This window comes from Amblyraja radiata, chromosome 17, assembly GCF_010909765.2.
Source record: "Amblyraja radiata isolate CabotCenter1 chromosome 17, sAmbRad1.1.pri, whole genome shotgun sequence".
Classification (NCBI taxonomy): Eukaryota; Metazoa; Chordata; class Chondrichthyes; order Rajiformes; family Rajidae; genus Amblyraja; species Amblyraja radiata.
Window position 1 is genome coordinate 1078965 of NC_045972.1, and position 71877 is coordinate 1150841.

At 52.4% G+C, this 71877-nt stretch overlaps 1 protein-coding gene across 1 annotated transcript; it reads left to right on the forward strand.

Moving 5' to 3' along the window:
• The first annotated feature begins 7169 nt into the window (after positions 1–7169).
• Positions 7170–54032, forward strand: wdr88 (WD repeat domain 88). The gene is made up of 11 exons (XM_033035598.1): positions 7170–7337; positions 7950–8060; positions 27336–27421; positions 29096–29159; positions 29753–29891; positions 32498–32627; positions 46657–46838; positions 47973–48055; positions 51265–51333; positions 52881–52973; positions 53811–54032. Exons 1-11 carry the CDS (start codon positions 7209–7211, stop codon positions 53928–53930), a joined length of 1206 nt encoding a protein of 401 aa, XP_032891489.1. The 5' UTR covers positions 7170–7208; the 3' UTR covers positions 53931–54032.
• Positions 54033–71877: the final 17845 nt, after the last annotated feature.

The window sequence follows — 71877 nt, forward strand, 5'->3', positions numbered from 1 at the left end:
AGAAATCATGCTTGACTAATCTTCTGGAATTTTTTGAGGATTTAACAAGTAGAATGGATAAGGGAGAGCCAGTGGATGTGGTGTATCTGCTTTCAAAAACAATAGATAATAGGTGCAGGAGTAGGGTATTCGGCCCTTCGAGCCAGCACCGCCATTCAATGTGATCATGGCTGATCATCCCCAATCAGTACCCCGTTCCTGCCTTCTCCCCATATCTCCTGACTTCGCTATTTTTAAGAGCCCTATCTAGCTCTCTCTTGAAAGTATCCAGAGAACCTGCCTCCACCGCCCTCTGAGGCAGAGAATTCCACAGACTCACCACTCTCTGTGAGAAAAAGTGTTTCCTCGTCTCCGTTCTAAATGGCTTTCACCTTATTCCTAAACTGTGGCGCCTGGTTCTGGACTCCCCCAACATCGGGAACATGTTTCCTGCACATCAGGCCCTTTGACAAGGTCCACACAAGAGATTAGTTTGCAAAATTAATGCACATGGCATTGGGGGTAGGGTATTGACATGGATAGAGAACAGGAAATAAAGAGTAGGAATGGGGAAGTCCAGGACAAGGGGTCACAGCTTAAGGATAGAGGGGAAATCCTTTAGATCGAGATGAGAAAAACATTTTTCACACAGAGAGTGGTGAATCTCTGGAACTCTCTGCCACAGAAGGTAGTTGAGGCCAGTTCATTGGCTATATTTAAGAGGGAGTTAGATGTGGCCCTTGTGGCTAAAGGGATCAGGGGGTATGGAGGGAAGGCAGGTACGGGATACTGAGTTGGATGATCGGCCATGATCATATTAAATGGCGGTGCAGGCTCGAAGGGCCGAATGGCCTACTCCTGCACCTATTTTCTATGTATCTATGAATTAACGGGTCCTTTTCGGAATGGCAGGCAGTAACTAGTAGGGTGCTGCAATTTACAATATACAGTATATTAACATTTATTTACAATATACAATATATTAACGATTTACACGAGGGAATGTGACATCTCCAAGTTTGCAGATGACACAAAGCTGGGTAGCAGTGTGAGCTGCAATGAGGATGCTATGAGGCTGCAGAGTGAGTTGGATGGGTGAGTGGGCAGTTGCAGTATAATGTGGATAATTGTGAGGTTAGCTACTTTGGTGGCAAGAACAGGAAGGTAAATTATCTTGAATTGTGTCAGATTAGGAAAAGGGGAGGCAGAACGAATCCTGTGTGTCCTTGTACCTCAGTCACTGAAAATAAGCAAAATACAGCATGCAGTGAAGAAAGCTAATGGCATGTTGCCCTTCATTGCAAGAGGATTTGAGTTTAGGAGCAAGGAGGTCACCTGGAATACTGCGCAATTTTGGTCTCCTAATTTGAGGAAGGACATTATTGCTATTTAGGGAGTGCAGCGTAGGTTCACCAGGATCCCCCCCAAGGTTGTGTCCTCAGCCCCCTACTGTACTCCCTGTACACACATGACTGTGTGGCCAGGTTCAGCTCCAACTCCACAATCAAACTGATGACACTGTGGTGGTGGGCCTGATCACCGATAACAATGAGAAGGCCTACCTGGAGGATGTGGCTAATCTGGCACTCTGGTGTCAGGACAACAGCCTCCTCTTGAATGTCAGAAAAACTAAGGAGCTGATTGTGGACTTTAGAAGGGCACAACATCCGAGGACGTACATGCCACTGGAGATAAATGGGGCTACTGTGGATAGGGTGAGCAGCTTTAAATACCTGGGAGTCCACATCACAGAGGATCTGACGTGGACAACACACGCTGCCACACTGGTGAGTAAGGCAAGGCAGCGCCTTTACCACCTCAGGCAGCTGAGGAAATTCAGAGTCTCTCTGAGGATCCTTTAGTGCTTCTACTCTGGGGCTGTAGAAAGCATCTTGTCCGGCAACATCACAATCTGGTTTGGGAAGTGCTCTGCCCAGGACAGGAAGGCTCTGCAGAGAGTAGTGCGTTCGGCCAAACGCACTATGGGAACTACACTCACCCCCCTGCAGGACCTGTACACCAGGAGGTACAGATCCAGAGCCAGCAACATTATGGGGGACCCCTACCACCCCAGCAACAGACTGTTCCAGCTGCTATGGCAGGGCTGCCAACTCTCACGCTTTGAGCGTGAGACTCACGCCCTCAAGCAAACTCTCACGCTGATCAGAAATTTCTCACGCTCAGTGGTGAGAAATTTTGTAATCAACGAAAATTTCAAAACTCGGATAAACTGCATGGTCCGCGGGTGTTGGAGAGCAGGGGCTGCGGGAGGGATGGGAGCGGAACCAGCGGCGGGAACAGATGCGGGGAGCCAGGACTGTCGAGTGTTTGTCGAGCGTTTGCGGGGGTTGGGGAGTCGCTCGCTGCAGCTCTGGCCATGGAGCACTCCGGACAGTGCGAGTGTCCCGGGCCATCGGTGGCGTCGGAGGCGTCGCGCCGCTGCCGCAGTCGCTGCCGCGAGAGTCTCTGTGCCGAAGGGACAAACTCTCAAAGGGAGGTGGAGAGAGAGCGAGGGGAAGGAGACAGGGAGAAAGTGGGGGGAGAGAGAGGGGGGTGAGAGGAGAGAGAGAGAGAGGACACAGAGTGGGCGTGAATGGAGAGAGAGAATAGGGAGAGGGGGGAGAGAGAGGTAAGGGAGAGGGGGGAGAGAGAGGTAGGGGAGAGAGAGGGGGGAGAGTGAGGTGGGAGAGGGGGGAAGAGAGAGAGGGGGTGAGAGGGAAGAAAGAGGGAAGAGAGAGGGGGTGGAGAGGGAGGAGAGGGTAGGAGAGAATGGGAGAGAGGGGAGGAGAGAGGGGTGGTAAAAGAGAGAGGGAGAGGGGGGAAGAGAGAGAGATGGGGGGGCAAAGAGAAAGAGGAGATAGAGACAGAGGAGAAAGAGAGAGGGGTGAGAGAACCAGGGGGAGAGTGAGGTGGGAGGGAGAAATGGGGGAGAGAGGGAGAGAGAGATGAGAGAGACAGGGGGGAAGTGAGAGAGGTGAGAGGAGAGACCGAGAGAGGGGAGAGTGTGTAGAGAGGGAGAGAGAGAGGGAGGGAGAAAGAGAGAGAGGGGGGGAGAGAGGGAGAGAGAGAAGAGGGGGAGAGAGAAGAAAGGGGAGGAGAGTGAGTTAGGGGAAAGAGAGGGGAGAGAGGGAGAGAGGGGACGAGAGAGAGGGGGAGAATGAGGTGGGAGGGAGAGAGGGAGAGGGGAGAGAGGGGAGAGAGAGGGGGAGAGAGTAGGAGGGAGAGAGAGAGAGAGAGAGGGTGGAGAGAGAGTTAGGGGAAAGAGAGGGGAGAGAGTTAGGGGAAAGAGAAGGGAGAGGGGGGGAGAGAGAGGAGAGAGGGGACGAGAGAGAGGGGGAGAGTGAGATGGGAGGGAGAGAGGGGGAAGAGGGAGAGAGAGAGGGGGGAGAGAGAGGGAGGAGAGAGAAGAGAGAGGGAAGGGGAGAGAGTGAGAGGGGTGAGACAGGGGAGAGAGGAGAGAGAGAGGGGGAGGGGAGAGAGAGAGGGGGAGGGGAGAGAGAGGGGGGGTTGAGAGGAGAGCGGAAGAGGAGAGAGGGATGAGAGTGAGGTGGGAGGGAGAGAAAGAGAGGGGAGAGAGAGAGAGAGGAGAGAGAGGGGGAGAGAGAGGGGGGGAGAGGGAGAGGGGGGGGATAGAGAGACAGGGCTGCCAACTCCCATGCATTGAGCGTGAGAATCACGCATTTCACCAAATTCTCACGCTGATCACAAATTTCTCTCGCTTTGTTGTGAGAAATTCTGTGATCAACGAAAATTTCAAAACTCATATCAACTGCATGGGCCGCGGGTGTTGGAAGCAGAAGCAGCGGCGGGGACAGATGCGGACGGGGAGCGGGGCTGGCGAGTGACAGCCTCAGAGCAAGAGTCCCGGGCTGTCGGAGGCGTTGAAGCGTTGCAACGCTGCCGTGTGAGTGTCTGTGCCGATTTCGCCCATGTGACCGGCATGGATCAGGCTGCGGCTCGGTGCATCCTGGAGGACAACCAGTGGCTGCTGGAAGTAAGTACCAAGCACTGGGTAGATACGGTGGAAGATAGTGGACTTCAAATGGGAGTGGTTGGTGAAAGCATCCTGCTTGCCTGCTAGATTTTCACTTACTGTAACTGCAGGAAAAATGTTCCCGATGTTGGGGGCGTTCAGAATAAAGGGGGGGGGGGCAGTTAAGACTGAGATGAGAACAAACTTTCTTCACGCAGAGAGTTGTGAATCTGTGGAATTCTCTGCGACAGAAGGCAGTGCAGGCCAATTCACTGGATGTTTTCAAGAGAGAGTTACATTTAGTTCTTGGGGCTAACGACATCAAGGGATATGGGGAAAAAACAGGAAAGAGGTACTGATTTTAGATGAATAGCCATGATCATGTTGAATGGCAGTGCTGGCTCGAAGGGCCGATGGCCTATTCCTGCACCTATTTTCTATGCTTCTATGCTTGAGTATATGGCAATAAAACTCGATCACTTGATTTTGAAGCATTCATGCATGGTGGAGGTATAATGTAGTCATAGAGTGATACAGTGTGAAAACAGGCCCTTCGGTGCAACTTGCCCACACCCGCCAACATGTCCCAGCTACGCTACCTGCTTTTGGTCCATACCTCCAAACCTGTCCTATCCATGTATCAGTCTAACTTTTTCTTAAATGTTGGGATGGTCCCTGCCTCAACTACCTCCTTTGGCAGCTTGTTCCATACACCCATCACCCTTTGTGTGGATAAAGTTACCCCTTAAAAAGTTACCTCTTACAAATACTTCATACAAAAAACATTGAAATCATACTTCTACAGTGCACTAAAACATGAGAGGGGGGACCCCCTTCTTCCACACCCTCTCCCCACTCGGTTGCTCCACTCCCTCACCGGGTACCCCCAAGGCCAGTGATCAGTGATCGCACAGCCTCCCCCCTTTCAAAAATGCTCCAATCCAATTGAAAGCATATATATTGCATTCAAGTGTAAGTTAAAAAACTCGCTACAGTATGCATCATATTGCACAATTTCAAGCTGAAAAATGCAAATGTACCGTACCAATGGGAGGGGGGCACCCTCCTCCCCCCCCCCCCCCCCCCCCCCCCCCCCACCCCGGTCGTTACGCTCCCTCGGGCTTGGTCTCTCGCAATTTCTCACTCCCAACTCTCACCCAATGTTGGCAGCCCTGGCTACGGTCAGGCAAATGCCTCCGCTGTCATGCTGTGAAAACAGAGAGGATGAGACAGAGTTTCTTCCCACAGGCCATCAGGACTCTTATTTCACCAGGGACTAATTTACAGTTTTGTTGTGTCTTTTTAAAATTGTTGTTTTTTTTCGAACATGTAATTACTGGTTTTGTTATGTTCTGTTCTGTTGTTTTTGCACAATCCGCAGGCATTGCCACTTTTCATTTCACTGCACATCTTGTATGTGTATGTGACAAATAAAGTTGACTTGACTTGACTTGACTTAAATTCCTGGGATGAATTATGATGAATTTATTGGTCAAATGGGCTTGTATTCACTGGAATTTAGAAGGATGATAGGTAAATATAAAATTCTTAAAGGATTGGACAGGCATGTGAAAACATTTCCCGATGTTGGGAGAGTCCAGAACCAGTGGTCACAGTTTAAGCATTTAGCACGAGATGAGGAAAAACCCCAGAGGGTCGTGAATCTGTGGAGTTCTCTGCCACATAAGGCAGTGGAGGCCAATTCACTGGATGTTTTTAAGTTAGATTTAACTCCTAGGGCTAAAGAAATCAAGGGATATGGGGGAAAAGAAGGAACAGGGTACTGGTGAGACCACATTTAGAATACTGTGGGTAGACAAAAGTGCTGGAGAAACTCAGCGGGTGCGGCAGCATCTATGGAGCGAAGGAAATAGGCAACTTTTCGGGCCTAAACCCTTCTTCAGAGAATACTGTGTTCAGTTCCGGGCACCATGTTATAGGAAAGATATTGTCAAGCTTGAAAGGGTTCAGAGAAGATTAACGAGGATGTTGTCAAGACTAGGGGATCTGAGCTATACGGAGAGGTTGAGTAGGCTGCGTCTCTATTCCTTGCTGCACAGAAGGATGAGGAGTGATCTTATAGAGGTGTATAAAATCATGAGAGGAATAAATCGGGTAGATGCACAGAATCTGTTGCCCAGAGTAGGGGAATCGAGGACCAGAGGGCATAGGTTCAAGGTGAAGGGGAAAAGATTTAATATGAATCTGAGGGGTAACTTTTTCACATAAAGGGTGGCTGTGTATGGTAACAACCCACCATCGGCGTTACCTTCGGGCCACCACCAGACAGGTACATGGATAGGACAATCTTGGATGGATATGGACCAAGCTCAGGAAAGTGGGACTAGTGTAGCTGGGATATTGTTGGCCGGCGTGGGCACTTTGGGCCGAAGGGCCTGTTTCCACACTGTATCACTCTATGAGAAGGGGTCATCACTGGGTGGTGACACCTCATTCCCTTAGAAAAAGGTGCAAAGGCGGAGACGACGGAAGAAAAGCTCTACGGACCCGGAACTCGTTGAGGTGGGAGCGGAGGGGAACGAAGATGAGGCCTCTGCTGAGGACAGACTGTTCTGCATTGGAAAGGGGGAGGTCACGGGGGAGGATGGTGAAGACATGACAACAGTGAGGGTTGGGGTCAGAGTGGGGCCGGGCAGTAGACAGAGGTTGAGGCTAAGTTTGGTGGGGGGATGATGGGTGTTCAGAGAGGAGGGCAGCGTGAGGACTATTGTATGGGTGGGGAGTGGTCGGGGGAACCTGGTTAAAAGAGGGGGAAGGGGAAGACCCATCACTACTGTGCTTCCCTGTTGGAGGAGGGGTGTAATAGGGACCAGGTTATCCTTCTCCAGAGATGCTGCCTCTCCAGCATTTTGTGTCTGCCTGCAGTGCGGGGGCGGGGCCTGCCGCTGGGGACGGGGACGGAGGAGGGGCTTATCGCTGGGGGAGGGGCCGTAACTCGGGGCGGGGCCGAGGGAGGGGCTTGTCGCTGGGGGCGGTTTGATGCCGGGGAGGGGCTTGTCGCTGGAGGCGGAGCTTGACGCCGGGGCGGGGCCTGGGGAGGAGCTTGTCGCTGGAGGCGGAGCGTGACGCGGGGGCGGGGCGGGGCTTGTCGCTGGAGGCGGAGCTTGACGCGGGGGCGGGGCCGTGGGAGGGGCTTGTCGCTGGAGGCGGAGCTTGACGCCGGGGCGGGGGCGGGGAGGGGCTTACCCCGGTGGCGCCGGCCGGTTGCCGTGGTGACGGGGCCCAGGCCGCCACCATGCCGCTGTTATGTCCCCAGGAGGAGGCACCGGCGCCGCTGCCCGACAACCCGCTGGCCCTGGAGCCGCCCTCACTCGGGGACGGCCTGGTGGTGGAGAGCGAGCGCGGCCGCCAGAGGCTCACCAAGGTGGGCGGCGTCGGTCTCCCCTCTGACCCTCAAACTTCCCACACCCTCTCACCCCCGAACCCCCTCCCACACCCTCTGACCCCTGAACCCCCTCTCACAACCTCTGACCCCCGAAACCCCCCCCACATCCTCTCACCCCTGAACCCCCTCCCACACCCTCTGAACCCATACCCTGACCACCCCCCAGACACCCTGATCCCCCCAAAAAAACCTTTGATGCCCACAAAGGCCCTGACCACCTGATACGCCAAACCCCTAATCCTCCTGAGACTCGAAACCCGACCACCAATGGACCTTAAGCTCCTGACACCCCCCCCCCCCCTGCTTGATTCCTGACTCCTCCAAACCCCAACCCCTCTTAATCCTGACGCTACAATCCCCACAAACAACAATCCCCGTAAACTGTGACTACTTCCCAAACCCTGACCCCTCACCCTTTCAAATACCTGAACCACCGCCACATCCCGACATCTGCCCCATCCCGATACCTGCCCCACTCCGACACCTGCCCTACCCAGACCCTCCTGGGGCCACCATCTCCTCGAGCCTCACCGCACGGATGTGTGGCAGGGGGGACGAGTCGCTCCCCTAACGCTCTGTGTTTGTGAGCAGATCCCGTACCAGGTGTACCTGGGCCACACCAGCCAGGTCAGCTGCTGCAACTTTTGTTTTGACGACACCAGGTTCATCACCAGCTCCTTCGACGAATCCGTAATCCTCTGGGTAAGAACCTTCCATCCATCTATTGTCCATTTTGTAATGTCCTGTGATTGCTGAGGAGTTTGGACCCCACCTGCTCTGTGGGAGAGAGTGGTCTCACCAAACCCGGCTGATACCCCTGTCTCTAACCCAGGGTCACTTGGCGGGGCGAGGAGGGGAACGTGGAATGATTGTCCATCTATCTCAGGGATTTGACTTGGTGGCCCTTCTAAGGCAGGATTCGGCAACCTACGGCCCACGGGCCGGATGCGACCCGTGACCCAAAAACATCCTTTTTTCCCCCCTGAGGACTTCTGTCATCTAGCCCACGTGTATGTGTGTGTGTTTATATATGTATACTAGACCAATTGCAGACCCGTTGGGTCTGTTCCCCCAACGTGCGGTTGTGGGGGGGGGGGCGGCATGCAGCGTCACACAGCGTCACACACACTATCCCCCCCCCCCCACACACGCTAATTACTCCCCTTGATATTATATTAATATTATGAATTTGCTCCTTTTACCCCATAAGCACCCTATCTACTGACGCATAGCCCCCAACTTGCAGTCACATTTAGAGAGGGGGGGGCGGGGGTGGGGGTAGAGAGAGGGCAGAGAGAGAAGGGGCAGAGACAGATAGAGAGGCAGAGACCGAGAGAGAGGGGCAAGAGGGAGAGGGGGTGGAGGGGAGGAGAAGAGGGAGGGTGGGTGAGGGGGGAAAGGTGGGGGAAGGGGGAGAGATGGGGAGGGGAGGGGAGAGAAAGAGGGGAGAGAGGGAGGGAGGAGAGAGGGGGGAGATGGGGGAGGGGGGAAGAGGGGGTGCTGAGTGAGGGGGAGAGAGAGGGGGTGCTGAGATGGGGTGGGGTGAGGGGAGGGGGGGAGGAGGGAAGGGGGTAGGGGGTGTGGAGGGGAGGGGGATTTAGTGGAGGGAGGGTAGGGGAGGGGAGGAGGGGGAGAAAAAGAGGGTAGAGAGAGAGGGGGGAGAGGAGGGGGGAGGGGAGGGGAGGGGGGGGGGAGGGAGAAAGAGGGGGGGGGAAGGTGGGAAGAGAGAGGAGGGGAGACTTCAACTTTTTACTTCAACCCAAACCCCCCAAACAACCATTTGCAGGCAGTGCCTTTTTACTTCAAACCAACCATATTTTCATTTTCAAACCACATTAAGGTCACTCACAGTTGAGTAGACATGTGTTCAGTGTTATTCAGAGCTCAGAGAGACGTGACCTCCATCTTGCAGAGACTGAGTGAGGCACACCACTTCCTGGTTTTATAGTCCCTCCCACTCCCTCCAGCAGGGGCAGCAGAGAGAATGTTGATTTTTTAAAAATCATTAATATCTCTCAGATTTTTCATCGATGGGTAAAATCCTCCGGTCCAGGAAGGCAGACCTGGGCTCTGAGCGAGGTGGCCAAAAATGACGGCCGTAGGTCGAGGCGTTCTCTCGGAAATCGCAGCACAGTGGGCCAAAAGCGGTCAAGATCAGACTTTTAGTAATATAGATATGTGTGTGTGTGAGTGTGAGTGTGTGTGTGTGTGTGTGTGTGTGTGTGTGTGTGTGTGTGTGTGTGTGTGTGTGTGTGTGTGTGTGTGTGTGTGAGAGAAATCTGGGATTGGGAGCTGACTCAGCGCCTCCGACAGTGGTTGTGCTGCCGACTGGGGGTCGTGCCCCATGTGAGTGGTGGGGAGATCCTCCACAGGCCTGTATAAAGGTTTTTCAAAAAGGGGGGTGGTATGACAGGATTACAAAAATTTTATGTGAAATAATGTGCGCGCAGCCCACATCACGAGCACAAAGTCCCTCGTGGCCGGGGTCCAGGGCCCTTAAGCTCTGCGGTTTTAGATGCTCTCTGGTGCATTCTGACCCTTATTTTGGAGCATTTTTGCACCAAATTTGTAACCAATATTTCAGAAATTAACAGGAATCGGAGAGTTCGCTTTTTCACACAAAGGGTGTATGGAACGAGCTGCCAGAGGAGGTAGTTAAAGCTGGGATTATCCTAATGTTTAAGAGACATTTGGACACGTACATGGATAGGATAGGTTTAAATGGCCATGGGCCAAACGCCTGTGAGTGGGACTAGTGTAAATGGGACATGTTGGTCGGTGTGGGCAAGTTGGGCTGAAGGGCCTGTTTCCACACTGCAACACTCTATGACTCTAAAAAGGTAAGAAGAAAAATGCATGTAGATAAGTAGAGCAGATTTGAAAGAGGAGTGAAATGTAAAGGCAGAGAGAGGTTTATAGGTGGAAAGGAACATAGGAAAGGAGGGGGGAGGGTGGGCTTGGGCAGATGGGTGAAGGGAAAATAGACACAAAGTGGTGGAGTAACTCAATGGGTCAGGCAGCGTCTGTGGAGAACATGGATAGGTTACATTTCACAGAGTGCTGGAGTAACTCAGCGGGACAGGCAGCATCTCTGGAGAAATGGTATAGACGATATTTCGGGTCAAGACCCTTCTTCTGTAATATTCATGATGTGAATATGGGGAATGTGAGAAAAAAGGGAATTATAGACCAGTTAGCCTGACATCGGTGGTGGGGAAGATGCTGGAGTCAATTATAAAAGATGAGATAGCCGTACATTTGGATACCAGTAACAAGATCGGTCCGAGTCAGCATGGATTTAAGAAGGGGAAATCATGCTTGAATAATCTTCTGGAATTTTTTTATGTAACTCGGAAAATGGACAAGGGAGAGCCAGTAGATGTAGTGTACCTGGACTTTCAGAAAGCATTTGATAAGGTCCCACATAGGAGATTAGTGGGCATATTTTAGGGCACATGGTATTGGGGGTAGGGTGTTGACATGGATAGAGAAGTGGCTGGCAGACAGGAAACAAAGAGTAGAGATTAATGGGTCCCTTTCAGAATGGCAGGCAGTGACTAGTGGGCTACCTCAAGGCTCGGTGCTGGGAACGCAGCTATTTACATCAATGATTTGGATGAAGGGATTCAAAGTAACATTAGCAAATTTGCAGATGACACAAAGCTAGGTGGCAGTGTGAACTGTGAGGAGGATGCTATGAGAATGCAGGGTGACTTGGACAGGTTGGTGGAGTGGGCAGATGCATGGCAGATGAAGTTTAATGCGGATAAATGTGAGGTTATCCACTTTGGTAGCAAAAACAGGAAGGCATATTACTATCTAAATGGCGTCAAGTTGGGAAAAGGGGAAGTACAACGGGATCTGGGGGTCCTTGTACGCCAGTCTATGAAAGTAAGCATGCAGGTACAGCAGGCAGTGAAGAAAGCAAATGGCATGTTGGCCTTTATAACAAGAGGAATCGAATATAGGAGTAAAGAGGACCTTCTGCAGTTGTACAGAACCCTAGTGAGACCACACCTGGAGTATTGTGTGCAGTTTTGGTCCCCTAATTTGAGGAAGGACATTCTTGCTATTGAGGGAGTGCAGCGTAGGTTTACAAGGTTAATTCCCGGGATGGCGGGACCATCATATGCTGAGAGAATGGAGCAGCTGGGCTTGTACACTCTGGAGTTTAGAAGGATGAGAGGGTATCTCATTGAAACATATAAGATTGTTAAGGGAGTGGACACACTAGTGGCAGGAAACATGTTCCCGATGTTGGGGGAGTCCAGAACCATGGGCCACAGTTTAAGAATAAGGTGTAAGCCATTTAGAACGGATATGAGGAAACACTTTTCCTCACAGAGAGTGGTGAGGATGTGGAATTCTCTGCCTCAGAGGGCGGTGGAGGCAGGTTCTCTGGATACTTTCAAGAGAGAGCTAGATAGGACTATAGCGGAGTCAGGGGATATGGGGAGAAGGCAGGAACGGGGTACTGATTGTGGATGATCAGCCATGATCACATTGAATGGCGGTGCTGGCTCGAAGGGCCAAATGGCCTGCCTCTGCACCTATTGTCTATTGTCTATTGTCTATTGTGACATGTATGAATGTTACCCAAACCATCGTGAATTACTTTGTGACGGTGCTTGCCTTCTCCTATGACGCAGGGCTCTCACATAACTTTTTTTCCCTGTTGCCAGCCGGACAACCTCGGCATCTTTTTAGGTTGCCAAATGACAGTTTAGGTGGTCATTTAAGACGGCTTGCATGACGTGTGCGATAATGTGCTCGGACGAAGTGCGTAGTTACCAGTCGGAATTATGGTCAATGAAGCATTCACATATTATTTCTGCTTCAAATAAAGTCGCAAACTAAACATATTCACCAATCAAGTCATGATATACACCACAATGACATGCAGCAAAATTACAATACAGAATCTCATCTATTTTTACACGTTGCAATGAATGCAATTTCTATTATCTCTTTCCACTTCCAAACAAAAATGTGGTTATTCAGTGTATGATCAACCTCGGTGAGACCAAGCGCAGGCTTGGCGATCGCTTCGCTTCCACTCAGTTCGCAATAACCAACCTGATCTCCCGGTGGCTCAGCACTTCAACTCCCCCTCCCATTCCGAATCCGACCTTTCTGTCCTGGGCCTCCTACATGGCCAGAGTGAGGCCCACCGCAAATTGGAGGAACAGCACCTCATATTTTGCTTGGGCAGTTTACACCTCAGCGGTATGAACATTGGCTTCTCCAATTTCTGGTAGTCCTTGCTTTCTCCCTCCTTCCCCTCCCATTCCCAGCTCCCCCACAGCCCACTGTCTCCGCCCCTTCCTTTCTTTTTCCTGCCCCCCATCCCTCCCGCCATCAGTCTGAAGAAGGGTCTTGACCCGAAACGTCGCCTATTCCTTCACTCCATAGATGCTGCCTCACCCACTGATTTTCTCCAGCTTTGTCTACCAACAGGATCCCACCACTGGCCATATCTTCCCATCTCCTCCCTTGTCGGCTTTCTGCAGAGACCTCTCCCTCCGTAACTCCCTGGTCAATTCGTCCCTTCCCACCCAAACCACCCCCTCCCCTGGCACTTTCCCTTGCAACTGCAGGAAATGCTACACTTGTCGCTTTACCTCCCCCCTTGACTCCATTCAAGGACCCAAGCAGTCTTTCCAGGTGCGGCAGAGGTTCACCTGCACCTCCTCCAACCTCATTTATTACAACCGCTGCTCCAGGTGTCAGCTGCCCTACATCGGTGAGACCAAGCGTAGGCTTGGCGATCGCTTCGCCCAACACCTGCGCTTGGTTCGCACTAACCAACCTGATCTCCCGGTGGCTCAGCACTTCAACTCCCCCTCCCATTCAGAATCCAACCTTTCTGTTCTGGGCCTCCTCCATGGCCAGAGTGAGGCCCACCCTAAATTGGAGGAGCAGCACCTCATATTTTGCTTGTGCAGTTTACACCCCAGGAGTATGAATATTGACCTCCAATTTCAGGTAGTCCCCTGCCTTCTCCTTCGCTTCCCAGGTCTCCCTCAGCCCACTGTCTCCGCCTCTTCCTTTCTTCCCCCCCCTCGCACCCTCACATCAGTCTGAAGAAGGGTCTTGACCCGAAACATCGCCTATTTCCTTCGCTCCATAGATGCTGCCTCATCTGCTGAGTTTCTCCAGCATTTTTGTCTACCCATTCACACAAGTTCTGTTATCCCACTTTCCTCACCCACTCCCTGCACATTAGGGGCAATTTTACAGAGACAAGTTAACCTACAAAGCCAATGCGTCTTTGGGATGTGGGAGGAAACCGACATGCTTGCAGGGAGAATGTGCAAATTCAACACAGACAGTGCCCGAGAACAGGATTGAACACAGATCTCTGGCGTGTGAGGCAGCAAGTCCACCAGCTGTGCCACTATATTTTATTTTCCAACACACAAAAAATGATACGTTGATAACTTTGGTTACTAAAGAAAAAGAAACTATCCATTTTCAGTCTTAAATCTCTAAGTGACGCTATGTCCCTCTTTACAGCTACTGTATTTTTTCATTCAGTTCAAGGCTATGGGGCAGTACATTGGCCATAAAGTTGCTGCCTAAAATTGCCAGAGACCCAGAATTGATCCTGAATATGGGTGCTGTCTGTATGGAGTTTTGTTTTCTCGTTTATAACATTGTTTACAGAGTACTATGTTTACATATTCTGTTGTGCTGCTGCAAGTAAGGATTTCATTGTTCTAACTAGGACGTGAGAGAATAAAACTCTCTTGACTCTTGACTTACGTCGCTGATGTGTGAGATAGAACTAGAGTACGGGTGATCGGTGGTCGGCAGGGACTCAGTGGGCGGAAGGGCCTGTTTCCACGCTGTATCTTTAAATTAAACTAAAAACACTAAAACCAGAGGAAATCTAAAGAAGTGTTTCTACCCGAAACATAACCCAATTTCTTCAATCCAGAGATGCTGGCTGCTCCATGAAGTTCCCCCGCACAATTAAAGCATGGAATAGTCTTCACCCCACCATAGGTACCCAACCAGATGCAACTAAATGTAAGGTAGCTCTTTTTTTCCCAAGAACCCTTTTTTGCTTAAGTCTAAGTCAAGAGTCAAGTCATGTGTCCCAGATAGGACAATGAAATTCTTGCTTGCTGCAGCACAACAGAATATGTAAACATAATACAGACAGGAGGTAAAAGTTCAGTGTGTCTATATACTATAGACCATATATATACACAATAAATAAAAAGATAAAATGCAATAGGCAGTTATTTTTCAGTGTTTAGAGTTTGGTGGTGGTGGGTCCACCAGTTTAAATTCCATTTCATAGAAACATAGAACATAGAAACATAGAAAATAGGTGCAGGAGGAGGCCATTCGGCCTTTCGAGCCAGCACCGCCATTCATTGTGATCATGGCTGATCGTCCCCTATCAATAACCCGTGCCTGCCTTCTCCCCATATCCCTTGACTCCACTAGCCCCTAGAGCTCTATCTAACTCTCTCTTAAATCCATCCAGTGACTTGGCCTCCACTGCCCTCTGTGGCAGGGAATTCCATAAATTCACAACTCTCTGGGTGAAAAAGTTTGTTCTCACCTCAGTCTTAAATGACCTCCCCTTTATTCTAAGACTGTGGCCCCTGGTTCTGGACTCGCCCAACATTCGGAACATTTTTCCTTGTCCAGTCCTTTTATAATTTTATATGTTTCTATAAGATACCCCCTCATCCTTCTAAACTCCAGTGAATACAAGCCTAGTCTTTTCAATCTTTCTCATACGGCAGTCCCGCCATCCCAGGGATCAATCTCGTGAACCTACGCTGCACTGCCTCAATCACAAGGATGTCCTTCCACAAATTAGGAGACCAAAACTGCACACAATGCTCCAGATGTGGTCTCACCAGAACCCTATACAACTTCAGAAGAACCTCTCTCCTCCTATACTGAAATCCTCTTGTTATGAAGGCAAACATTTCATTAGCTTTCTTCACTGCCTGCTGTACCTGTAAGCCAACTTTCAGTGACTGGTGTACAAGGACGTCCAGGTCTCGCTGCACCTCCCCCTTACCTAACCTAACACAATTGAGATAATAATCTGCCCCCTTGTTTTTGCCACCAAAGTGGATAACCTCACATTTATCCATATTATACTGCATCTGCCACGCGTCTGCCCACTCACTCAACCTGTCCAGGTCACCCTGCAACCTCCTAACATCCTCTTCACAGTTCACACTGCCACCCAGTTTTGTGTCATCCGCAAGCTTGCTAGTGTTGCTCCTAATTCCCTCTTCCAAATCATTAATATATATGGTAAACAGTTGCGGCCCCAACACCGAGCCTTGCGGCACTCCACTCGCCACTGCCTGCCATTCTGAAAAGGACCCGTTCACTCCTACTCTTTGCTTCCGGTCTGCCAACCAATTTTCTATCCATGTCAACATCCTACCCCCAATACCATGTGCTCTAATTTTAGTCACCAGTTTCCCGTGCGGGACTTTATCAAAGGCTTTCTGAAAGTCTAGATACACTACATCCACTGGCACCCCTTCATCCATTTTACTTGTCACATACTCAAAAAATTCCAGAAGATTAGTCAAGCATGATTTCCCTTTCATAAATCCATGTTGACTTGGACTAATCCTTTTACTGCTATCCAAATGCCCCATTATTACCTCTTTAATAATTGACTCCAGCATCTTTCCCACCACCGGTCAGGCTAACTGGTCTGGAATTCCCCGTTTTCTCTCTCGCTCCTTTCTTGAAAAGTGGGATAACATTAGCTATCCTCCAATCCACAGGAACTGATCCTGAATCTATTGAACATTGGAAAATGATCACCAATGCGTTCACTATTTCTAGAGCCACCTCCCTGAGGACCCTGGGATGCAGACCATCAGGTCCAGGGGATTTATCATCCTTCAGTCCCATTAGCCTACCCAATACTATTTCTCGCCTAATGACAATTTCTTACAGTTCCTCCACCCCATTAGATCCTCTGTCCTCCAGTACATCTGGGAGATTGTTTGTGTCTTCCTTAGTGAAGACAGATCCGAAGTACCTATTCAACTCTTCTGCCATTTCCTTGTTGCCCATAATAATTTCACCCGTGTCTGCCTTCAAGGGACCAACATTTGACTTTGCTACTCTTTTTCCCTTAACATATCTAAAGAAGCTTTTACTGTCCTTTATATTCCTGGCCAGCTTCCCTTCCCTTCCCTTCCCTTCATACTTCATCTTTTCGGTCTTCCGTATTATGCCCAGAAATTCCTGCCTTTGCTGTTCCACCGTCATTGCTGCTAGGATCCCTTTCCAGTCTACCTTGGCCAGCTCCCCTCTCATGCCTTCATAGTCCTCTTTGTTCAACTGCATCACTGACACTTCCGATTTAACATTCTCCTTCTCAAATTGCAGATTAAAACTAATCATATTATGATCACTACCTCCTTTACCTCGAGTTCTCTTATCATATCTGGTTCATTGGACAATACTAAATCCAGAATTGCCTTTTCTCTGGTCGGCTCCATTACAAGCTGCTCTAAGAATCCATCTCGGAGGCATTCTACAAACTCTCTTTCATGGGGTCCTGAACCAACCTGATTTTCCCAGTCTACCTGCATATTGAAATCCCCCATCACCACAGTGGCATTACCTTTGTTACATGCCAGTTTTAACTCCTGCTGCAACTTACACCCTACATCCGGGCTACTATTTGGGGGTCTGTAGATAACACCAATTAGTGTCTTCTTGCCTTTACAATTCCTCAACTCAATCCACAGTGACTCTACCTCGTCAGTCCCTATGTCTTCCCTCGCAAGGGACTGAATTACATCCCTCACCAGCAGAGCTACCCCCCCTCCTCTGCCCACCTGCCTGTCCTTTCTATAGGATGTATAACCCTGAATATTAAGTTCCCAGGCCCGATCCTCCTGCAGCCACGTCTAATATTTCAAATATTTTTGGAGGACCAGGAAACCAAGAAGCAAGATTTACTCCAGGGAGTTACTCCTGCTCCAGGGAGTGATTCTGCATTGGTTTTCAGCGGTCGCGGTGAGGCAGCGACCGGACAGCAATGGCGGCCAGACCTCCCACAATGCAAAGGGAGGGAGAAAGTGGCCGATGCCGACCAGTTGCCATGGCAGTGTGCATGTGCAGGGCTGCACATGCGCACAATCATGGCCGATGATATGCTGCCCGTGGTTGTGCGCATATGCAGGTGGAGGATGTGCAGGCCATGGCAGTGCGCATGTATAAGGCGGCCGGCCGTGCCGGGCGAACACCCGAGACCTGAGAGCCGGGAGCCGAGCGGAGAGCCGAGACCCGGACACGGATGGCGGGTGGAGACGGAGAGTGACAGAGAGAGAGAGATAGAGAGGGGACCCGCTCAGAATTAAACGATAGGTGTCCCGGGTGCTTGCCAAGCCGGGCAAAATGGCATGGCCTTTAGGTTGCCCGGCGGGACTGTAGATTGCCATTGGCACCCGGGCAACTGCTAATTTCGAGCCCTGTAACGTCTCTGCTGCCTTGGGTGATGCATGACAGGACACGAGCCTTGGGACACAGTGTGAAGCTGTTGCAGTCTGTCCCAGCCTGGTAAAAGCCAGGATGGAGTGGATGTGGAGAGGATTTTTTCACTAGTGGGAGAGTCTAGGACCAGTGGCCACAGTCTCAGAATTAAAAGATGTTCCTTTTTGAAGGAGATGAGCAGGAATTCCTTGTCAGAGGGTGGTGAACTGTGGAATTCACTGCCACAGACAGCTGTGGAAGCTGTAGATTGGTTATTTCCTACTAGCCAATTGTAGTGCTTGTTAGTAGTTGCTCTGCCTAATATGCGATTCATATTACCAAGAGCTTGCCTACGCCGGTCAGAATGAGTAGCTGCAAGGAACTGTAATGTCCTGCAGACTGATGCTGTACGTAGATTTAATAAACATGTGTTGTGTCTTGATATGTGTTTGACTCGACTCATTACATGGTGTCAGAGAATGAGTCTTACCTACTCTGTTCATGTTTATCGGATTTTTGTTTTTTTTAATTTGTATATATGCCGGTTATCTCTATCATGGCAAACTCGTCTCGCCATCCTAGTCCTCTGATCTTTGACTCTGACGCTGGCGTCTTTTCGAGCGTGACTACACTCACTATGTATCGCAACGATCCTCCTGATGTGCGTGCTTCTGTATTGCTCAACCTAGCTGGCCCAGAGGCAATGAAACGTGCCGACTGTTTCACATTTGAGCCTGCTGTTTTAGATGCGAATGGACAGGTCCTTGTGCCTGCAGAGACGATGGATGAGACTGCCGTCCTACTTGCAAAGTTCAGAGAGTTGTGTGACCTCCCCTCGAAATACATTATCGAACGTACCAAGTTTTATGCTCGTATTGTGGCAGTCCCTGGGGGTTAGGCCACTCCTTGGGTCATTCCCCTTGGCTCTTGAGGGACAGGGACGATTGTCTGGCCACAGGGTTTCCCGAGGGCTGCTCTGGAGCGTTCTGGGTGTTTGCCATGATTCCTTCCACAGGCTGTGAGGCTGCTAAACAGTCACTCCACCTGATTCTGCTGCCTTGCACTGACAATTTAATAACTCTGGCACTGGCCACTTAAATCAGCTGCCCTGGACATTTTATGACTGTATTTACTGTATTTAATGTTGCTGTTTTTACCTGCACTTTTTAACTATCCGTACTGTTTTATCAGTGACTGGATTGTTTTTATTGTTTTTATTATGTGTGAAATGTTTAAGTTTTATGAGGCTCACAACTCTCTGTGTGAAAAAGTGTTTCCTCGTCTCCGTTCTAAATGGCTTACCTCCTTATTCTTAAACTGTGGCCCCTGGTTCTGGACTCCCCCAACATCGGGAACATGTTTCCTGCCTCTAGTGTGTCCAAACCCTAATAATCTTATATGTTTCAATAAGATCCCCTCTCATCTTTCTAAACTCCAGAGTATACAAGCCCAGCCACTCCATTCTCTCAGCATATGACAGTCCCGCCATCCCGGAAATTAACCTTGTAAACCAACACTGCACTCCCTCAATAGTAAGAGCAATAGTATGGGTATTGTGTGCAGATAGATGATTAATAATAAGAATTTAATCTATTTTGGAATAAAGCTGTAACATAACAAAATGTGGAAAAAGTGAAGGGGTCTGAATACTTTCTGAATGCACTGTAATCAATATGTAAAAAAAGAATCTCACTGAACCTTGGTGCACGACAATAAAGGAACCATTGACAGAGAGAAAGGCGGGATGGGCAGTGTTGGATGCAGGGGGAGACAGACGGGATGGGCCGTGTGAGGTGCAGGGGGAGACAGCTGGGACGGGTTGTGTGGGGTGCAGCGGGAGAGATGTGAGAGAAAGGGAGCTGAGGGACTGCTTCACAGAGACATGGCTCATCCCCAGCTCCCCAGACTCAGCCATCCAGCCCAAAGGTTTTTCCATCCTCCACATGGACCGAATGCAAGAATCGGGGAAAGGGAGAGATGGTGGCATCTGCCTCATCTTTGTGATACTCAGATGTAGCAAGTCCTGTCCAACTCCTGCTCCCCACACCTGGAACCTCCCGAGGGAATTCACCTCCATCATCCTGATCGCGGTCTACATCCCACCCCAGGGAGCCGTCTGCCTAGCACTGGATGAGCCGTACACCAACTCCTTTATGATCATAGCCGGAGACTTCAACAAAGCCAGTCTGAAGAAATCACTCCCTAACTACCCCCAGCACGTGTCCTGCAGCACCAGACGAGCAAATACCCTAGACCACTACTTTACAGCCATCAGAGATGCCTATCGCTCCATCCCGTGCCCTCACTTTGGGAAGTCCGACCACTCAGTTGTGCTGCTTCTTCCTGCATACTGAAGAAAGCACCCCCAGCAGTGATACAGCCCACAATTGCAGAGTTATCTGAAACGTTTGCAGATGGCAGGAGTCCGAGTTGATACAAATACATCGATAGATGCTCCTGAACACATCATCAGTGATGTAACCTGGGGTCATTGGGTGTTTCGGGTCTTTCAACATTAGACATCCTCACCCAGGCGACCCAGCCGTGGTTGATCAGACCACGACTTGTGTTCAGGTGGCATTCGCTCCTCCCCATGGACCTCCTCTCCTGATCCAGAGCCATCTCGAGGCCTCTGTGGTGTTCTTGATGGCCCTTCTCCTCGCCACTCTGTTTATGCCCAGTGCACTCAAGGCTTTGTAGAGCGATTGCCCTGCAAAACCTCTGCAGCCAACCTCGATGGACATACACCTTGCCTTCCAGCCCTGCTTGCAGCAGTCTATGACCAGCTCATCATACTTGGCCATCTTCCTCTCGTGGGCCTCCTCCAGACGGTCCTCCCACGGCACTGTCAGTTCCAACAAGACAATGTTTTTGGTCGCCTCTGAGACCAGGAGGATATCTGGCCTCAGGGTGGTCATGGCAATGTGCCGTGGGAACCTCAGCTGTTTCACCAGATCTACGGAAAGCTGCCAGTCCTGCGCAGTCGCCAGGATTCCTGACTGATTCCTGGCTGCTGTGGTTCTTGGCAGCTGCACTCCGGCCTTCACGAAGGTGATCATCTGGGTGGTGGGGCGTTCTCGTCTACAGCTGCTGATTCCCATGCTGGTGGCTTCTGCAATGGGTTTAAGAACCTGGTCGTGACGCCATGTGTACCGGCCCTGCCCAAGAGCCTTTGGGCAACAGCTCAGGATGTGTTCCAACGTCCCCTTGCCTGAGCATTGCGGGTAATCTGGAGATTCCGCTTTGCCCCAGATGAAGAGGTTCGATGGGCTGGGCAGGACATCATACACTGCCTGGACCAGGAACTTGATGCGCTGTGGTTCAGCCTGCCAGAGCTCAGTCCAAGTGACTTTTCGGTCCATGGCCTGCTCCCACCTTGTCCAGGCTCCCTGCTGCCTCAATCCAACTGCTCTGGTACACCTCTCCTCCTCCACCACTGCCCTCACTTCCTCCTGGACCAGCCTGCGCCTCTCCTTCCCCTTGGCCTTGTCAAACTGGGGAGATGGGAAGATTCCCAGGCCAGCTCTTCCCCGAGTCACTGCTCCCACCAGGACTCAGTGGCGTATCCGAGACTCTGCTTGCATCACGGCTTCGCCGGCTCTCCACTTCCTCCCAGTTTTCACCTCCACCCCTGCCTGAGCCACCTTGGGGTCGCTGGAGTCCCTGTACAGCATTACCTCTCTGGCCCGAGTCACCTTAAACTCCTCCTCCAGGGACTTCAGGGGCAGCTGGAGCTTGGTGTTATTTCCGTAAAGGGCGATGCTGCTAAGGCTCCTGGGCAGTCCCAGCCACCTTCTGAGAAAGCTGCTGACTTTCCTCTCCAATCTCTCTACGATGGATATTGGGACTTTGTAGACAAGCAGTGGCCAGAGTATCCTTGGCAGGATACCATGCTGGTAAATCCATGCCTTGAACTTGCCGGGAAGCCCCGACCGGTCCACTGCTCTCAACCAACTCTCCAGCTCCTGACAGGTTGCCTGGACAGATGCTGTATCCTTCAGGCTGCTGTTAAACACCTTGCCAAGACTCTTCACTGGCCTTTCGGAGACAGTTGGGATTGGTGTCCTTTCGATGCTGAAGCGGAACCTGTCCATGACTTTGCCCTTCTTCAGCATCAGTCACCTTGATATTCCTAGATTAAACCTCATCCTTGCCCATCCAATCAGTTTCTCCAACCCCTGCAGGATCCACCTGCCTCCTGGCACTGACTCAGTGGTGACAGTCAGGTCGTCCATGAAGGCTCTGATTGGTGGTTGGCGCATTCCTGACTTGGTCCGAGGTGTAGATGGTGAACAGGAAGGAAGAGAGGACCGTCCCCTGTAGGCCCCTGTGTTGCTCACTATCATGTCTGAGACACAGTTCTGTAGCCTGGCATATTGTGGTTGTCCAGTCAGGACCCCAATGGAGCATCCACCCGCATCTTTGTCAGTTTGCTCAATAGCCAGTGCAGGCAGGATGGTGTCAAGCACTGGAGAAGGATAAAAATATGAATCTCACAGTGCTTCCCAGCTTATCCAGGTGAGCACAGGAATGATGGAGCAGATGGATGATGGCGTCCTCAACCCCCATTTTTGTTTGGTAAGTGAACTGCAGGGGGTCCAGTGAAGGTTTAACCATTGGTCGCAGATAAGTGAGCATCAGCCTCTCCAGGGACATCATGATGTGTGAAGTCAGCACCACCGGTCTGTAGTCACTCGGGGAGCTGGGACATGTCCTCTTTGGTACCGGAACCAGGCAGGATGTCTTCCACATCACAGGAACCCACTCCAGACTCAGGTTGAAGATATGCTGCAGTACTCCACACAACTGGCTGGCACACGCACGCCTTGAGTACCTCGGGCTGACACCATCGGGACCTGTGGCTTTGCCTGGGCGGAGTTTGCGCAGCTCGTTTCTCACCTGCTCAACCTTGATAGTCAGGTGCGACAAAGAAATGGCAGAGGAAGTGGACCAGGGGGATTGTGGGGGAGAGTCTGTCAGGGAGCAGGGGCAAGGGTGGCCATAGGCCCCGCCATCAAATCAATTATAAAACAGGTTTAGGTTGTTGGCCCAGTCCTGATTGCTTTCCCTCCCCAGGCCACTGGTCTTCTTGTAGCCTGTAATACTCTTCATCCCGCCCCACACCTCATGTTCTGGTGAAGTTTCAGCTCCTGTAGTTGTCCTTGCCCTGTCTCAGTCTCGTCTTCGGGTCTTTCTGCACCCGTTTCACCTCCCCCCTGTCACCATTCCTGATGGCCCTCTTCTTCTGGTTGGGAAGGGCCTTTATGTCACTGGTGACCCAGGGCTTGTTGTTGGGGAAACAGTGTACAGTCTCCTCAGGGACAACGTTATCCACACAGAACTTTATGTACAGTGGCTTGCAAAAGTATTCATACCCTTTGAACTTTTCCACATTTTGTCACGTTACAACCACAAATGTAAATGTATTTTATTGGGATTTTATGTGATAGACCAACACAAAGTGGCGCATAATTGTGAAGTGGAAGGAAAATGATACATGGTTTTCAAATTTTTTTACAAATAAAAAACTGAAAAGTGTGGCGTGCAAAAGTATTCAGTCCCCTTTACTCTGACACCCCTAAATATAATCCAGTGCAACCAATTGCCTTCAGAAGTCACCTAATTAGTAAATAGAGTCCACTTGTGTGTAATCTAATCTCAGTATAAATACAGCTGTTCTGTGAAGGCCTCAGAGGTTTGTTAGAGAACATTAGTGAACAAACAGCATCATGAAGCCCAAGGAACACACCAGACAGGTCAGGGATAAAGTTGTGGAGAAGTTTAAAGCAGGGTTAGGTTATAAAACAATATCCCAAGCTTTGAACATCTCACGGAGCACTGTTCAATCCATCATCCGAAAATGGAAAGAGTATGGCACAACTGCAAACCTACCAAGACATGGCCGTCCACCTAAACTGACAGGCCGGGCAAGGAGAGCATTGATCAGAGAAGCAGCCAAGTAACTCTGGAGGAGCTGCAGAGATCCACAGCTCAGGTGGGAGAATCTGTCCACAGGACAACTATTAGTCGTGAACTCCACAAATCGGGCCTTTATGGAAGAGTGGCAAGAAGAAGTATTGAAAAAAAGCCGTAAGAAGTCCCGTTTGCAGTTTGCCACAAGCCATGTGGGGGACACAGCAAACATGTGGAGGAAGGTGCTCTGGTCAGATGAGACCAAAATTGAAGTTTTTGGCCTAAATGCAAAACGCTATGTGTGGCGGAAAACTAACACTGCACATCACCCTGAACACACCATCCCCACTGTGAAACATGGTGGTGGCAGCATCATGCTGTGGGAATGCTTTTCTTCAGCAGGGACAGGGAAGCTGGTCAGAGTTGATGGGAAGATGGATGGAGCCAAATACAGGGCAATCTTGGAAGAAAACCTGTTAGAGTCTGCAAAAGACTTGAGACTGGGGCGGAGGTTCGCCTTCCAGCAGGACAACGACCCTAAACATACAGCCAGAGCTACAATGGAATGGTTTAGATCAAAGCATATTCATGTGTTAGAATGGCCCAGTCAAAGTCCAGACCTAAATCCAATTGAGAATCTCTGGCAAGATTTGAAAATTGCTGTTCACAGACGCTCTCCATCCAATCTGACTGAGCTTGAGCTATTTTGCAAAGAAGAATGGGCAAATATTTTAGTCTCTAGATGTGCAAAGCTGGTAGAGACAACGCCCAAAAGACTTGCAGCTGTAATTGCAGCGAAAGGTGGTTCTACAAAGTATTGACTCAGGGGGCTGAATACTTTTGCACGCCACACTTTTCAGTTTTTTATTTGTAAAAAAATTTGAAAACCATGTATCATTTTCCTTCCACTTCACAATTATGCACCACTTTGTGTTGGTCTATCACATAAAATCCCAATAAAATACATTTACGTTTGTGGTTGTAACGTGACAAAATGTGGAAAAGTTCAAGTGGGGTATGAAAACTTTTGCAAGCCACTGTAGCTGGCAACACAGTCCCAATATTATTATTGCTCACACATACACTGAACATTTTTCTTGTTTATTATATTGTTTACAGTGTGCTATGTTTACATATTCTGCTCGTGTCATTCTTCTATCTGGAACATACGACAATAAAACACTTGACGGACTGTGTGAGGTGCAAGCGGAGAGAAGCGGGACGGTTCTGTGTGACGAAGAATTTTAATGTAAAATCTCAAAGTTTGCGGATGACACAAATCTGGGTGGCAAGGACCCTGCGGAGCACGCTCTGGCCACGTATTTTTTACCCCCACCAGGGACGTTGTCTGAAAGCTCGCGGTAACGGGAATCAGTCAACCCGCCACACAGGATGTACCCAGCTTCTACCATGATGACTTCAGTTAGGAATCTCAGGGGGATGGGGGTGTTGTAACTGCGAGGGTGGCCAGTCATCACTCTGTCACGGTGAGTGTCGAGGAGAGGCGCATGCTCGGAACAATTCCGACCGAGCTTAACCCCGCTTTGTCGGAATTGCTCATTGGGCCCTGGCTCCGGAATCTTTCCCGGGAGCCAGCCCCACACAACATGAGCTGTCTTTCCTGGATGGCCAGCGTGCCGTTCCGTGACGCGGAGAGACGTTTACTGTACAGGTTGCTGCTGCACACTTCCATAAGTCTACCGTCCCGACATGCCCTGGCGGTCCTTGTTACCACCTGACGGCAGGAGCGATCCCCAGTGGTGGTCTCTCTACAAGGGAGTCCTCCCCCTTTACATCGGGGCTTGGGGTGGAGAGTGTTGCACAGCGCTGTGGTGTGTAATAAATATTTAAGTCGGTTCACGGACTCGCCGGTCGCCTGTAACTTCTGCCGCGAGGAAAAGACTGTGTTCCACGTCTATACTGAGTGTGAGAGGTTGAAGGCTCTGAAGGGACTGCCCCTCAAGTTTTGGTTGCATTTTAGTCCCACGTTTCTGGTATTTGGGCACAAGGCAGGGAGTTGGGAGGGTCGATCGGGAGGGTGGGACCTCCCTGTTGGTTTGCTCCTGGGCCTGGCCAAGATGGCCTTTCACAGGTCCAGGCAGCGGGCGGTCGATGGTCACACCAGAGTCGGCTGCCTGCCCCTCTTCTGGGCCTACGTCCGTGCTCGCGTGTCCCTGGAGGCCTTACATGAACACTGGTCACCGCGGGGGGGGGTGGGGGGGTGGAGTGCATTGTATATTGTATTATGATGATTGCCTGATGCAATGTGACATTTGAATGTTTTTGTACCTTCTGGTACACTGTCATATGCAATTATTGAATAAAGGATGGGGAAAAAATGCTGGGTGGCAGTGTGAGCTGTGAGGAGGATGCTATGAGGATGCAGGGTGACGGATAGATTGGGTGAGTGGGCATATCCATGGCAGATGCAGTATAATGTGGATAAATGTGAGGCTATCCACTTTGGTAGGAAAAAGAAGAAGGCAGATTATTATCTGAATTGTGTCAGATTAGGAAAAGGGGAGGTGCAACGAGACCTGGGTGTCCTTGTACATCAGTCACTGAAGCACCTACTTACTATGTGTGATATATATATCTATCTATATTACTAAATTTGGCCAACTGTGCTGTGATTTCTGAGAGAACGCCGCCACCTACGGCCATCATTTTTGGCCACCTCGCTCAGAGCCCCCCTCCGCCGTATGAATGTGGAGGATTTTTTCCGTCAATGAAAAATGAGAGAGATATTAATGTTTTTATAAAATTCCCCATTCTCTCTGCTGCCCCGCTGGCGGCAGGGGGAGGGACTATAAAACAATGAAGTGTCGTGCCTCACTCAGTCTCTGCCTGACCCGGAAGCGAGAGGGTCACGGCTCTCTGAGCTGCGAATAACACTGAACGCACGTCTACTCCACGGTGAGTCCCCTCGATGCGGCTGTAAAGTGGCTGCCGCATTTTTTTAACAAGTTTGTGTTCACAAAATGAATTTTGGTTATCAGGTGTCTGCAGCCCAATTGTTTGCCTCGCCTTTTTTTTAACAAGTTTGTGTTCACAAAATGAATTTTGGTTGCGGGTGTCTGCAGCCCAATTGTTTGCCTTGGCTTGGCTTTTAAGATTGTTGCAACAGTTGGATGCCTGCTCATGCATCCATACGGCCCACAATGTCTATACTAGCCCTCTGGAAACCAGTATCTTCAGCCCGCAATACCCATACTAGCGCAACAGACAGCCCCCCCCCCCCCCCCCCCCCACTGGCGAGCAGTATTGGAATTGGTGGAGAGGTGGAATATTGCGTTGGTGACCAGCCCTCCCGTGTGATGCTGGGACCCAACGGGTCCCACTTAGTCTAGTATATATGTATATATATATATATATATATATATGATTAATATATATTACTTACTACATCTATGTGTGAGGGCTGCAGTTCAGAGAGGCGGATCGGGGGGAGAGGCGGGATGGTTCTCCAAGGCTGTGTGTGGAACGGGAGGGGGGGGGGTGGGAGGGAGGCGGGATGGCCCCCATGGCTGTGTGTGGTGTGGGAGGGGCAGTGACTGAGCTTTCCTTGTTCACCCACTACAGGACGTGGCGACCAGAAGCCAAGTATGCGACTACAGGCTGCACACTGCTCCCGTCACCGAGTGCTGCCTCAGTCCCGACAACCAAAGGTGATTATCTGTCTCAGCCCATCTGCCAGCTGACCCCTTCCACGCACAGCCTCCAGTGCACAAGCTGCTCTGTACGGTACTGCAGGTGGTAACCCATCCAACTGGTGGGTACATCCGCTCACTGAACTAGATGGACAGGATTACACCCGCCCCTCATCCACAGCGCACCCGCCCTCATCACCCCACACCCGCCCTCATCACCCCACACCCGCCCTCATCACCCCACACCCGCCCTCATCCACACCGCACCCGCCCTCATCACCCCACACCCGCCCTCACCACCCCACACCCGCCCTCATCCACACCGCACCCGCCCTCATCACCCCACACCCGCCCTCATCACCCCACACCCGCCCTCATCCACACCGCACCCGCCCTCATCACCTCACACCCGCCCTCACCACCCCACACCCGCCCTCATCCACACCGCACCCGCCCTCATCACCCCACACCCGCCCTCATCCACACCGCACCCGCCCTCATCACCCCACACCCGCCCTCACCACCCCACACCCGCCCTCATCCACACCGCACCCGCCCTCATCACCTCACACCCGCCCTCACCACCCCACACCCGCCCTCATCCACACCGCACCCGCCCTCATCACCCCACACCCGCCCTCATCCACACCGCACCCGCCCTCACCACCCCACACCCGCCCTCATCCACACCGCACCCGCCCTCATCACCCCACACCCGCCCTCATCCACACCGCACCCGCCCTCATCACCCCACACCTGCCCTCACCACCCGCCCTCATCACCCCACACCCGCCCTCATCCACACCGCACCCGCCCTCATCACCCCACACCTGCCCTCACCACCCGCCCTCACCACCCCACACCCGCCCTCATCCACACCGCACCCGCCCTCATCACCCCACACCCGCCCTCATCCACACCGCACCCGCCCTCATCACCCCACATCCGCCCTCATCCACACCGCACCCGCCCTCATCACCCCACACCCGCCCTCACCACCCCACACCTGCCCTCACCACCCGCCCTCACCACCCCACACCCGCCCTCATCCACAGCGCACCCGCCCTCATCACCCCACACCCGCCCTCATCCACACCGCACCCGCCCTCATCACCCCACACCCGCCCTCACCACCCGCCCCTCACCACCCGCCCTCACCACCCCACACCCGCCCTCATCACCCCACACCCGCCCTCATCACCCCACACCCGCCCTCATCACCCCACACCCGCCCTCATCCACACCGCACCCGCCCTCATCACCCCACACCGCCCTCCCACCACCGCCCTCCACCACCCCACCCGCCCCCTCATCCACAGCGCACCCGCCCTCATCACCCCCACACCCGCCCCTCATCCACCAGCGCACCCGCCCTCACCACCCCACACCCGCCCCTCATCCACAGCGCACCCGCCCTCACCACCCCACACCCGCCCCTCACCACCCCACACCCGCCCTCACCACCCCACACCCGCCCTCACCACCCCACACCCGCCCTCATCACCCCACAAGTGCCCATCACCACCCACCCCTCACCACCCCACAAGTGCCCATCACCACCCACCCCTCACCCACCCCACACCCACCCCTCACCACCCGCCCTTCCCACCCCACAACCGCCCCTCACCACCTGCCCATCACCACCCGCCCATCAAGAACAAGCCTGAGTCTGCTTTTGTGTTCCAACCGCAGACTGTTCACCTCCTCCTGGGACAAATCGCTGAAGGCATGGGATGTTGAAACGGGCAAAGTTCTGGTAGGTGTTTGTTCAGAATTCTACACACCCACTGTAGAACAGTTACAACTCCCATTACACATGCACGCACCTATTTCATCATCTCTCAGCAATCTCAAATCTAATATAGAGACGCATCTCCTCACCCTAGTCTTATACTTGGGCCAGAAATAAAATACCGTAGATAGTGAACATCTGAAATAAAGCAGGATGCTGGAAATAGCCAGTGAGGCAGCTTTAGATCAGATTAGTTTATTGTCACATGTCATGAAACTCCTTGTTCACATCAAGCTCACAAACAGTAATGATAAACAGAGCAACAAATACAAAACAGCAGGGTGGTGCAAGATTGGAGTGCTACTTGAAATAATGGCAATAAATTAAATGACCAGTCTTGGCAGTGGTGCAGCGGGTAGAGCCACTGCCTCACAGTGTCTGACGATCTGGTCAGTGGGCCTGGGGAGGGATGGCTGAACGGATTGGACACATTTTCATGGGAGTGGGTCAGTGGGCAGGAGGATTGGAAGGGAGATGATTTTGCGGGACAGCAGAGGTCAGCGCGCAGAATGGCCTCTGCCCGGCCTGGACTGATTTAACTGCTTTGTCCCCCTCAGTGGGCAGTAGTGCACCACCGCCCCCTGACCTGCTGTGACATCTCCTTCGACGGGCGACACGTGGTGTGTGGGAGTGACATCAACAATGCCGTCTACATCCGAGCTTCCGACTCCGGCTACCCCATCGCCAGCCTGCAGGGTAGGGGGGGAGGGGAGAATGGGAGAAGGGGAGGGGGTACGGGAGAAGGTGAGGGGAGGGGGTAGGGGAGAGGAGGAGATGATGTGAGAGAGAGAGAGAGAGAGGGGCACGTAATGAGCCAGGAGGGGATGGAAGGGGGGGGGGGGGGGTGAAGAGGATAACGCGAGGGGCTGGGAATGCACCAGAGGGAGGACAGAGGGAAGAGGACAGGTAGTAGGGTTGAGGGCTGGAGGATAGATGTGGAGGTAGGAGGGATGGAGGCGCTGCTGGGTATGAGAAGGGGAGGGCTTGTGACTGTCCCTTATCCCTGCCCAATGACCCGCTGTCAGCCACTCTACCCTCACCATCCTTCCCTGTTCAAACAGCCACGACCCACACCTCCCAACTTGCCCACCCCCACCCGTCCCGTCCACCCCCACCCGTCCCGTCCACCCCCACCCGTCCCGTCCACCCCCACCCGTCCCGTCCACCCCCACCCGTCCCGTCCACCCCCACCCCCACCCGTCCCGTCCACCCCCACCCGTCCCGTCCACCCCCACCCGTCCCGTCCACCCCCACCCCCACCCGTCCCGTCCACACCCACCCGTCCCGTCCACCCCAACCCGTCCCGTCCACCCCAACCCGTCCCGTCCACCCCCACCCGTCCCGTCCACCCCCACCCGTCCCGTCCACCCCCACCCGTCCCGTCCACCCGTCCACCCCCACCCGTCCCGTCCACCCCCACCCCACCCCCACCCGTCCCGTCCACCCGTCCACACCCCACCCGTCCCGTCCACCCCCCCCCCACCCCCACCCGTCCCGTCCACCCGTCCACCCCCACCCGTCCCGTCCACCCCCACCCCACCCCCACCCGTCCCGTCCACCCCCACCCGTCCCGTCCACCCCCCCCCGTCCCGTCCACCCCCACCCGTCCCGTCCACCCCCACCCGTCCCGTCCACCCCCACCCCCACCCGTCCCGTCCACCCCCACCCGTCCCGTCCACCCCCACCCCCACCCGTCCCGTCCACACCCACCCGTCCCGTCCACCCCAACCCGTCCCGTCCACCCCCACACGTCCCGTCCACCCCCACCCCACCCCCACCCGTCCCGTCCACCCCCGTCCCACCCCCACCCGTCCCGTCCACCCGTCCACCCCCACCCGTCCCGTCCAACCCCACCCCACCCCCACCCGTCCCGTCCACCCGTCCACCCCCACCCGTCCCGTCCACCCCCACCGTCCCGTCCACCCCCCACCCGTCCCGTCCACCCCCACCCGTCCCGTCCACCCCCACCCGTCCCGTCCACCCCCACCCGTCCCGTCCACCCCCACCCCACCCCCACCCGTCCCGTCTACCCCCACCGGTCCCGTCCACCCCCACCCCCACCCGTCCCGTCCACCCCCACCCGTCCCGTCCACCACCACCCCCACCCATCCGCACCACCCCGTCCTGTCCACCCCCACCCGTCCCGTCCCGTCCACCCCCACCCGTCCCGTCCACCCCCACCCGTCCCATCCACCCCACCCCCACCCGTCCCGTGCACCCCCACCCGTCCCGTCCACCCCCGCCCCACCCCCACCCGTCCCGTCCACCCGTCCACCCCCACCCGTCCCATCCACCCCCACCTCACCCCCACCCGTCCCGTCCACCCCCACCCGTCCATCCACCCCCACCCCACCCCCACCCGTCCCGTCCACCCGTCCACCCCCACCCGTCCCGTCCACCCCCACCCCACCCCCACCCATCCCGTCCACCCGTCCACCCCCACCCGTCCCGTCCACCCCCACCTCACCCCCACCCGTCCCGTCCACCCCCACCCGTCCCGTCCACCCCCACCCATCCCGTCCACCCCCACCCGTCCCGTCACCCCCACCCCCACCCGTCCCGTCCACACCCACCCCCACCTTTCCCGTCCACACCCACCCGTCCCGTCCACCCCAACCCGTCCCGTCCACCCCCACCCCCACCCGTCCCGTCCACCCCCACCCGTCCCGTCCACCCCCACCCCACCCCCACCCGTCCCGTCCACCACCACCCGTCCCGTCCACCCCCACCCGTCCCGTCCACCCCCACCCCACACCCACCCGTCCCGTCCACCCCCACCCGTCCCGTCCACCCCCACCCCCACCCGTCCCGTCCACCCCCACCCGTCCCATCCACCACCACCCCCACCCATCCGCACCACCCCGTCCCGTCCACCCCCACCCGTCCCGTCCCGTCAACCCCCACCCGTCCCGTCCACCCCCACCCGTCCCATCCACCCCACCCCCACCCGTCCCGTGCACCCCCACCCGTCCCGTCCCGTCCACCCCCACCCCCACCCGTCCCGTCCACCCCCACCCCCACCCGTCCCGACCACCCCCACCCCCACCCGCACCACCCCCACCCGCACCACCCCCACCCATCCGTACCACCCCGTCCCGTCCACCCCCACCCGTCCCGTCCACCCCCACCCGTTCCGTCCACCCCCACCCGTCCCATCCACCCCACCCCCACCCGTCCCGTCCACCCCCACCCGTCCCATCCACCCCCACCCGTCCCATCCACCCGTCCCGTCCCACCCTCACCGCTCCACCCTCTCTCTGTGTGAGCTGATACCCGGGTACATGTGTAGCGTCTTGGCACAGAGCAGCACGGCAGCACGGTGACACGGTGCCGGTTCAGCCCAGACGGACAGCGCGTGGCCTCCACATCCTGTGACCGCACAGCCCGGATTTGGGATATGCTGACCCGTCGCACCACCATCACCCTGCAGAGGTAGGCACGGCACGGCTGTGGGGGGCAGGGGGTGGGGGGTGGGGGGGGCAGGGTGAGTGGGAAGTGGAGGAGCAGGGGGCCAGTATAGGGCAAGGTGTGTTGATCAGCATGCTGTGGGTAGTATAGGGTGAGCTGCAGTGGGCAGTATGGGCAAGGTGCAGTGGGCACTATGGGGAAGGTGCAGTGGGCAGTATGGGGAAGGTGCAGTGGGCACTATGGGGCAAGGTGCAGTGGGCAGTGGGCAGTATGGGGCAAGGTGCAGTGGGCAGTATGGGGAAGGTGCAGTGGGCACTATGGGGCAAGGTGCAGTGGGCAGTATGGGGAAGGTGCAGTGGGCACTATGGGGCAAGGTGCAGTGGGCACTATGGGGAAGGTGCAGTGGGCACTATGGGGAAGGTGCAGTGGGCACTATGGGGCAAGGTGCAGTGGGCAGTATGGGGAAGGTGCAGTGGGCACTATGGGGAAGGTGCAGTGGGCACTATGGGGAAGGTGCAGTGGGCAGTGGGCAGTATGGGGCAAGGTGCAGTGGGCACTATGGGGAAGGTGCAGTGGGCAGTGGGCAGTATGGGGCAAGGTGCAGTGGGCAGTATGGGGAAGGTGCAGTGGGCACTATGGGGAAGGTGCAGTGGGCAGTGGGCAGTATGGGGCAAGGTGCAGTGGGCAGTATGGGGCAAGGTGCAGTGGGCACTATGGGGAAGGTGCAGTGGGCAGTGGGCAGTATGGGGCAAGGTGCAGTGGGCAGTATGGGGAAGGTGCAGTGGGCACTATGGGGAAGGTGCAGTGGGCACTATGGGGAAGGTGCAGTGGGCAGTGGGCAGTATGGGGAAGGTGCAGTGGGCAGTATGGGGAAGGTGCAGTGGGCAGTATGGGGAAGGTGCAGTGGGCAGTGGGCAGTATGGGGCAAGGTGCAGTGGGCAGTATGGGGAAGGTGCAGTGGGCAGTATGGGGAAGGTGCAGTGGGCAGTATGGGGAAGGTGCAGTGGGCAGTGGGAAGTATGGGGCAAGGTGCAGTGGGCAGTATGGGGAAGGTGCAGTGGGCAGTATGGGGAAGGTGCAGTGGGCAGTATGGGGAAGGTGCAGTGGGCAGTGGGCAGTATGGGGCAAGGTGCAGTGGGCAGTATGGGGAAGGTGCAGTGGGCAGTATGGGGAAGGTGCAGTGGGCAGTATGGGGCAAGGTGCAGTGGGCACTATGGGGAAGGTGCAGTGGGCAGTATGGGGCAAGGTGCAGTGGGCAGTATGGGGAAGGTGCAGTGGGCAGTATGGGGCAAGGTGCAGTGGGCACTATGGGGAAGGTGCAGTGGGCAGTATGGGGCAAGGTGCAGTGGGCAGTATGGGGAAGGTGCAGTGGGCAGTATGGGGCAAGGTGCAGTGGGCAGTATGGGGAAGGTGCAGTGGGCAGTATGGGGCAAGGTGCAGTGGGCAGTATGGGGAAGGTGCAGTGGGCAGTATGGGGAAGGTGCAGTGGGCAGTATGGGGAAGGTGCAGTGGGCAGTATGGGGAAGGTGCAGTGGGCAGTATGGGGAAGGTGCAGTGGGCAGTGGGCAGTATGGGGAAGGTGCAGTGGGCAGTATGGGGAAGGTGCAGTGGGCACTATGGGGAAGGTGCAGTGGGCAGTGGGCAGTATGGGGAAGGTGCAGTGGGCAGTGGGCAGTATGGGGAAGGTGCAGTGGGCACTATGGGGAAGGTGCAGTGGGCAGTGGGCAGTATGGGGAAGGTGCAGTGGGCAGTATGGGGAAGGTGCAGTGGGCAGTATGGGGAAGGAGCAGTGGGCACTATGGGGAAGGTGCAGTGGGCAGTGGGCAGTATGGGGAAGGTGCAGTGGGCAGTATGGGGAAGGAGCAGTGGGCACTATGGGGAAGGTGCAGTGGGCAGTGGGCAGTATGGGGAAGGTGCAGTGGGCACTATGGGGAAGGTGCAGTGGGCACTATGGGGAAGGTGCAGTGGGCAGTATGGGGAAGGTGCAGTGGGCAGTGGGCACTATGGGGCAAGGTGCAGTGGGCAGTGGGCAGTATGGGGCAAGGTGCAGTGGGCACTATGGGGAAGGTGCAGTGGGCACTATGGGGAAGGTGCAGTGGGCAGTGGGCAGTATGGGGCAAGGTGCAGTGGGCACTATGGGGAAGGTGCAGTGGGCACTATGGGGAAGGTGCAGTGGGCAGTGGGCAGTATGGGGCAAGGTGCAGTGGGCAGTATGGGGAAGGTGCAGTGGGCAGTATGGGGAAGGTGCAGTGGATGGTACTACTGCTCTGTTCCACGTGTAATCTCTTCATTTCGATAGCAAACTATTCTGATTCCCCCACCGGGTGTACACCTACTCTCCCCATCTCCTGTTACAGAACCATAATGACCTTGTCAGACATATCATCAGCAACTTTGGAAACTTTACATTTCATTGCCTCCTCCACTGCCCATTGCCCACTCCACCTTGCCCCATAATGACCACTCCACCTTGCCCCATAATGACCACTCCACCTTGCCCCATAATGACCACTCCACCTTGCCCCATAATGACCACTGCAGGCTTGTGTCATTTTGCATGCTGGGCCCATTATCAGCAGCTGCTCCTTTCAGCCCCTTGGGTGCCCACCATCGGTTCCCGGGGCTGTGTTAACAGTTTAGATTATTGGCACATGTACTGAGGTACAATGAAAAGCTTTTGTAGTGTGCTATCCCGTCAGCGGAAAAACAATACATGATTACAATCGAGCCATTTACAGTGTATAGATACATGATAAGGGAATAATGTTTAGTGCAAGGTAAAGCCAGCAAAGTCCCATCAAGGATAGTCCGAGGTCACCAATGAGGTAGATAGTAGTTCAGCACTGCTCCCTGGTTGTGATAGGATGATTCAGTTGTCTGATAACATTTGTGATAGGATGATTCAGTTGTCTGGGAAGAAATTGTCCCTTAATCTGGAGGTGAGCGTTTTTACACTTCTATAACTTTTGCCTGATGGAAGAGGGGAGAAGGGGGAGTGGCCAGGGTGCGACTCGTCCTTGATTATGCTGCTGGCCTTGCCTAGGCAGCGTGAGGTATAAATGGAGTCAATGGAAGGGAGACACAAAATGCTGGAGAAACTCAGTGAGACAGGCAGCATCTCTTGAGAGAAGGAATGGGTGATGTTTCGGGTCGAGACCCTTCTTCAGACAGATCTAGACTAGAAGGGAGACAAAAATGCTGGAGAAACTCAGCAGGTGAGGCAGCATCTATGGAGCGAAGGAATAGGTGACGTTTCGGGTCAAGACCCTTCTTCAGACTGATGTGGGGGTGGGGGGGGCGGGAAGAAGAAAGGAAGAGGCGGAGAGAGTGGGCTGTGGGAGAGCTGAGAAGGCGAGCAGAAGGAGGGAGAAAGCAAGGACTACCTGAAATTAGGGAAGTCAATGTTCATACCGCTGGGGTGTAAACTACCCAAGCGTAATATGAGGTGCTGCTCCTCCAATTTGCGGTGGGACTCACTCTGGCCATGGAGGAGGCCCAGACCAGAAAGGTCAGATCCGGAATGGGAGGGGGAGTTGAAGTGCTGAGCCATCGGGAGATCAGGTCGGTTAGTGCGAACCGAGCGGAGGTGTTGGGCGAAGCGATCGCCAAGCCTACGCTTGGTCACATCAATGTAGAGCAGCTGACACCTAGAGCAGTGGATGCAATAGATGAGGTTGGAGGAGGTGCAGGTGAACCTCTGCCTCACCTGGGAAGACTGCTTGGGTCTTTGAAGGGACAAATTGACCAGGGAGTTACGGAAGGAGCGGTCTCTGCGGAAAAACGAAAGGGGAGGGGATGGGAAGGTGTGGCCAGTGGTGGGATCCCGTTTGAGGTGGCGAAAATGTTGGAGGATTATTTGTTGTGTTGTTATTCGTCCCTTCCGACCCAAACCACCCCCTCCCCGGGCACTTTCCCTTGCAACCGCAGGAAATGCTACACTTGTCGCTTTACCTCCCCTCTTGACTCCATACAATGACCCAAGCAGTCTTTCCAGGCGAGGCAGAAGTTCACCTGCACCTCCTCCAACCTCACCTATTGCATCCGCTGCTCTAGGTGTCAGCTGTTCTACACCTCCGCTCGGTTCGCAATAACCAATCTGATCTCCCAGTGGCCCAGCAATTCAACTCCCCCTCCCATTCCAAATCCCACCTTTCTGTCCTGGGCCTCCTCCATGTGAGTGAGTCCCACCGCAAATTAGAGGAGCAGCTCCTGATATTTTGCTTGGGCAGTTTACACTGCATTTCTTTCTTAGACTAGAAGGGAGGTTGATTTGTGTGGTTCTGGGCCATGTCCACAATTCACTGCAATTTCTTGCGGTCTTGGATGGAGCTGTTCCCAAACCAGGCTGTGATGCATCCTGATAAAATGCTTTCAATGGTGCACCTGTAGAAGTTGGTGAGAGTTGTTGTGGACATGCCAAACCTTCTAAGCCTTCTAAGATCGTTGCTTCAATATGGGTATTAATTGTAGACTTTAGGAGAGCTCCCCCTCCCCTCCCCTCCCCCCACTCACCATTAACAACAGTCACATCTGTGGAGTCATTTAAGTTCCTTGGAAACGTCATCTACCGGGACCTTAAATGGGAGGTCACCATCGACTCCACAAACAAAAAGGCCCAACAGAGGATGTACTTCCTGCGGCAGTTGAGGAAACACAATCTGCCACAGGCAATGATGGTCCAGGTTTATACGGCCATCATAGAGTCTGTCCTCACCTTCTCCACCATGGTCTGGTTTGGCTCAGCCACCAAGCATGAAACCCGGAGGCTGCATCGCATCGTTCGATCAGCCAAGAAGGTTGTTGGCTGCAACCTTCCCCCCATCGACGAACTGTACACTGCAAGGGCCAGAAAGCAAGCGGGTAATATCATCTCAGACCCCTCTCACCCTGGCCACAAACTCTTAGAAGCACTTCCCTCTGGAAGGCGACTGTCAAAGTCTGCCACAGCCAGATATAAAAACTGTTTTTTTCCACAAGCAGTAGCTCCACTCAATAACCAAAAGTCTGTAGCCTCCTTTTGCTCTGGTATTCTTCACATGTTTAAATTAAAATGTTTTATTTTTAATTGTCTATTGTATATCATGTTGTTTCTTGCGAGCAAAGCACCAAGGCAAATTCCTTGTACAGTATGTATGCATATTTGGCTAATAAAATTTATTCAATTCAATTCAATTAAAAGGGTTGGCCAAGAGGAATTTTTGTTGATATTGACTGCTAGGATTTGAAGTTTTCAACCATCTCTCCTTCAACGCCGTCAATGCAAACTGGGGTATATGTACCGCTTCACTTCCTGGTCAATCACAATAGCCTTTTCTTGCTGACATTGAGAGAAAGGTTGACACAAAAAGTTGAATAGACAATCGACAATAGACAATAGGTGCAGGAGTAGGCCATTCGGCCCTTCGAGCCAATGTGATCATAGCTGATCATCCCCAATCAGTATCCCATTCCGGCCTTCTCCCCATAGCCCTTGACTCCACTATCTTTAAGAGCCCTATCTAGCTCTCTTGAAAGTATCCAGAGAACCGGCTTCCACAGCCCTCTGAGGCAGAGAATTTCACAGACTCACAAGTGTTTCCTCGTCTCCGTTCTAAATGGCTTACCCCTTATTCTTAAACTGTGGCCCCTGGTTCTGGACTCCCCCAACATTGAGAACATGTTTTCTGCCTCTAGCGTGTCCAAACCTTTAACAATCTTATATTTCAATAAGATTGCCTCTCACCCTTCTAAACTCCAGAGTGTACAAGCCCAGCCGCTCCATTCTCTCAGCATATGACAGTCCCGCCATCCCTGGAATTAACCTTATAAACCTACGCTGCACTCCCTCAATAGCAAGAATGTCCTTCCTCAAATTAGGGGACCAAAACTGCACACAATACTCCAGGTGTGGTCTCACTAGGGCTCTGTACAACTGTAGAAATCTGTACAACTCTTTGCTCCTATACTCAACTTCTCTTGTTATAAAGGCCGACATGCCATTCGCTTTCTTCACTGCCTGCTGTACCTGCATGCTTACTTTCATAGACTGATGTACAAGGACCCCCAGATCCCGTTGTACTTCCCCTTTTCCCAACTTGACGCCATTTAGATAGTAATCTGCCTTCCTGTTTTTGCAACCAAAGTGGATAACCTTACAATTATCTGCATTAAACTTCATCTGTCATGCATCTGCCCACTCCACCAACCTGTCCAAGTCACCCTGAAGTAACTCAGCGTGTCAGACACCATTTCTGGAGAAAAGGAACAGATGATGTTTCGGGTCAAGATCCTTCTTCAGACTGAGAGTCAGGAGAGAGGGAAACGAGAGGTGTAGATGGTGATGTAGAAAGTATAGAACAGATGAATGATAGATATGCAAAAAAGTAACAATGATAAAGGAAACAGGCTTAAATCAGAAGATTAAAGGGAGAACGTTAAATCAGAAGTGGCAGTGATGCAGTTGAACAAAGGGGACTATGAAGGCATGAGAGAGGAGCTGGCCAAGGTCTTTGGCAGGATAGATTGGAGGGCTCATCTAGGGAGGCTATTTGGGTGGAACTGAGAAGTGGGAAAGGTGTAGCAACACTTATAGGGGTGTATTATAGACCGCCAAATGGGGAACGAGAATTGGAAGAGCAAATATGTAAGGAGATAGCAGATATTAGTAGTAAGCACAAGGTAGTGATTGTGGGAGATTTCAACTTTCCACACATAGACTGGGAAACACATTCTGTAAATGGGCTGGATGGTTTGGAGTTTGTAAAATGTGTGCAGGATAGTTTTTTGCAGCAATACATAGAGGTACCTACTAGAGGAGGGGCAGTGCTGGACCTCCTGTTAGGAAATGAGACGGGACAGGTGGCGGAGGTATGCGTTGGGGAGCACTTCGGGTCCAGTGATCACAATACCATTAGTTTCAATATAATTATGGAGAAGGTCAGAACTGGACCTAGGGTTGAGATTTTTGATTGGAGAAAGGCTAACTTTGATGAGATGCGAGGATTTAAAAGGAGTGGACTGGGACATTTTGTTTTATGGGAAAGATGTAGAAGAGAAATGGTGGACATTTAAAGGGGAAATTTTAAAAGTACAGAATCTTTATGTTCCTGTTCGGTTGAAAGGAAACAGTAAAAATTGGAAAGAGCCCTGGTTTTCAAGGGAAATTGGACATCTTGTTCGGAAAAAGAGGGAGATCTACAATAATTATAGGCAGCATGAAGTAAATGAGGTGCTTGTGGAGTATAAGGAATGTAAAAAGAATCTTAAGAAAGAAATTAGAAAAGCTAAAAGAAGATATGAGGTTGCTTTGGCAAGTAAGGTGAAAGTAAATCCAAAGGGTTTCTACAGCTATATTAATAGCAAAAGGATAACGAGGGATAAATTGGTCCATTGGAGAAACAGAGTGGGCAGCTATCTGCAGAGCCAAAAGAGATGGGGGAGATATTGAACAATTTCTTTTCTTCGGTATTCACCAAGGAGAAGGATATTGAATTATGTGAGGTAAGGGAAACGAGTAGAGTAGTTATGGATACTATGAGTTTCAAAGTAAAAGAAGTACTGACACTTTTGAAAAATATAAAAGTGGATAAGTCTCCAGGTCCTGACAGGATATTCCCTAGGACATTGAGGGAAGTTAGTGTAGAAATAGCCGGGGCTATGACAGAAATATTTCAAATGTCATTAGAAACGGGAATAGTCCCCGAGGATTGGCGTACTGCGCATGTTGTTCCATTGTTTAAAAAGGGTTCTAAGAGTAAACCTAGCAATTATAGACCTGTTAGTTTGACTTCAGTGGTGGGAAAATTAATGGAAAAGATACTTAGAGATAATATATATAAGCATCTGGATAAACAGGGTCTGATTAGGAACAGTCAACATGGATTTGTGCCTGGAAGGTCATGTTTGACTAATCTTGAATTTTTTGAAGAGGTTACTAGGGAAATTGACGAGGGTAAAGCAGTGGATGTTGTCTATATGGACTTTAGTAAGGCCTTTGACAAGGTTCCTCATGGAAGGTTGGTTAAGAAGGTTAAACTGTTGGGTATAAATGCAGGAATAGCAAGATGGATTCAGCAGTGGCTGAATGGGAGAAGCCAGAGGGTAATGGTGGATGGCTGTTTGTCGGGTTGGAGGCAGGTGACTAGTGGGGTGCCTCAGGGATCTGTGTTGGGTCCTTTGTTGTTTGTCATGTACATCAATGATCTGGATGAAGGGGTGGTAAATTGGATTAGCAAGTATGCAGATGATACCAAGATAGGGGGTGTTGTGGATAATGAAGAGGATTTCCAAAGTCTACAGAGTGATTTAGGCCATTTGGAAAAATGGGCTGAAAGATGGCAGATGGAGTTTAATGCTGATAGATGTGAGGTGTTACACCTTGGCAGGACAAATCAAAATAGGACGTACATGATAAATGGTAGGGAATTGAAGAATACAGTTGAACAGAGGGATCTGGGAATAACCGTGCATAGTTCCTTGAAGGTGGAATCTCATATAGATAGGGTGGTAAAGAAAGCTTTTGGTATGCTAGCCTTTATAAATCAGAGCATTGAGTATAGAAGCTGGGATGTAATGTTAAAATTGTACAAGGCATTGGTGAGACCAAATCTGGAGTATGGTGTACAATTTTGGTCGCCCAATTATAGGAAGGATGTCAACAAAATAGAGAGAGTACAGAGGAGATTTACTAGAATGTTGCCTGGGTTTCAACAACTAAGTTACAGAGATAGGTTGAATAAGTTAGGTCTTTATTCTCTGGAGCGCAGAAGGTTAAGGGGGGACTTGATAGAGGTCTTTAAGATGATGAGAGGGATAGACAGAGTTGATGTGATCAAGCTTTTCCCTTTGAGAATAGGGAAGATTCAAACAAGAGGACATGACTTCAGAATTAAGGGACAGAAGTTTAGGGGTAACATGAGGGGGAACTTCTTTACTCAGAGAGTGGTAGCGGTGTGGAATGAGCTTCCAGTGGAAGTGGTGGCGGCAGGTTCGTTGGTATCATTTAAGAATAAATTGGATAGGCATATGGATGAGAAGGGAATGGAGGGTTATGGTATGAGTGCAGGCAGGTGGGACTAAGGGAAAAAAAATTGTTCGGCGCGGACTTGTAGGGCCGAGATGGCCTGTTTCCGTGCTGTAATTGTTATATGGTTATATGGTTATAGGTCGACAGGAAAAGGATCCCAGCAGGAATAATGGTGGAACAGCAATGGCAGGAATTTCTGGGCAAAATCCAGAAGATACAGGATCATTTCATTCCAAAGAGGAAGAAAGACTAAGGGGAGAAGAGGCAACCGTGGCTGACAAGGGAAGTTAGGGATGGAATAAAACAAAAATAAAAGATGTATAACATAGCAAAGAGTAGCGGGAAGCCAGAGAAACTAGGGGACAGAGGATCTAGGGAGACAGAGGAACTGAAAGAAATTTGCATTAGGCGAGAATTAGTATTGAGTAGACTGATGGGACTGAAGGCTAATAAATCCCCAGGGCCTGATAGTCTGCATCCCAGGGTACTCAAGGAAGTAGCTCCAGAAATAGTGGACGCATTGGTGATCATTTTCCAATGTTCTATAGATTCAGGATCAGTTCCCGAGGATTGGAGGGTAGCTAATGTTATCCCGCTTTTCAAGAAAGGAGCGAGTGAGAAAACGGAGAAATATAGACCAGTTAGCCTGACTTCGGTGGTGGGGAATATACTGGAGTCAATTATTAAAGAAGTAATAACGGCGCATTTGGATAGCAGTAAAAGGATTAGTCCAAGTCAGCATGGATTTATGAAAGGGAAATCATGCTTGACTAATCTTCTGGAATTTTTTGAGGATGTGACAAGTAAAATGGATGAAGGGGTGTCAGTGGATGTAGTGTATCTGGATTTTCAGAGCCTTTGAAAATTAGAGCACATGGTATTGGGGGTAGGATATTAACACGGATAAAAAATTGGTTGGCAGACAGGAAACAAAGAGTAGGAATATAACGGGTCTCTGTCAGATTGGCAGGCAGTGGCGAGTGGAGTGCCGCAAGGCTCGGTGTTGGGGCCTCACCTATTTACAATATATATGAATGATTTAGATGAAGGTGTAGCGGCACCTAGTGGTGGCCCTGGTAATGTCAAACCCTCGCTAATGGCTGGCGCGATCACATGAGCGGGGGAGCGTTTTTGCGGGTTTTCTGTAAAACTATTCATTCGAGCTCCACGCAGTTTGTGTGAGCATCGTTTATTTTGGCTGTCAATATCGACTCGGGTAATCATTTTATTTTCGTTTAAAAAATAAAGAACTTTGTTGTACCCGACTGACTCGACTCGCCAAAAAGGGATTAAAAGTAACACTAGCAAATTTGCAGATGACACAAAGTTGGATGGCAGATGCAGTATAATGTAGATAAATGTGAGGTTATCCACTTTGGCGGCAAGAACAATGAGGCAGATTATTATCTCAATGGTGTCAGATTAGGGAAAAATGAAGTGCACCGAGACCTGGGTGCCCTTGTACACCTGTCACTGAAAGTAAACATGCAGGAACTGCAGGCAGTGAAGAAAGCTAATGGCATGTTGGCCTTCACAACGAGAGGATTTGAGTATAGGAGTAAAGAGGTCCTTCTGCAGTTGTACAGGGCCCTGGTGAGACCACATTTGGAGTATCGTGTGCCGCTTTGGTCTCCTAATTTGAGGAAGGGCATCCTTGCTATTGAGGCAGTGCAGCGTAGGTTCACGAGGTTAATCCCCAGGATGGCGGGACTGTCATGAGGAAAGATTGGAAAGACTGGGCTTGTATTCACTGGAAGTTAGAAGGATGAGAGGGAATCTTATAGAAACATATCAAATTATTAAGGGACTGGACAGGCTAGATGCAGGAAAAATGTTCCCAATATTGGGGGAGTCTAGAACCAGGGGCCACAGTCTAAGAATAAAGGGGAGGCCATTTAAATCTGATGAACTCCAGAGAGTTGTGAATTTGTGGAATTCCCTGCCACAGAGGGCAGTGGAGGCCAATTCACTTGATGAATTTAAAAGAGAGTTAGATAGAACTCTAGGGGCTAGTGGAATCAGGGGATATGGGGAGAAGGCAGGCATGGGTTACAGATTGTGGATGATCAGCCATGATCACAATGAATGGTGGTGCAGGCTCGAAGGGCCAAAAGGCCTCCTCCTGCACCTATTTTCTATGTTTCTAGGCCAGGTGAGAACACATACAGACAATGGGACTCAACAAGCTGGTACAACTTCGATGGGGAGGGATGGAGACACAGGGAATGCAAGGGTTACCTGAGGTTAGAGCAATCAATACTGATACCACTGGGCAGTAAGCTTCCCAAGCAAAATATGAGATGCTGCTCCTCCATCTTGTCAAATGGGATAGTCAAGGACGGAGTTAAAGGGAAAGAGAGTAAAGGGATAATTAATGACCCCAGAATTAACGGGAAAGGAAGCTCACAAAGGGATAGGAGAGTATGGCCAAGTGTAATAGGGATCGATGTGAAAGGCGAGATGCGTAAGGAATTAAAAGTATTGTATATGAATGCACGAAGTATAAGAAGTAAGGTGGATGAGCTTGAGGCTCAGTTAGAGGTTGGTAGATATGACATTGTGGGGATTACTGAGACGTGGCTGCAGGAGGATCGGGCCTGGGAACTAAATATTCAGGGTTATCTATATTACTAAATCTCTGATCTTGACCACTTTTGGCCAACTGTGCTGCGATTTCTGAGCGAACGCCGCCACCTACGCCCGTCATTTTTGGCCACCTCGCTCAGAGCCCCCCTCCGCCGTATGAGTGCAGAGGATTTCCAATGTTCGATCGATTCAGGATCAGTTCCTGTGGATTGGAGGATAGCTAACGTTATCCCACTTTTCAAGAAAGGAGCGAGAGAGAAAACGGGAATTACAGACGTTAGCCTGACTTCGGTGGTGGGAAAGATGCTGGAGTCAATTATTAAAGAGGTAATAATGGGGCATTTGGATAGCAGTAAAAGGATTAGTCCATGGGTTTATGAAGGGGAAATCATGCTCGACTAATCTTCTGGAATATTTTGAGGATGTGACAAGTAAAATGGATGAAGGGGTGCCAGTGGATTGAGTGTATCTAGACTTTCAGGAAGCCTTTGATAAGGTCCCGCACGGGAGACTAGTGACTAAAATTAGAGCACATGGTTTTGGGGGTAGGGTGTTGACATGGATATAAAATTGGTTGGCAGACAGGAAGCAAAGAGTAGGAGTGAACGGGTCCTTTTCAGAATGGCAGGCAGTGGCGAGTGGAGTGTCGCAAGGCTCGGTGTTGGGTCGCAACTGTTTACCATATATATTAATGATTTGGAAGAGGGAATTAAGTGCAACACTGGCAAGTTTGCGGATGACACAAAGCTGGGTGGCAGTGTGAACTGTGAAGAGGATGTTAGGATGTTGCAGGGTGACCTGGACAGGTTGGGTGAGTGGGCAGATGCATGGCAGATGCAGTATAATATAGATAAATGTGAGGTTATCCACTTTGGCGGCAAAAACAAGGGGGCAAATTATTATCTCAATGGGGTTTGGTTAGGCAAGGGGGAGGTGCAGCGAGTCCTGGTACTCCTTGTACACAAGTCACTGAAAGTAAGCGTGCAGGTACAGCAGGCAGTGAAGAAAGCTAATGGAATGTTGGCCTTCATAACAAGAGGATTTCAGTATAGGAGTAAAGAGGTTCTTCTGCAGTTGAATAGGGCTCTGGTGAGACCACATCTGGAGTATTGTGTCCAGTTTTGGTCTCCTAATTTGAGGAAGGCAGTGCAGCGTAGGTTCACGGGATTGATCCCTGGGATGACGGGATTGTCATATGAGGAAAGATTGAAAAGACTAGGCTTGTATTCACTGGAGTTTAGAAGGATGAGGGGAGATCTTATGGAAACATATAAAATTATAAAAGGACTGGACAAGCTAGATGCAGGAAAAATGTTCCCAATGTTAGGCGAGTCCAGAACCAGGGACCACACTTAGAATAAAGGGGAAGCCATTTAAGACTGAGGTGAGAAAAAACTTTTTCACCCAGAGAGTTGTGAATTTGTGGAATTCCCAGCCACAGAGGGCAGTCGAGGCCAACTCACTGGATGGATTTAAGAGGGAGTTAGATAGAGCTCTAGGGGCTAGTGGAAACAAGGGATATGGGGAGAAGGCAGGCACGGGTTATTGATAGGGGACAATCAGCCATGATCACAATGAATGGTGGTGCTGGCTCGAAGGGCCGAATGGCCTCCTCCTGCACCTATTTTCTATGTTTCTAATTTGCATTTGGCCTCATTCTGGCAATGGGGGATGCCTAGGACAGAAAGGTCAGTGTGGGAATGGGAAGGGAATGAAAGTGTTTGACAACCGGGAGATGGGGTAGGTCCAGGTGGACAGAGCGAAGGTGTTCAGCGAAACGATTACCCAGTCTAAGTTTGGTCTTGCCAATGTATAAGAATCCACACCTTGAACAACGGATACAGTAGATGAGGTTGGGGGAGGTGCAAGTGAACCTCTGCCTCACCTGAAAGGACTGTCGGGGTCCTTGGACAGAGTCGAGGGAGGAGGTATAGGGACAGGTGTCTCGACACCAGGACAAGAGGTTCTCTAGCTTCCAGCCTCGATTCTCTCACCCATTATCTCTTGTGATTGGGAGATTCTACGATAGTTTGGTTTGTCCAGTTGATATGTAGATTAAGAAAGAGGGGTAGATTTGGCTAAGGATTCAGCGCTGCCCCTTGCCCCTCAGCCCTCGCTTTTGTAGCCGGAGGCCACATACAGAGGCTAGGGTAGGGTGGGATGGGGCATGAAAGTGGTGGCACCAGGCAGCTTGGTCACCCCTGCAGACTGACATTCTGCAAAGCCTTCACCCAATCTACAGTGTAGAGGCCACACCGTAAATACTGGATGGGGTGCTAACTCCCAACTAATATGTTCTCTACCTCTCTCTCCTCCCCTCCCACTCTCCCCAACTCTCTTCTCCTCCCTCCACCCCCTACCCTGACCCTTTCTCCCCTTCCATCCATGCCCTTCCCCCTCTACCATGGCCCCTCCCTCACCCTTTACCCTAATCCCCTCTGCTGCTTTCTCTCCCCTCCCCAGGCATGGGAATGTGGTTTCAGACTGCTGCTTCACACAGCAGGGGAACGCACTCTGCACATCCTCCTGGGACAGGACGCTGCTGATTTGGGACGTCTCCGTGGGTCAGTTCCGCTCCCAGGGCCCCCTGAAGCTGGCAGGTGGACACAGGGGCTGCGTCAGCTCCTGTACCTTCTCCCGGGACGGTGAGTGGACGCGGCAATACCGGGCTGGTAAAGCAGCGCCGAGACCAGCTGGCGAGAGAGGCCGACCACACACGGCACACACTCCCCACACAAAGGGACACACACACACACACACACACACACTCCCCACACTGAGGGAGACACACACACACACACACACACACACACACTGAGGGACACACACACACACACACACTGAGGGACACATACACTGAGGGACACACACACACACACTGAGGGACACACACACACACACACACACTGAGGGACACACACACACACACTGAGGGACACACACACACACACTGAGGGACACACACACACACACACACACACTGAGGGACAGACACACACACACTGAGGGACACACACACACACACTGAGGGACACACACACACTGAGGGACACACACACACACACACTGAGGGACACACACACACTGAGGGACACACACACACACTGAGGGACACACACACACACACACTGAGGGACAGACACACACACACTGAGGGACACACACACACACACACTGAGGGACAGACACACACACACTGAGGGACACACACACACACACACTGAGGGACAGACACACACACACTGAGGGACACACACACACACTGAGGGACACACACACTGAGGGACAGACACACACACTGAGGGACACACACACACACACAGAGACTGAGGGACACACACTGAGGGACAGACACACACACTGAGCGAGACACAGACACACCACACTGAGGGACACACACTGCCAGCTTGCCAGGAGGTCTCTGTGTGAGGTCACTGGCAGCCCCGGGACAGGCATCATGTGTAGAGGCAGCTGGGTGGGGCTGCAAGCTGCCAGCAGTGATCCAGAGTCAGCCTCCAATGTCAGTTCCACCGCGAACCCACAAACATTGGGCCCGGGAACTAGTGCTGACTGATTACACGCAGGCCCCGACTGACCAGCTGAACAGCCCCCGCTGCCCCCCTCTCTAAAATAGGCGCAGTGGAGTGTGATCAGGAGCGGGAACCCTGAATGATTCCTTCTCTCTCTCATCCAGGGTCACGGGCAGTGACGGGGAGTGGCAACTGAGATAGGATATTAATTCGTTTATCTATGTGTTGCCGTGTGTTATTGTCCTGCAGCCAACCTGATCGTGGCGGGATCGTATGACCACTCGGTATCAATCTGGGACACGGCTGGTCTGTACACCAAGCTGGTCTTGAAGGTACTGCCCTTGGTTCAACTGCCACACAGCCAGGACGTTGATAGACGTGAGGGTGGGGGGAAGCCTGGTGCCCGAGGCTTGGGGGGGGGTGGGGGGAGGGGGGGAGATGACGCGTGGGACCTTGCGTCGGCTCCACCAGCAGCGACCAACCAACGATGACCAAGGAGCTTCTGGCACTGGGACTGGGGTGAGGCGAGCTCCGGGCGGGGTCTCACACACAAGGGAATGGCCCGGCTGGGACGTGATGAGCAGTACATGTTGTCTATGACTTTAGCAAGGGCCTTTGACGAGGTTCCCATGTGGTTGGCAGGTCCATGTCACATGGCAGGGGGTGAGCTAGCTGATGGCAGAATGTGGCAGTGAGTGCACGTGACCAGTGGCGTGCCCCTGGGTCAGCACTGTGCTCATTGCACTGATCATTAACATGGATGACACCAGGATTAGTGGTGCGATTGGCAGTGAAGGAGGTTATCTAAGATAACAACAGGGTCTACCTAAATCTACAGGGGAACTGCGCCAAGGAACGGCAGGTGGAATTTAACAGACGTGTGGTTGATGCATTTTGGTCCGTTATAGCAGAGCAGGACACACACACATTGGATGTCAGTTTAGGTTAGTGTCACGTGTACCAAGGTACAGTGAAAAGCTTGTTTGTATGCGATCCGGTCAGTGGAAGGTTGTACATGGTCACAATCGAGCCGTCCACATTGTACAGATACAAGATAAAGGGAATAACGTTTAGTGCAAGCTAAAGTCTAGTAAAGTCTGATTAAAGGTAGTCCGAGGGTCTCCAATGACAGAATGTAGAGTACTGTGAAACAGTACACAGTTCACCATAGAAACATAGAAAGTAGGCGCAGGAGGACGCCATTCGACCCTTCGAGTCAGCACCGCCATTCATTGTGATCATGGCTGATCGTCCCCAATCAATAACCCGTGCCTGCCTTCTCCCCATATCCCTTGACTCCACTAGCCCCTAGTTCTCTATCTAACTCTCTCTTAAATCCACCCAGTGATTTGGCCTCCACTACCCTCTGTGGCAGGGAATTCCATAAATTCACAACTCTCTGGGTGAAAACGTTTTTTCTCACCTCAGTCTTAAATGACCTCCCCTTTATTCTAAGACTGTGGCCCCTGGTTCTGGACTCGCCCAACATTGGGAACATTTTTCCTGCATCTAGCTTGTCCAGTCCTTTTATAATTGTATATGTTTCTATAAGATCCAAAGGGGTTACACGAGTAGACTGGGTGGTGAAGAAGGTATATGGCACCGAAGATAGATACAAAAAGCTGTGTAACTCAGCGGGTCAAACAGCATCTTTGGAGAAAAGGAATGAGCGACGTTTTTGGTCTGAAGAAGGGTCTTGACCTGGGTCAAGACCCTTCTTCAGACCCAAAACGCCACCCGTTCCTTCCCTCCAGAGATGCTGTCTAATCTGCTGAGTTACTCCGGCATTTTGTGTCTATCTTCGGTTTAAACCAGCATCTGCAGTTCCTTCCTACATTGGTATATGGCACACTTGTCTTCAGTCAGGGCATTGAGAACAGTAATTGGGACGTCATGTTACATTGTTCAGCTCACACATGGAGCACTGTGTGCGGTTCTGGTCACCACACTATAGGGGGGCTGCACGAAAGGTCACTGGGTCAGAGGGTTCGACGCACGGAGCCGCTAAATCCATCTGGAGGACATCCGTCACTTCCGGTATATGTTATTAATGCTAAAAACGCCTACCTGTTAAAAACCGCCAAAATGTTGAATTTGGGGTCGGGGTAAGTGTGAGAGACATGTACCCAACTTTAGAATTCCAAACGTGAAGCGAAATGAAGGTAAAGAGAAGCGAGAACTGAAGGGACAACAGCAGCTAAAGTGCTTGGTAAACATTGGCCGGGCAGATATCGGAATTGAAAATATTGGGAATTATCCAGTTTGCTCACTGCATTTCATCAAGTAAGGCATTATTTGTGTTTTTTCTTGATTCCTTTGGTATCTAAAAATTCTCAGATAAATCTGGCTGTAAATTTTTCTTCAGATGCGTTTTCATTTTGTATGTAAAACCCACGGGAACTATGGGCGATTTAAAAAAATTACAGCCAGATTTATCACTTCTGAAACTTTTTAGATGCCAAAGGAATCAAGAAAAAACACCTCAGTTGATGAAATGCAGTGAGCAAACGGCCAATGTTCGCCAAGTACTCTGTCTGTTGTCCCTTCAGCTTTCGCTTCTATCTGCCGTCATTTCTCCTCACTTTCGGAATTCTGAAGTAGGCTAAATGTCTCACACGCTTATCCCGATTTCCATAATTATTTACAGGCAAAAATTGACAATTTCAGCGGGTTTTAACGGGCCCGCTATACTGGAAACTATGGAAAGTGCCTACCCGACTGCCGTGAAACCTCCCTATAGGAGGGATGTCATCAAGCTATAGAGGGAGCACTGAAGGTTCACACGAGTGTTGCTGGGACTGGAGGGCTTGAGATGTGAGGGGAGATTGGATAAAGGAAGTACAGAGGGATAGAGGTCATGTACGGGCAAGTGGGCCCAGCTCAGAGAGACTGTGGGTGAGTGAGCACGGACAAGTTGCACCAAAGGGCCGTATTCCGTGTCTCGGGGTGGTTCAAGGCGGGGCATAGAGAGGGGATGTTCAGGTCCAGGTGACACGCGGGTGGGGACAGCAGGGAACCAAGGGCTGGAGAAGGTTGTTGCGTTGCGGCCGTCATTGGGACAGTGGTCCGATCACCGGCCACCGCGCCCTGCACCAGCACAACCCCCTCGCTGTGCCCAGCCCCCTGCTCGGCACACTTGGGGGGGGGGGGGGGGGTTCACTCCACCGGTACCGCAACCGTGCCGCGATCCCAACCATCCCAATGCTGCTCTTCGGCCCACACGGGACACCAGGACACTGCAGGAGACCCTGTCGCTGCGAGGAGTCCACGTCCCGCACTGGTTTCCAATCCCCTCTGCCAACAGGTTGGAGTAAAAACTCCAGCACGGAGAAGAGGGGTCGATTGGCCTGTTGGTGAGAAGTGTGTCTGGGAGCAGACGTAGGGAGGTGGGGTGAGGGGGCGGATGGCGAGGAGGGAGCGAGGAGCAGAGAGGGCTGAAGGAGGCGGGGAGGGAGAGGAGGACGTGGGCGGGGAGGGAGAGGAGGGCGGGAGCGGGGAGGGAACGCCACCGCTGACCAGTTGGGGGTTGTTCCCCACACAGGACCACAATGACTGGGTGACGGACGTGGACATTTCCGCGGACAACGCCAGAGTTCTGTCCGCCTGCAAGGTAATGACCCCCGGCCACAATACCCCCACTCACTGCCCCAGATATACAGCACGGATACAGGCCCTTCGGCCCACACCGACCATCCATCACCCGTTCACACTGGTTTCAGCGGCTGTACCGCCGCGCCGCGGGTTGATCTGGCCTCATACATGCGCACAAGCAACAGCGGGGTTCAGCCTCGGAGACCCGCCTCAGCGCGGAGCTCCGTGCCGCTGGATGCAGTGTCTCATTGCTGACCCCTGGTTGGGCAAATGCCCCCCCCCCCCCCCCCCCCCACCCCCCACAAAACAAAGCCAAATATTGGGGGGGAGGGTTGTTCGGTCGCGGTCTACTGGCGAAAAATGATACAAAGTGCTGGAGTGACTCGGCGGGTCAGGCAGCATCTCTGGAGAACAGAGTGTGAAGGAGGATCACGACCCTAACCGTTATAAGGCCACAAGTGATAGGAGTAGAATTTGGCCATTCTGCCCAACAAGTCTACTCCGCCATTCAATCATGGCTGATCTATCTCTCCCTCCTAATTCCATTCTCATGCCATCTCCCCACAACCTCTGACACCTGTACTAACCAAGAATCTATCTAGCTCTGCCTTCAAAATATCCACTGACTTTACCTCCACAGCCTTCAGTCAAAAAAATCCACAGATTCACCACCCTCTCACTAAAGAAATTTATCATCTTCCTAAAAGAACGTCCTTTAATTCTGAGGCTATGACCTCTAGTCATAGACTCTCACACTAGTGGAATCATCCTCTCCACATCCACTCTATCCAAGCCTTTCACTATTCTGTACGTTTCGATGAAATCCCCCCTCATTCTTCCATATTCCAGCGAGTCCAGGCCCAGTGCCGACAAACGCTCATCATAGATAAACCTACTCATACCTGGGATGATTCTTGTAAATCTCCTCTGGACCCTCTCCAGGGCCAGCATACCCTTCCTCAGGTATGGTGCCCAAAACTGCTCACAATTTTCCCGATGCGGCCTGACCAGCGCTTTATAGAGCCTCAGCAATACATCCCTGCTTTTGTATACAAGCCCTCTCGAAATAAATGGTAGCATTGAGTTTGCTTTCTTTACTACCGATTCGACTTGCAGATTAACTTTTTGGGAATCCTGCACCAGCACTCCCAAGTCCCTTTTCATCTGCCCACTCTCCCTACCTGTCCAAGTCCTTCTGCAGAGACCCTGCTTTTTCTACGCTTCCTGCCCTTCCACCTATTCTCGTATCATCCTCAAATTTGGCCACAAAGCCTTCCATCCCCTCATCCAAATTATTAATATACAACGTGAAGAGTAGCGGCCCCAGCAGCGAGCCTCGTGGAACTCCGCTAGTCACTGGCAGCCAACCCGGAAAAGCCCCCTTTATTGCAACTCGTTGTCTTCTGACAATCTGATATCGTTGAAACGTCACGGAGAGATGCTGCCTGACACGCTGAGTTACTCCAGCACTTTGTGTCTTTTTTTGTAAAGCGACACATGCAGTTTCTTGTTTGAACCCTCCACCCCACCCCAATCCTTCCTCATCCCATATCTCGCTTCCCCTAGGATTCCACGGTGCTTTTATGGAACATCGAGCGACTGGACCAGATCCCAGCGGTGCAGTCTCAACGCAAGCTGGGCGGCGAGAACGTGGTTCAGGTGGGCGGCTTCGCCCCTGCGCGCCGCGCGCATTGTCCGGTAACCACCCTCGGGCTACCCCCATCCCGGTCAGCCCATGCACCGTAGCCACCGGTTACTAGCTCCGAAAGCTGGGACACGGGGGATTATTTGGGGCCCGCTGTGTCAGAATGAGACCGAGAGATCCCATGCTCGCTGCAGGCCGGACAGCGGGTCCGGAGAGGCCGGCGTTTGAGGTTTAGTTTATCATTGTCACGTACTGTGGGAAGTACAGTGACAAGCTTTTGTTGCGTGCAGCAGGTCCACGGCTGGAGGGAGAGAGGCTGGAGTCGTGGCCCTGTTCAGAGAATGCTGTGGGGCTGATGGTGGGGGTTAACATCAGGAAGTGTGAGAGTGAACAAGAGACATTGCCCCTCGGGCAAAGGCGTCGCCACACGGGAGGAATAGTTTCCTGCCGGATCGAGGACCAGAGGACATAGGTTTAAGGTGAAGGGGAAAATATTTAATAGAAATCTGAAGGGTAACCTTTTCACACAAAGGGTGGTGGGTGTATGGAACAAGCTGCCAGAGGAGGTAGGTGAGGCTGGGACTATCCCAACATTTAACAAACAGACAGGTACATGGATAGGACATGTTTGGACGGATATGGACCAAATGCGGGCAGGTGGGACTAGTTGTAGCTGGGACATGTTGGCTTGTGTGGGCAAGTTGGGCCTAAGGGCCTGTTTCCACACTGTCACACCATGACATCCAAAAGAATCCCAATCCACCCGGTGAGGGAGGGGTGGTCCGGTGTGTAGCCACGAGTGCCCGTGCCCAGCTCGCTCTCCGCTGACTCTCCCCTCCCTCTTCCCACAGTGCGCTGAGTGCCACAAGCCCTTCTCCATCTGCCTCGAGGACTCGAGCTTGCCGACGTGCTGCTCCTTCTGCCGGTTGTCGGCAACCGGGCCGGACCTGCCGCAGCTGCCCGACGTCTAACCCCAGCCTCACCGCACACTGCCCGGGCAACACGACCCGCTCAGCGGCTGGTTCCAGCCCGCCGCCCGGTCCACCCCCAACCCACCCACCTTCCCACCCCACCTTCCCACTCCCCCCCCTCCACCCACATTCCCACTCCCCACCCCACTCCCCCACCCACCTTCTCACCCCCACCCCATCTTCCCCACCCCCACCCCGCCTACCCCACCCCCACCCCGCCTTCCCAACCCCCACCTTCCCACTACCCACCCCCACTCCACCTTCCCAACCTCCCCGGCTCCGGGCAACCGTCGCTGCTCCGACCCCTCCCCCGCACTCCTTGTACATTTACATTGAATAAAATGTGAACATTTTGAGATATCATGGCCGTGGTCGCCCCTTCCTTCACATCTTGTTTGTAATCCTGACTGCGAACGCCCGCACTCGCGGGCGGCAGAAGCGGCCGGTCGCTCCAGCCTCTGTATGTCAGGGTCGCTGGTCCAGGCCGAGGCTGGGCATTGGGCACTGACTGGCAGCCCATCGCCAAGCAAGGAGGCGGCACACTGGAGTACCAGCTGCTCCACCGGCCCCGGGTCGCCTCCAGCCAACACATACATACCCACTTGGCGGGGCTGACCCCGGGAGCCCAATCACCTGCAGCAGCATCACCCGTACAGGCGGCAGACATGCGCCAGGAGCGTTCCCGTCCCTGACCGCCATCAAACGCCTTTATCAAAGATGGCGGCCTTCTATTTGCCTTCGCGTGCCTTCCGCTGCTGCCAGCGTTTGGCCGGCAACATACAGGCACGTGCGGGGAGTACCGACAGGCAGCCGTGAGTGCGCAGGCGTATTGCGCGCAGTGCCGGCAGACAGCCGTGAGTGCGCAGGCGTATTGCGCGCAGTGCCGGCAGGCAGCCGTGAGTGCGCGTGCGCGGCGCCATGTTGCTGTCAGAGCCGCTGCCCGGGGCCGGAGACTAACGGGAGACGGACGGGCCGAGGCGGCGCGGAGAGGTCCCCGGCATGGAGCGGAGCCAGCCCGGCACCGAGGCCCAGCGCCCGGCCAACATTCACCGACAATCGGCCGGGATGTAACCCAGCGGCCAACGAGAAATGACGGCGGAAGAGCTGCGGCGAGCGGCCCGGTTCCTCGGCCTCGGCCTGATCTTCGGCACCGGTGAGGGGGCGGCCCGGCCCGGCCGTGGGGCAGAGCGGGCCGGGGGGGGGGCAGAGCGGGCCGGGGGGGGGGGGCAGAGCGGGCCGGGGGGGGGGGGGCAGAGCGGGCCGGGGGGGGGGGGGGCAGAGCGGGCCGGGGGGGGGGCAGAGCGGGCCGGGGGGGGGGGGCAGAGCGGGCCGGGGGGGGGGGGCAGAGCGGCCGGGGGGGGGGGGGGCAGAGCGGGCCGGAGGGGGGGGGGGGGCAGAGCGGGGCCGGGGGGGGGGGCAGAGCGGGCCGGGGGGGGGGGGCAGAGCGGGCGGGGGGGGTGGGGGCAGAGCGGCCCGGGAGGGTGGGGCAGAGCGGGCCGTGGGTGGGGGGGGGCAGAGCGGGCCGGGGGGGGGGGGAGAGCGGGCCGGGGGGGGGGGGTTGTGGAGAGCGGGCCGGGTGGGGGGGGCAGAGCGGGCCGGGTGGGGGGGGCAGAGCGGGGCCGGGGGGGGGGCAGAGCGGGGCCGGGTGGGGGGGGCAGAGCGGGCCGGGGGGGGGGGGTGCAGAGCGGGCCGGGGGGGGGGGGGGCAGAGCGGCATGGGGGGGGGGGGGGGGGGCAGAGCGGGCCGGGGGGGGGGGGGAGAGCGGGCCGGGTGGGGGGGGCAGAGCGGGCCGGGTGGGGGGGCAGAGCGGGGCCGGGGGGGGGGGGCAGAGCGGGCCGGGTGGGGGGGCAGAGCGGGCCGGGGGGGGGGGGCAGAGCGGGCCGGGGGGGGGGGGGGGCAGAGCGGGCCGGGGGGGGGGGGCAGAGCGGGCCGGGGGGGGGGGGCAGAGCGGGCCGGGGGGGGGGGGCAGAGCGGGCCGGGGGGGGGCAGAGCGGGCCGGGTGGGGGGGCAGAGCGGGCCGGGGGGGGGGGCAGAGCGGGCCGGGTGGGGGGGCAGAGCGGGCCGGGGGGGGGGGGGGCAGAGCGGGCCGGGTGGGGGGCAGAGCGGCCGGGGGGGGGGCAGAGCGGGCCGGGGGGGGGGGGGCAGAGCGGGCCGGGGGGGGGGGGCAGAGCGGGCCGGGGGGGGGGGGGGCAGAGCGGGGCCGGGGGGGGGGGGAGAGCGGGCCGGGTGGGGGGGCAGAGCGGGCCGGGTGGGGGGGCAGAGCGGGCCGGGTGGGGGGGCAGAGCGGGCCGGGGGGGGGGGCAGAGCGGGCCGGGGGGGGGGGGGCAGAGCGGGCCGGGGGGGCAGAGCGGGCCGGGAGGAGTGACTACAGCCCAGGGCAGCCGGCGGGCGGGTGAAGGGGGATCGGAGGGGGCGGAGAGCGGAGGTGTGGGCCGGTGCCTGGACTGCCCAGTGCGGTGAGGTACCGGGTCAATGAAGAAGGGTCCCGAGCCGGAGCCGAAACCTCACCTATCCGTCTTCTCCAGAGATGCTGCCTGGCCCGCTGAGTTACTCCAGCGCTTTGTGCTTCTTTGTACATTTCAAAATATGCTTTCGGCAAAGCATCACAAAAAACAAGTTATATATATTTATGTATAAAATTCTACTGTACGGTAACTATAACAAACAAAACATTAGGGCAGTTCAAAAACATGTCCATGCTGGTGCAAGAGGTGTTACGTTGCCGAGGTAGGGTTGTGCGAATCGGTTCAAGAACCTGATGGTTTCAGGAAAGTAGCTGACCCTGAACATGGTGGTGTGGGACTTCAGGCTTGTGTACCTCCTGCCCGATGGTAGCAGTGAGATGAGGGCCCGGCCCGGATGGTGGGGATCTTTGATGATAGATGCCTTCTTGAGGTGTAGATGTTTTCGATGGTGGGGAGAGCTATGGCCGTGATGGACCGGGCTGAGACCAACACTCTCTGCAGCCTCTTGTGTTCATGTGCGCTGGAATTGCTGCATATGCCGTGATATAACCGAGCAGGATACTTGCTGTAATGCATCTGTGGATGTTTGTTGCAGTATTTCGTGACATACTGAGTCTCTCTAAACTTCTGAGAAAATGGAGGCAGTGGTGAGATTTCTTCGTGATATCATGTGTGTTGGACCAGGACGTGTCATCCGAGGTGATAATGTCCAAGAAGCGGTGGCAGACTAGTCCCCACCATTTTGACCTCATGGTGACCTCTTCACCAACTCTTATCAAATTTGTGAGATGAAATTCTCCGTACAAAGCTGTGCTGACAATACTTATTCAGTCGTTGCCAAACTGTCCACCAGAATCTCCTCATAGTACATAGGACACCAGGGGTTTCTGGCGCCGCTCGAACTGCCCCTTTGGCAGAGGAAGGGCAATGTTGTGGGCGGCTGGCGCCGATGCCAGGGTCTGATGTCGGAAGCCGGGCACCGTTGCTGGGGCCAGCATTGTTGCCGGGTCTCCTTCCTGCTCCAGTGGGAGTGTGGAGGGATCGTTCCCGGGCTGCTGATGTGGGGCTGGGAGTCAGGGAGGCGGTTGCTGCCCGGCATCATGCCTGTCCGCACCAGCTGCAGCCGGCATGTTTCAAACTCTGTGCATCGCTCCAGGCAGTGAGTGAGCCCACAGAATGGTTCCAGCACGTTAGCCGGCTCTGTCTGAAGACGCGCCTTCCCCCTCGCCCAGCAAATCATCGCCTCTCCGCTCCCTCTCAACACTACAATTAACCATTTCCATCATGTCCCAGCCACGCACTTGTTCCTTCTCTCGGTTTTACCGTCGCCGCCTTCCTCTCTGCCCCCCCCCCCCCCCTCCCCCCCAGCTGAGGGCCAAGACGGTGGGTCCAAGGTCCGCCTGCCTGTGGGAGCTCTCTTTGGGTTCCGTGGGCTTGGTGGAAAGACAATACACCATTACAATTGAGCCATTCACTGTGCACAGTTACATGATGAAGAGATTAACGCGAATACGTTTAGTGCAAGATAAAGTCCGATCAAAGATTGTCAGAGGGGCTCCAATGAGGTCGATAATAGCTCAGGACTGCTCTCTAGTTGTTGGTAGGATGGTTCAGTTGCCTGGTAACAGCTGGGAAGAAACTGTCCCTGAATCTGGAGGTGAGCGTTTCCACACTTCTTTTCCTGTTGCCGGATGGGAGAGGAGAGGTGGGAATGGCCAGGGTGTGACTCGTCCTTGATAATGCTGCTGACCTTGCCGAGGCAGCGTGACGTATAAATGGAGACAAGGATAGGAGCAGGGCCGGCCTAAGGAGGTGCGGGGCCCAATTGGGAAACATTTTCATAGAAATATAAATAATTAATTATAAATGAGTCACGTGTCGTGAGTAACATGACAATTCGGGGAGAGTTCCTTTCACAGCGTGTGGGGAGTCTAGCCAGGGGTAAAGTTGCGGGGAGGGCAAGAGCGTTGAGAAGGAGAGGGTCGGGTTCATGCCAGTAACACTCACTCACCGCTGCCGCGGCGCTCCGGGCGCGGAGCCACCGCATTGTGGCCGGGGAGGGAAACAGCTTGCGTGGCTACAAGCGGCCGCCATCACCGAACTGTGGAACCGACTGCCATCTCAGCGCCTTCTGCCGGCCCGCTCACCTCTGGCAGTGCTCTCCGTCTGAACAGTGAGGGGACCAGCTCAAGAGCAAAGATCACAGAGCGGAGCGGGTCAGCGGGTGATGGATAACATCATAGCGGGCGGTGGAGCTTACTCCTGTGTCAGCGTGAATAAGGGATCAATTGAGATTACTCGCCCTGACATATGGAGTAAGCTTCACCACCCGCTGTCCTGTTATCCATCGCCCGCTGACCTGCTCTTGAGCTGGATGATCCCCGGCCGACCCCCTCCTTCTCAACCCTCCTGCCCTCCCCGCAACTTTACCCCTGGACAGACTACCCACACGCTCTGAAAGGAACTCCACCCCCCAGCAGCGCTGTCCTTTTTCAGCCGCTTCCCATCAGCTGCTAGCAATGAGGGATAGACTTGGCAACATCGTTCTTGATGTTGCTTTACTGAGGGATAACAAAGTCTATCTTTCTTGGCTAACAACCTAACCTTCGGCCTCCAAGATGCAGGTACATTTTCTAGCAATGTTACAACATTTTGAGATTTATAAAATCAAGTCTGCAATTTATCCCATCAGATAAAGCATAAAAAGCAGTTTAATTTTACACCTAATTCACTTTCATATCACATACATTCAATGTGATCATGGCTGATCATCCACAATCAGTACCCCGTTCCTGCCTTCTCCCCATATCCCCTGGCTCCGCTATTTTTAAGAACCCTATCTAGCTCTCTCTTGAAAGCATCCAGTGAACCTGCCTCCACCGCCCTCTGAGGCAGAGAATTCCACAGACTCGCCACTCTCTGTGAGAAAAAGTGCTTTCTCGTCTCCGTTCTAAATGGCTTACTCCTTATTCTTAAACTGTGGCCCCTGGTTCTGGACTCCCCCAACATCGGGAACATGTTTCCTGCCTCTAGTGTGTCCAAACCCTAATAATCTTATATGTTTCAATAAGATTCCCTCTCATCTTTCTAAACTCCAGAGTATACAAGCCCAGCTGCTCCATTCTCTCAGCATATGACAGTCCCGCTATCCCGGGAATTAACCTTGTAAACCTACGCTGCACTCCCTCAATAGCAAGAATGTCCTTCCTCAAATTAGGGGACCAAAACTGCACACAATACTCCAGGTGCGGTCTCACTAGAACTCTGTACAACTGCAGAAGGACCTCTTTGCTCCTATATTCGATTCCTCTTGTTATAAAGGCCAACATGCCATTTCTTAGCGCTAACGGCAGGTACTTGGGAAACATGGTAACTCGTGAAGATTTTTCAACATGTTGAAAAATGTCTACATGTAAAATATACTCAAGATCTAAAAATTTGATACTTTTTAACACGTAGTCATACCGTAGTAGCTCGTGAGTTTGCCGTAGTAGGACCTGGTGTCCTATATCACTATTGTATGTTCATGATGGAAATAAGAATACTCTATATTCATTACCTTTGAATTGTAGTTTTATGTAATCCTCCCATCATTTCTGAGTTCCATTTCACAATATCTATCAGACATACAGAATGTTGCAAGGTAATATCTTGCTCAAACTCTGTTGTATCTTTCTATCTCAATAAATATCACAAAATATGCCATTGTTTCAGCCACATTATGACAAAATATAGAATGTAGGTTATTTGTTATCAGTCACCCCATCCCAGAAACAACCGTACTTAAAGAAGAACATTTGTTTTACTAATATACGAGCATGAACCATACAGAGTCCGTTGATCCATATCCAACAAAGTTGTGATAATTGCATAAAAGGGATTGTTGTCTAAGAAATTTGGTGTGGAATGATAATAGTAAGATTAAACGAGAACTTACCAGTTTGAAGTTTGATCTGTATTTTATGAGGAGTTACGATGAGGGATTACGTGAAGAACCCGCTCAGTGCGCAGGCGCGGCATACTTCCAAGCAGCGGTGTGGAATCACAGATAGACACAGTTATTTTGAAGTAAACATAGTAAAGATAAGGAGACATCAATTTATTAGTTTGATCCATATAATGAGGGTGGGAGCGGAGGGCACGTAATCCCTCATCGTAACTCCTCATAAAATACAGATCAAACTTCAAACTGGTAAGTTCTCGTTTAATCTAACTATTTTACTTCGGAGTCACGTGAGTGACTACGTGAAGATTTCAAAGCTCCGTGATTTCAAACCGTGTAACAGTTTCATTTCACTCACTGCCGAAGTTCTTGAGGGAGGAAGTGTTATCGTAATGAACCAATGAGTTTATTTGTAGAAAAACACAATGGTATTTTTTAACAATAACAACAAAGAATAAGTTGCTCCCCTGGGCTTAAATTAAATATTTGCAGTTCGTAAATCTTTACTGCAAATAAACCAGGTTTTGCCAACGGCTTATTATAAAATTTCTGAACGGTCTTTTCCCTTCCCACCATCCTGCTGTAGCCAGGATGTGGTCTATAGGCATGTCCATTCTTTAGCCGTCGACATGGATGCTGCCCTGGTGGAATAAAATTTGTACATGTTAGTGTTTATCCCAGCAGTTTCTAGCACCTGCTTGAGCCATCTCGCAATGGTTTGGCTCGTACCCCACCATAAGGTTTTTGTGACTGACCCACAAGGCTTTTCATCTCCCTCGAATATTCTGGTTGTGTCTATGTAGGATAGTAGGTGGGTCATGGCACATAACCGTGGTTCTGGTGGGTAAGCCACGACTGGATTAGGTGTTCCTGGTTTGCTCTGTTTGACCAGTCGCTGGATAACGACAGATCTGGTCTGGAGCTGTGATCATGTTGTCCAGTCGCAATAGGTGTAGTGACTGGACCCTCTGAGCAGATACAAGTGCCATCAACATGAGCGTCTTTAGTGTAGCTTGCTCGAGGCCGGGGGATCTGGCTGGTGGCCATTCCCTGAGATATGTCAGGACCACACTGATATCCCAAATATGGGTATACCTGGGCTTAGGGCTTGATATTGTAAATGCCCTTCATCAGTTTTACCACCAGTGGATGGGATCCCATCGCCTGTTGTCCTGCCGCTGGTTTGAGATAAGCAGAAAGAGCACTCTGCGCTGTGTTGATGGCACTGTAGCTGATCCCTACATCGTGGTGTAGATGGCCAGGAACTCCAGTATGTTGGTGGCTGTAGCTGTTGCGTATGTTGCCCATGTTTCCTGGCAGTACTTCTCCCTTTTTTGATGCTGGTTAAGTACTGCCTCTTGGTGGATGTTCGAAGGGATGCCGACATGGTGGTGATGGTTTGTTTGGACAATCCCAGTTCCAGGTAAGGTCTGTTCAAACTTGCAACCCAGGCGTTTAATTTTCTCATGGCATGGGTGTTTAGCTTACCTGGTAGGTAAGTAGCTGATAGCCAAATATGTCTTTCGACATACCATTGCCAAATCATGTTGACCAATTTGTCGCATGATAATGATTTTATGCCACCCATATGGTTAATATAAGCCATCACCGTAGTATTTATCAATTTGTAACCGAACATGCAAGTGCTGCATATTAGATAAATATGCTTTTAAACCATAAAAGACGCCCAACATCTCTAGATAGTTAATGCCCAGTGTAAGTAGTAATGATGACTCTAGTTTAGTCCATCTACCACTTGTGCTGGATATGGAGTTAGTCGCTCCCCAGCCTTGAGCACTGGCATCTGTTTGAATAACTAAAGTAGGGTTAGTGATAAAGATAGGGCTGAAACTATGCCAAACGTTTTCTGCCCACCACTGTAGCTCTGATATTGCTTCAGTGGGTAAGTTCATGACACGATCATAGTGACCTGTATGTTGTTTTATTGCCCGTACCTTTGCTCTCTGTAAATTTTTTGATAGTGCAAAGGTCCGAATTGTGTAGCGGAAATGCTGCTACCATTTCCCCAATTACTCTTGCTACTTGTCGAATAGTTGGTCGCTCGTTGACCATTAATTTGTTGCATGATTGTGCTAATTCAACCATTTTTGCCTTTGGCAAGGTAACAGTCGTATGGACTGAGTTAATTGTGAAGCCCAGGTAGTCCATGATAGTGGATGGCTTCAACTTAGATTTATCTGGATGTAGGACGAACCCCAGAGTTTCGAGGAGCTGTTTTGTAGCTGATACTGCTGCCACAGCCAATTCCATCGTTTTCCCTACTATGAGAATATCCAGATATGCCATGACAATATGTTTTTGTTTTCTTAGTATTGCCATGGCTGGGTTCAATATTTTGGTGAATAATCTTGGGCTGAAGTTCGCCCATAGGGCAATGCTTTGTACCATCCAGATAAATTTTAGGTATCTGCGATGATCCTTGTATATGGTACTAGATAGTAAGCATCTTTAAGATAAATGCTTGCCATGAAGTGTCCTTTGGAATTCAGTTGTTTGGCAGTAACATATGTCTCCATTTTGAAATGTATATACTTAACAATTTGTTTAGTGATGTTAAGTCAATGATGATGCGACAGACACCATCTTTTTGGTTTTAGTGAATATATTCGATACAAATTCCAAAGGTTCATGTTTGGTCTTTTCGATGACCCCCTTAGTGATAAGTCTCACCAGTTCAGCTTGTCCCTCACGTTTCTCTTTGACGGAGGGAGAAATACCCTTTGGGGCCATTGTTGAACTGGCGGCGTTTTTTCTGACATGAATTGTATTTTATATCCTGTAATGTTGTTGAGTATATACTTGTCACTCGTGACCATACCCCATGCTTCTTTAAACAAGTGTAATCTCCCCCCTGTTAATAAAGCACCCTTATTCTCTATATGCTGGTAGGGACCAGACCCACCTACCTCCATGGTTATTGGCGATTCTGTTTCTTCATTTTCCTGAAGATTTTGTTCTGACGTGCTGGCGATGTTGGGGGGAGGCGCATTTTCCAGAGGGTCCGCTGCGGGCCCTGATCTGAAAGATCTTTGGGGATAATGTGCGGACTCCAAGCGTTCACCAGTCCCATATTGCGGACGTCGACTGGTGGATGCCGTGGGGTGCTGCCGCTTGGGTATCGGAGGTCTTGGTTTGCTCGTCCCGGGGCCTGCCCTCATTAGGCCGAAGGTTTTTGATGCTTCCTGCATCTCCTTCAGTTTTTTATTGAAATCTTTCCCAAATAGCAGCGCGTCCGTCTCCGCAGCTGGGGTTTACACAAGCCAGCAAATTTGGGATTGAGGGCAGGTCTTATGTTTCCCTCCGGAGATTGTTGATCTCAAATTGTGTGGTACACATTAATGCCAGCACATCCTGCTGGCAGGTATCCATCTCCGTGGTCTCCACGGAACGAGCAAAGGCTGTGATGGCTGACGTCAGGAGCCTTAGGATCCGCTGTAGCTTGAGTTCTTGGGTCTGGATGTGTGACTCACATGCCCCCAGATTTGGCTGTTGACACTTTTTACTTTGAGGGCCTCACCGTTTTCTGGTGCTGTGTTGTTTCAGCACCTCAGCGAGCACCTTTTCCAGTAATGGTTGATGCTGGCCGCCAATCTTGGTTCCAGCGGTGCTCCAGCCCGTGGGGTTGCTACAAGCGGTCCATCACACCCAACAGCTCTTCATGTTCCTGCACCCCTGGCATACTCCCGAATTCGTCCGCCTGCCCCTGTTCCAGACCAGCCCAGCCCTGGTCACCAATGCTAGCCTCCAGTAATGAGGGAGCAGAGGGCAGTGCATGAAGCACTGTGGAGGGGGTGCCTGACCTCCCTCCGCGAGAGCGCTCTTTCTGCGCATCTCGCTGGAGCTGCTCCAATTGCTGTTGGATGCAGCTCAGGCGGCTGTCTCTCCTCCATTTAGGTGGAGACATGTCCCCGTCCGACGAATCGGACGCCACCGGCCGGATGCCTGTTCGGATGGCTAGACATCCAGCCCGCAGTTCAGGCACTAGCGGGACTGGGCTCGGCGCGGTGATGGGGATAGCGGAGCGACCGGTAATTGTTCCTACCGCCTGTTGCTGCCCCCCCTGCAATGGAACGCTCCTCCGCTGGAGTCGAGCGGGGGACAGGTTCTTCTGGAGCTTTTGTGCCTTGTAGTAGCGAGAGCGCCCCTCAAGCAGCGCGTCTCGCAGGCACCTGCTCCGTGAGCCGCTCCAGCGGCTCAGGCGGCTCTCTCTCCCCCCGTGCGGGTGGAGAGACGTCCCGTCCGACATCGGGAACACCTGCCGGATGCCTCTCGAGTGGCTATGCGTCCAGCCCGCTGCTTCAGGTACTAGCGGGCTGGCCTCGGCACGGTGTCGGGGAATTACGGAACACCGGGTAACGCTCCTACCGCCTGTTGCTGCCCCCCTCCCCAACGGGAAAACGGGGGACAGTTTTGTTCCAGAGCCTTTTTCTCTGCCTGTAAAAAACACAAGCAGAAAAAGGCTCACCTGTAAAAGAAAACCCGACCTCAGGGTACTCACCTGACGGTCCGGTTCATCCTGTAACGGGAGTGCCTAACTCCCGTGGCAGCCGCTGTTGCACTGCTGGCGTAATGCCGCGCCTGCGCACTGAGCGGGTTCTTCACGTAGTCACTCACGTGACTCCGAAGTAAAATCCATCTCAGTACTCATTTAGGCAAGTCCCAAGCTATAGATACTTTCCCCCCACCCCCAATCCCCCTCGCCCGATCTTCATTGAACCTACCATTTGACTAATCTTTTACTCAGCTGCTGTAACGTTTCCTTCCTATCAAAATCTTCGTGTAGCATCTCTGTCCCTATCTTCCAATTCCCACTTTGAAATAAAATACAACACTCGACAAACATTTTGCAGCAGGATCACTATATAAATGCAAATATATGGTATTTTATCCTAGCATCCACCCCCCCCCCCCCCCCCCCCCCCCCCCCCCCACACTTACCACCACACAAGAAGCGTAACTTGAAGCGTTTGCATTTGGAGAAGTTCGATACGGACCAGGAATGAAAATTAATAGCGATGAATCGATTAACAGCGAGCTACGAGGTGAGATTGAAACACCTGTCAGAGGGCTAAGAAACAATCCTGAGTTGACGGCATATTGTTTTAAGTGAGAATTTTGCAGCGACCTCACCATATTCTGGTTAAATATTCTTTCCATAGAAATCTCCTATTTAAATTATATTTATTTATAACCGTTTGTAACATCAGTAACCACCTTAATGTTCGTGCGTTTAGTACCAGGTATGCTTGAAACTATTTATTGTAATGTACTGTGTCTTTAAAAAAAAACTATATCAACCAGGTGTGAAAATTACACTGAATCGAACGATGATTGAAAATACGTGGGAATCGACTAATCCTGCTGCGAAATGTTTTAGTCGAAAGTTGTATTTTATTTCAAAGTGGGAATTTGAAGATAGGGACAGAGATGCTACACAGAGATTTTAAACTCGGGAGAGCTCTTGGGTGAACTCGCACAGTGGGACAGGGCTTGAGGCAGCATCTATGGAGCAAAGGAAATAGCCAACGTTTCCTGCCGGGTCTGAAGAAGGGTTTCGACCCGAAACGTTGCATATTTCCTTCACTCCATAGAGGGGGGGGGGGGGAGGGAGTCAGATAGATTGCGCAATGACAGGGGGGGATGACAGTGTGAGAGTGAGTCACCACTTGCGTACAGCGTTCCCACATCCCTCTTCTCCACCAAGCAAGGCACACTCCTCTCTCCCCTCCGCCCGCTCCCCTCTTCCTTCCCTCATCATCCCCCCCCTCTCTAAAGAAGGAGGGAGAGGGAGGTAGTGAGAGGGAGATCTAAAGAGGAACTGGTTTTGGTCTCCAATCACCTCACAAAGGGCAGCCAACAGTGGTAGTGAGGCAGAAGGGAGAACTCTCTCTCTCTCTCTCTCCAATTCTCTCTCTCTCTCTCCAATTCTCTCCCCACGTCTCTCTCTCCCTCTCCCCTTCCTCTCTCTCTCTCCCCATTCTCTCTCTCTCTCTCTCTCCACCCCCTCTCTCTCTCCCCCCTTCTCTCTCCAATTCTCTCTCTCTCTCTCTCCAACCCCCTCTCTCTCTCCCCCCTTCTCTCTCCAATTCTCTCTCTCCCTCTCCCCCCTTCCTCTCTCTCTTCTCTCTCCAATTTCCTCTCTCTCTCTCCCTCTCTCTCCCCACTTCCACTCTCTTCTCTCTCCAATTCTCTCTCTCTTTCTCTCTCCCTCTCCCTCCCACTCTCCCCACTTCTCTACCCCCAGCCACGTTTATATCTACAGTTCACTCCACGAGTGTGTCTGAGAGCCGAGCAGTGTTTCTCATTCTGACTCTGCTCCATGAGCTGCTCATATTGACAGTAATCGTGTCCAACTCTTAACTGAAAACGTGTGGTTTGCAAACTGAAAATCCCCCCTCCCTCTGTCTCTCCATTGTCCCCCTCCCCACACACACACAGACAGAGACACACCCAGACACACACGCAGATAGAGACACACACACACAGCCACAGGGACACAGAAACACAGACACACACAGCCACAGAGCCACACACACACACAGAAACACAGAGACATACACAGACACAGAGTCACACACACACACACACAGACAGACACACACATACACAGACACACAGACACACGTGTACCGAATCACTTCTTGAAGTCGATCACTATCTTCTTTGTCTTGCTGACATTGAGAGAAAGGTTGTTGTCTTGACACCAGGACGATCTCCTTCATTTCCCATAATTATTTGATATCTGGCCCACAATAGAGTCATAGAGTGATACAGTGTGGAAACAGGCCCTTCGGCCCAACTTGTCCACACCGTCCAACATGTCCCAGCTACACTAATCCCACCTGGCCTCGCTTGGTCCATATCCCTCCAAACCTGTCTAACTGTTTCTTAAATGTTGCGATAGTCCCTGCCTCAACTACCCTCCTCTGGCAGCTTGTTCCATACACCCTCCACCATTTGTGTGAAAAAAGTTAACCCTCAGTTTCCTATTAAATCTTTTTCCCTTCATCTTAAACCTATGTCCTCTGGTCCTCAATTCCCCTACTCTGGGCAAGAAACTCTATGCATCTACCCAATCTATTCCTTTCATGATCTTATACACCTAAGATCACCTATCATCCACCTGCGCTCCAAGGAATAGTCCCAGCCTACTCAACCTCTCCCTATAGCTCAGAACATCTAGCCCTAGCAACATCCTTGTAAATCTTCTCTGTACCCTCTCCATCTATATTACTAAAAGTCTGTTCTTGATCGGTTTTGGCCATCTGTGCTGCGATTTCTGAGAGAACGCCGCCACCTACGGCCGTCATTTTTGGCCACCTTGCTCAGAGCCCCCCTCCGCCGTATGTGTGCCGAGGATTTTTCCTGTCGATGAAAAATGACAGAGATATTAATGTTTTTACAAAATTCCCCATTCTTTCTGCTGCCCCCGCTGGAGGCAGGGGAAGGGACTATAAAACCAGGAAGTGGTGTGCCTCAATTAGTCTCTGCAAGCTGGAGCTCTGTCAATTAGTCTCTGTCACTCTGAGCTCTGAATGACACTGAACAAATGTCTATAGCACTGTGAGTACCCTTAATTTGGTTTGAAAATGAAAATATAGTTAGTTTGAAGTAAAAAAGCATTGCCTGCAAATGGTTGTTTGGGTTGAATTAAAAAGGCACTCTCTCTCTCTCTCTCTCCCCTCCTCTCTCTCCCTATCCCTCTCTCTTACTCTCTCTCTCTCCCCCTCTCCTCTGCCCCCCCCCTCTCCTCTCTCCCCCTTCTCCTCTACCCCCCCCCCTCCTCTCCCCCCCTCCACTCCCCTCCCCCTCCTCTACCACCCTCTCCTCTCTCCCCCTCTCCCTCCTCTCCTCTCTCCCCCCTCTCCTCCCTCTCCTCTCCCCCTCTCCTCTCCTCTCACCCTCTCCTCTCTCCCCCTCTCCTCTCCCCCTCCTCTCCCCCTCCTCACCCCACTTCTCCTCCCCCCTCCTCCTCCCCCCCTCTCCTCCCCCCCTCCTCTCCCCCCTCCACTCCCCTCCCCCTCCTCTACCCCCCATCTCCTCTCCCCCCCCTCGGCCTCTCCCCCCTCCCCTCCCTCTCTCTCTCCCTCCCCTCTTTTTCCTCCCCTCCATCCCCTCCCCCACCGTCCCTCCCCTAAACCCCCCTCCCCTCATCTCACCCCCCTCTCAGCACACCCTCTCTCTCCCCCTCCCCCCTCTCTCCTCCCCCCTCTCTCCCCCTCTCTCTTTCTCTCCCCTCCTCCCCTCCCCTCCCCACCCTCCCTCCCTCCCCTAAACCCCCTCCCCTCCACACCCCCTACCCTCTTCCCTCCACCCTCCCGCCTCCCTCCCCGCTCCCCACCTCTCCCCCTCACCCCCCTCTCAGCACCCCCTCTCACTCCCCCTCACTCTCACCCTCTCTCTCTCCTCCCCCACCTTTCCCCCCTCACCCACCCTCTTATCCTCCTCTCCATCCCCCTATCCCTCTTGCCCCTCTCTCTGTGTCTCTGTCTCTCTCTCTGTCTCTGCCCCTTCTCTCTCTGCCCTCATTCTCTACCCCCGTCCGCCCCCCCCCCCCCCCTCCTCTCTAGATGTGACTGCAAGTTGGGGGCTATGCGTCAGTAGATAGGGTGGTTATGGGGTAAAAGGAGCAAATTAATATAATATCAAGGGGGGTAATTAGCGTGAGTGCGGGGGGGGGGATGGGGCGGGGGATAGTTAGTGTGTGACGCTGCATGCCGCCTCCCCCCCCCACTACCGCACGTTGGGGGAACAGACCCAACGGGTCTGCACTTGGTCTAGTCTTTACTATAACACGGTGCCTAGAACTGAACACAATATTCTCATGCGGTCTGACCAATGTCTTATACAACTCAACATGACCCCCCAACTTCTATACTCAATACTCTGGCTGATGAAGGCCAATGACCTTTTTGCCTTTTTGACCACCTTATCTACCTGAGACTCGACCTTCAAGGAACCATGCACCTGCACTCCTAGATCGCTCTACTCTACAACACTCCCCAGAGCCCTACCATTCACTGTGTAGGTCCTGTCCATATTAGACTTCCTAAAATGCAACACCTCACATTTCTCTGTATTAAATTCCATCAACCATTCCTCAGCCACCCTGGCCAACCAATCAAGATCACAATGGTGGTGCCGTCTGCGAATTTGTAAATCAAATCAGATTGGTACATGGTGGCACAGTCGTTAGGTGTACAAGGATTAAAGGGGGGCTGAGAACGCATCCTTGTTGCGTTGAGGAATATCGTAGAGGATGATTTGTCCCCTATCTTCACTTATTGGGGGAAGTTGAGGATCCAGATGAGTGCTGACTCCAAGTACCGTGTGTTTTGGTGATAATGGCGAGGGTGGTACAGTGGTATTAAGGGCTCTAGTCTATGAATAAGAGTCTGACTTGGGTATCTCTCTTATCCAGGTATTCCTGGGATGAGTGTAGGGCTAGGGCGATGGCATCGTCTGTCGACCTGTTGTGGCGGTAGGTGATGGCCGCTGATTGGGTCAAGGCCGCTGGGTAGACTGGATTTATTACGTTCCATAACTAGTTTCTCAAAACTTTTATTGATGGTGGATGTCAAGGCCACTGGATGGTAGTCGTTTAGGCTTCTTGCTTTTCATCACTAAGATGATGGTGGTCTTCTTGAAGCAGGTGGGTACCTCGGAACGGAGTAGGAGAAGATCAAAGATATCCGTGAATATCCCGCTAGCTGGTCCACACAGCTACTAAGGACACGGCCTGGAACTCCATCTGGGCCAGTTACTGTTTGTGGGTTTACCCTCAGGAAGGCCGATCTAACCTTTGCAAAAGTCACTCTGGGAAGAGGCACACTGTAATACTGAAGGGCCAGGTGTCACCTCCCTGTTGGCCTTCTGCTCAAAATAAGCAGAGAAAGTATTTAGTTCATCAGGTGGGGTCACAGTATCACCAATGATGTGGCCAGACCTCGCTCTGCAGCCAGTTATCTTACTCAGACGGTGCTACATTCTCCATGTGTCCGAGTGATTATGCTGGGACTCAAGTTTGTCCTGGTATTGTCTCTTGGCATCCTTGATGACTTTGCGGTGATCATAGCCTCTACCCCCTCTCTGATCATAAGCTTATACGGTTCACCATCCCTTCTCCGACACCTCGCCCCCGCTTCCTCCGAGAAATCACCTTCCGTAATCTAAAATCCATCGATCCCCACCATCTCTCTGACCTGCTCTCCACCACTCTCCCCCTGGACTCAACCCCCATCTCACCTGATGATCTCACAAACCATCTCAACTCCACATTGTCTACCTCCCTCAACACTCTGGCCCCCCTCAAAACAAGAACCGTAACTTTTAACACATCTTCACCCTGGTACACACCTGCACTTCGTAAGCTGAAACAGACTGGTCGCCGACTTGAACGACTCACAAAGAAATCATCTCTCACAGTCCACCATGAAGCTTACAAACTCCACCTCACTGCCTACAAAGATGCCCTAATTGCTGCAAAATCTGCCTACCTCTCCTCCATATTCACCGACCCCTGCCTAAACCACAGAAGCCTCTTCTCCACAGTGGGCAACCTCCTCAAGCCTCGAGCCAACACTCTCCCTACCTCTACTCCGGCTCTCTGCAACACATTCCTCCACTTTTTCGCTGATAAAATCAGCACCATCTATCAATCTTTATCCCCTGTACCCGACTCCCCAGCATCTACTCCACCACCTACCAAGGCCCCTCCTTTCAACATCTCCACTGACCTCCTTACCCCTCCTCCACACTGCTTCCTCTCCCAGTTTGACCTGGTCACCCCTACTGAAATCTCCAAACTCATCAGCTCTTCCAAACCCTCTCCCCACTCCCCTGCTGAAGTCCTGCCTCCCCGTTCTCTGCCCCAACTTCACTAATCTCTTCAACTCCTCATTGTCCCAAGGAATTATCCCCTCCGCTTTCAAAACTGCTGCTGTCACACCAATCTTAAAGAAACCTGGTCTTGATCCCTCCTCTCTCATTAACTACCGCCCAATCTCAAACCTCCCCTCTCTTTCAAAAACCCTGGAGCGTATCGTTGCGTCACAACTTCATTCCCACCTCCTTGCGTATAACCTACTTGAACCCCTCCAATCTGGCTTTCGCCCCCTCCATAGCACAGAAACTGCTCTCCTCAAAGTCCTTAACGACCTCCTCACCTCTGCTGACACTGGTTCCCTCAACATCCTCATCCTCCTCGACCTGAGTGCAGCCTTCGATACAGTGAACCATAACATCCTGCTCACCAGACTTGGGGACCTTGGCATTGAAGGTTCTGCACTCAGCTGGCTCCGTTCCTACCTTTCCAACAGATCCCACTTAATCTCTCTCCATAACCACACCTCTACTACAGCCATAGTCACTCAAGGCGTTCCCCAAGGCTCCGTACTCGGCCCCCTCCTCTTCATCATCTACATCCTACCCCTTGGTCAGATACTCCGCCACTTCAACCTGGACTTCCACTGTTACGCCGATGACACCCAGATTTACCTCGGCACCAAATCCCCCCACA

Bases quoted from the DNA above. Each gene is read 5' to 3' on its own strand.
- wdr88 (XM_033035598.1), top strand. From the start codon at position 7,209: ATGCCGCTGTTATGTCCCCAGGAGGAGGCACCGGCGCCGCTGCCCGAC. The intron at 8,061-27,335 runs GTAAGAACCTTC...CACCCACTACAG, and splicing joins ACGAATCCGTAATCCTCTGG to GACGTGGCGACCAGAAGCCA. The intron at 52,974-53,810 runs GTGGGCGGCTTC...CTCTTCCCACAG, and splicing joins GCGGCGAGAACGTGGTTCAG to TGCGCTGAGTGCCACAAGCC.